General features: G+C 40.3%; 1 protein-coding gene across 1 annotated transcript; it reads left to right on the top strand.

Moving 5' to 3' along the window:
• The first annotated feature begins 6,477 nt into the window (after nucleotides 1-6,477).
• Nucleotides 6,478-49,982, top strand: UPP2 (uridine phosphorylase 2). The gene is made up of 7 exons (XM_027115295.1): nucleotides 6,478-6,714; nucleotides 11,597-11,714; nucleotides 24,047-24,205; nucleotides 31,108-31,222; nucleotides 34,392-34,601; nucleotides 36,948-37,094; nucleotides 49,075-49,982. The coding sequence occupies exons 1-7, from the start codon at nucleotides 6,653-6,655 to the stop codon at nucleotides 49,224-49,226; spliced, it is 963 nt and encodes a 320-aa protein (XP_026971096.1). The 5' UTR covers nucleotides 6,478-6,652; the 3' UTR covers nucleotides 49,227-49,982.
• The last annotated feature ends 17,238 nt before the right edge of the window (nucleotides 49,983-67,220 follow it).

Raw genomic sequence — 67,220 nt, 5'->3', positions numbered from 1 at the left:
TCTCACTGTTGTGGCCTCTCCCGTTGCGGAGCACAGGCTCCAGACGCGCAGGCTCAGCGGCCATGGCTCACGGGTCCAGCCGCTCCACGGCATGTGGGATCTTCCCGGACCGGGGCACGAACCTGCGCCTCCACATCGGCAGGCGGACTCTCAACCACTGTGCCACCAGGAGATAGTACTTTTGAAACATGTTACTAAGCTCCTTTTTCCTTTTTTGTACATGGCCATTTTCATAGTCCATTTTCCTACCTATCTGCCAGGGAATGGGAGTTGGAAATTCTGTGTTGTTTTGTTTTGTTTTCATTTTTTAAATTGAAGTATAGTAGATTTACAATGTGTTAGTTTCTGACATACAGCAAAGTGATTCAGTTATATACACATATATATGAATATATATTCTTTTTCAGATTCTCTTCCATTATAGTTTATTACAAATATTGAATATAGTTTCCTGTGCTATACAGTAGGACCTTGTTGTTTATCTATGGAGTAGGGAATTCTGATGCTTTGAATAGGAGTTTTGAGTCCCCAGTCAGGCAATGTGAAAAAAAAACAAGGATTTGAAAAATGTTTATGTTTCTATTAACATACTGAAAACTAGGTCTGCTAATCTTGAACATGGAGATTGCTAGAAGTCAGGGGCAATTCAGTATACAGGGGTATTTCACATCAGACAGGGAGAAAAGGTCCGAAGAGGACGTTACCTTCTAGTTATGGGAATGAGCGGGTAGGAGAAGTGGGGCAAGAAGGTCAGACAAGGGTCCTTGGTGACCATCTACCCTTGGGGATGAAATTCAAGGGAGAGAGTACTATATAAATATCCAACTAAGCACAGGTCAGCCTGAGAACATCGGAGCCAGAGGCCTGCATCCTTTGATGTTGCCTAGGGGAGGTTGCAAGTCTCTAGGAGAAGTTCCACATTCAGCCTGGGCCCACATCCACCATGGGGTGAGGGAATTAGTGCAGCCATGGTGGGGAGAGAAGAATCGGGAGAGACAGCCAGAGACACCAGTGGCTCCCCAAGCCTAGGTCTGGCAGGCAGGGGCCTGAAAGTTCTTGAGTCTCTCTCGAGGGACATAGAGGTTCTTGGATGCTAGTGGGCCGTCAGAGGCCAGAGGCCTGAACAGAGAGGCCACTAGGGAAGGGGGCTTTGGGGTTGGAGACAAATAGTAGGCCACAGACATCAGAGATGACTGCATGATGTTCCATTAGCACGAGATGGGATTGGCTGCATCTCAGTGGTCTCATTCAGGGACTCACAGACCAACCCAAGTAGCCACAGATTCCTCACAATGACACAGTGGAGACTGCCTGACCTGCCACCTGCCAAAGGACAAGGAACAGCTCATGGCTCCGGGAGCCCTCCTCTTCCTCACTGCCAAGAAATCCAGTAAGTCCCTCCCACCCACTCCATTCAGTAGGCGTCATTTCACATAGGAGCAGCAGACAGGGGCAGGAAATCGAAAAGACAGAGCATGCCTCTCAAACAGAACAGGTCATATAAATGAGACGATGTAACCAAAGATGTGAAGACGCTGTTGACTGGCAAGTTTAAAATCACTACCTTCTGCCCCAACTTCTAGGACAGTGGGCACCGTGAGAAAGACTGCATGGCTAATAGAAAATAAGGTACATTTTCTTTGCATATATGTGTGAAAATATCAAGCGGCAACACATCTACACTATAAAGGAAACAGTTGTGTAGTTTTTAATACCTCCTTTCTTCCAAAAAAGATATGAGGCAATTACAATCTACGTATTAGAAAGTAAACACATGGGCTTCCCTGGTGGCGCAGTGGTTAAGAATCTGCCTGCCAATGCAGGGGACGCGGGTTCATGCCCTGGTCCAGGAAGATCCCACATGCCGCGGAGCAGCTGGGCCCGTAAGCCATGGCCGCTGAGCCTGCGCGTCCGGAGCCTGTGCTCCACAATGGGAGAGGCCACAACAGTGAGAGGCCTGCGTACCGAAAAAAAAAAAAGAAAGTAACACTTAAGGAAAGAGCCAGTAAGGAAAGATTCAGTAAGTTTTAGTTATTAGGTCTAAGAATAGAATGATGCAAATACACTTAATACATGTGTTACAGACTATAGAAAGGTAGTATGAGATGGGTGATAACCTGCATCTCCTCTGTTCATGGAGTGTCAATCTGTTTGTGGAAGAAATCACAGAAGCCAGAACTATCCTACTCACGCCGTTATCTCCAGCACTTCCTAGACTTCTTGGAGCATAGTGTATACTCAGTAAATATTTGCTGAATGAATAAAAGAAAAAAAAACTGCTTAGCATCTGAATGGATAACAAGTCATTTTTGAGCTCTTTCAAGCCATCGATGGTGCTATATGGGTCAAATGGTGGAGCTGGGGGTCTGCTGTGGCAGAGGTAGGGACTCTTTGTTACCCCATCCCCACCCTGAGAGACCTGCACAGAAAGAGGGAAAAAAGAAGGGAGTGCATGTGGGGACTTTGCTGCGCATTCTCACCCCTATCTCCACCAAACTGTGAGGTTGGTGCGTGCGTGTGTGTGTGTGTGTGTGTGTGTGTGTGTGTGCGTGTGTGTGTGTGTGTATGTGAGATTGTTTCTTGGGCGAGGGTGCTTGCTGCAGCCTCAGGTGGATGGATATGACCTTCAATGGGTACCTCATGGAGAGGCTCCCTAAGAGCAGAGATTCTGGGCCACGGCAGAAGGGATTGTCTGGGAGGAAGGAACAGGGCACCACAGCATGGCCTCTGGGAGGCAGGCCCAGCCCCGTGGGTCCAGGGGGGCCTTCGGTCTAAAATTAGACTTTATATGCATATACCCATAATTCACTGATTACACTGAAAGAAAGGGAAGAACATAAGGTACTCTTAAACTGTGTTCCATTAAACTTATAGTGTGCGATGAATTAAGAAATGTTTTAATAGCCCTGCAATATCTTGTGAATAGCACAACTTGACTATCATTTATTAAAAGAGTTAAGATGCCAGTTCATTCAATGTCAACATTTAAAATATATTACAATTACTGTAAGTCTGTTTTGGCCTTTGTCTATTTTTCAAAATACCAGAATCTCAAAAACTGAAAGCCACCAAAGGCCCTGTCTGAGATGTTCTGGTGCAAATACACAGAAGTAAAGCCACACAGTGTTACTAATAGTTCTCTCAATGTGATGCTTTTTCTGTCACTTCTGTGCATTTTGCACACTGTTCCATGGGCAGGGAGCACAGGCTTCTCATATTCACCCCACCTCCACCTTCAGCAATATTTTTGGGGACCTCATCTTTCTTCAGGACTCAGCCTAGGCATCACATCCTCCTAGAAACGCCCCGCCCCCCCCTTCCTCCAGCCTGGATTTAGGACCTCTCCTTTGAGTTCTCAAAGCACCCGTCATATTTACCACCCATCTCTCTTCCCCACTAGAGTGTAAATTCCTTTAGGGAAGACACCCATCCATTTCATCCTCTTTGTGTTCTCAGAATTTGGCTCAGTGGGGACTTCCCTGGTGGCACAGTGGTTAAGAATCTGCCTGCCAATGCAGGGGACATGGGTTAGAGCCCTGGTCTGGGAAGATCCCACATGCCGCGGAGCAACTAAGTCCCTGCACCACAACTACTGAGCCTGAGCTCTAGAGCCTGCGAGCCACAACTACTGAAGCCCGCGCGCCTAGAGCCCGTGCTCCGCAACAAGAAGCCACCGCAATGAGAAGCCCACACACTGCAACAAAGAGTAGCCCCTGCTCGCAGCAACAAAGACCTGACACAGCCAAAAATAAATGAATGAATGAATAAATAAATAATCTATTAAAAAAAAGAAAAAAAGAATTTGGCTCAGTGTCTGATACTCGGTAGATACCCAGGCTTTACAGCAAGGTTCTAAGAGCCCCAAATTCCTAGTTATGTCCCTCCCCAGCGTGATAGGAGCACTATTTTAGGGGGAGGGTATGGTCCTAAGTCTACATGAGTAAACAGCACAGATTCAGCAGAAAATGTGTCAACTGGGGAGAGAGCCAAATGCTACCCAGTTGCACGCCAGGACTCTGATTTCTTTTCTCCAACATTAGAGGTTCAGGGGCAAAATTAAAGCAGAGAGAAAATTTTCATGAGAGCGAGAATAAGAAATTGCTGGCACAATGGAGGACGACAGTGGGAAGAGAAATGTTTTGCCCAGGCCAGACACTGTGGAGCATGGATCTGGTGGAATTGATACAGCCTCTGCTAATCTCAAAGCTGTGCTGCTGAGTCATGGGCTCTTCCTGGCACGTGGCCTTTGTTCACAAAACGCCCAGTGATGGCGTGAGTTTGCCTTGTACATGCTTTCTAAAAATGAAAACTTTTCCCATTCTGTTCAGGTGACTAGCCTTTTGCAATATGGATAATTAAAAAAAATTATCGAGGAACAATCTATCATAAGAGTAGGATTGAGTTTTAAAAAGACTGAAAACTAGGAAAAAGAAGACTACTCAGAAAACATGAATTAATACTCTGCTTTCATAGATTGTACAAGACTATTCTGCATTTCACCCAGATGATGACCACTTACATAATGTCCCGGGGAGCTGTTATATGGGGTCCATAAATCTTTGCTGGCATTACCTGGCACTGTCAGTGATGAAGATCATTGGCTGACAGACACAGAAAACAAACTTACGGTTATCCCAGCAGAAAGGGGGTGGGAAAGGATAAATTAGGAGTTTGGGATTAGCGGATACAAACTACTGTATATAAAATAGATAGACAACAAAGTCCTACTGTACAGCACAAGGAACCTTGTAATAAACCATAACCCAAGAGAATATGAGAAAGAATATAAATATATACATATATATGTGTAACTGAATCGCTTTACTGTACACCAGAAACTAACACAACATTGTAAATCAACTATACTTCAATTAAAAAAAAAAGATCATTGGCTGACAGAATTTGTATTGGAAACCAACACGTTAATTAGTCTAATTAATTTGCTGGAGTAATTAATCATCTAGCACTTATCTAATTAGCTAATATTTTCACCTGTCAGAGCCAGAGGTAAATGCCAGACTGGAACTGGGTGGGGTTCGTCTTCATTATACCCAACAATAAATTGAGAGATAGAGCATGGAATACCAAATACAAGTGGGAAGGCCCCAGCAGTGGTAAGTGGGCATGCTGAGTCTGAAAACTCTCAGTGGGCGTTGGGAAAGAGCAGCAGGTACACCGCTCTGAGGTGGGTCATGAGGTCAGAGAAAATATGTATTATTATAAATTACAAACAGGAACTACCATCCCAAGTTACAAGCAACACACATGTGCAGGCTTATTTTGCCTCAAAGTTGTCATTACCTTCACCAAGATCAGTTTCCTTGGCGATTTTTGGATGCCTAGGGCAAAGTGACAAATGTCCATTTGGTGGTGGCAGTGGCAAGATTTAGGCTGCTACACTGGTTCCCTACTTATTCTCTTTCCTTCTCAATCTGTAAACTTTGCTAGCTGACCAAGATGGACCAAAGGAGGCCAGCATGGAATTCGAGGGGTCTGTCTACAACGACTATCACCAGGAAGAGGAGTATTTCTTAAGATGGAGCTCCCTAGTAAGATGTGGGCATTTGATTCTTCACTGTTACACACATTCTTACAGAGAAATCCATGCACGTTATGAAATGCCTTGTATCTGCTGCTGTTTGGGCATTTATGGACATTTTAAGCTCTGATGTGCTTGAAAGTCATGAGACTAATATTCCTAATGCTCTCACCATCATAGAACTTCAGCTGATTGCCATCAGAGCTGAGCCAAAAGGGAAACAGGATAAAGTTCCTCTAAAGTCTTTTAGATTTTCTGTCCCCAGAAGTATAAAGTGAGAAGCAGCAGCAACCATAGTAAATTCATGGATTTCTTAACAGAGGTACCCTGTTTTCTGAAAATACTAGTCTGTATTTTGTTATTCTACCTGTGTTGACTTCGGACAGCTGCTTCATTGGATTTTACAGGCAGCCTCAGGTTTAGCTAAATAAAGAGGTCCTGGGAAACAGGCTTTGTTTACTTATCAGAACTTCTGTGTGAATTTGAATGGGCAAAGTTCAGATGAAGGGGTGTTCTGAGGTCCTGACTTTGTGTGTTTTTCTCACTTGTGATCACAAAGAATGAAAACAAGTTGATGAGAGGTAGGATGAGGTGAGAAATGAAATGTTTGGGAACTGAAAGTTCTCATGTGTACTGGACACATTCTGAAACAACCTGGTGGATTTGTTACGGAAATCAATGGAGGACTTGCAACCATATACAGTTGTCTAAAAGTAAATAAGTCTGTGTGTTACCCCAGACCCATGCTGGACCAAGGCCAGATGTAAGGGAAAGGTGTGTTGGTCAACAGTTAACAAGCTAACAAACCTATCCTATTAAAGAGGTAGGATGCCACACCTTCAAAGGGAACCTATCTTCTTGGGGAAGTTTTGCTCTGAGAGCTGGGCTGTAGTTTAAAAGGCCACGTCAGGGAGAATATTTTTGAATTAATGAGGGAGTTTAGAATGCTAAGGGAAAAGTTCCATTAGCAATTTCGGAAGAAAACAAGTTTTAAGGGAGAGTGGCATTCTAAATTGTCATTCTACCATAATTTGATCTATAATTTAATAGTAAATCACAATATTTTTCTTTCCTGAGCTCAACTTAAGAGTGACTATCCTCATAATACAAAGTATGACTTCGAGTTTTCCTGCTTCCAATACATCCATGAGATCTGAGAGGAATACATATGTTGGGTGAGTAGTTTTGATCTTTTATTGGTTTTGATGAGATGGGAGGTTCTTTGGATTTTATATTAAATATTCAGAAGATGGATTTCTACAGTTATGTAAGTTGCTTAAGTTTAGAGATCATATAGTTGGAACACAGTTCAGAATACAAAACGAAATAAAAACAATGCCAATTTTCTTCTCAATGGCATTTTCATTTCTCAGTTCTTGGAAGGGGTTAGCTCATCTAAGAAAGTGAGGCAGGGCTTCCCTGGTGGCGCAGTGGTTGAGAGTCCGCCTGCCGATGCAGGGGACATGGGTTCGTGCCCCGGTCCGGGAGGATCCCACATGCCGCGGAGCAGCTGGGCCCGTGAGCCATGGCCACTGAGCCTGCGCATCCGGAGCCTGTGCTCCGCAACGGGAGAGGCCACAACAGTGAGAGGCCTGAGTACCGCAAAAAAAAAAAAAAAAGTGGGGCAGTATGTCAATCACATCTCAATTAAAGAAAAAAGAAATGGGGCAAAACAAGTCACACAAAACATGCATGAATGAACGAATTCACAGTTCAGCCTGGAATTCAGCCTGGAGTTCAGTCTTTAATCCCAGGACCGTGGGCTGTATCTGAGAAACAATTAAAGGGGCCTCCCAGTGTCTAAGGGAGATGTAACTGTGTTGCAGCTTATTATGAAGTGATTTCACGTGCTTTGTGGTGGACTTTACATAGAATGCACTTCTAAAATACCGTGTAGGTTATTCATCTCAGGGGTAGACATAAATCTGCCAAAGCTGTCTGCAAATTTAGCTCCAATTCCTGCTCCAGGTTCACAGAACATAATAGAGCATTAATCTTCATGAGGCTTAAGGAATTTTTGTAAGTTCCTTCTAAATGTCTGGCTTAAAGGCTCCATCAGGACAGCATTTCACAAAATGCTCCACATACCCATTCCAAACAGAGGTAGCCTCCCACTGTGTTCATTTCTTCAGGGAAGCCAAGGAGAAGGAAAGGGAAACATTATGAAAATGAAGGTAATGGTAAAATGGAAAGACCGCTCACCCAGCACTTTACTTTGGTTACCAATATTTAATACTGACCATGCTATATAGCATGTCATAGTTGGCTAAAAGACTTTATTCCCAACTGCATCTTTGGCTTATATTTTTGGGAAAAACTGAAAAAGAAGATAGAGGAGAAAACAGTAAATGCAAGTCTATTTAATAAAAATTATGTATCTTGGAAAGATTGAAGTATTGCAATTGTCTGATTCATACTGGGTTAAATTTGGCATGATACCCCAAATTGGTCCTTCCTTTGGCCACTGATAGAGTGATCATCTTAGAAGTGCTTCTTGATGAGCCTAATGGAATAAAAATCTTCTATAGATGTCTCCCTGCCCCAATTTTTGGACCAAGAGATCATTAGACATTGGGACAGACATCAAAGAAAACTAAAGAATGAATTAAGAGGAGTATTATAATTAACACAAGAGAATATAATGAATGGTTATCCCAGTCTGAGAATTTCTTCTTGAAGATAGGAGAGGTGGAGTAGATCAGTGATTTAAAAAATACAAAGTCCCAGAACTCCTCGACCAACTGAATCAGAATTTCTAGGAGTTGGGCCCAGGTATCAGTACTAAGCACCATGGGTGACTCTGATTTGTAGTTAAGAGCTTGACTCACTGGAGTAGATGAATGACACTGTTTCATAGAGTGATGATTCATAGATTCAGCCTGGAATCCAAAGGAAAAATCTCCAGATAGTGAAAGCAGTTTTGGGAGAGTAAAACCGAAAGCATAATAGAAACTGGAAGATAAAGTGTATGGCAGTGTTTCTCAAACTTTAATGTGCATGGGAATCACGTAAGACTTAGTCAAAATTCAGATTGTAATTCAGCATGTCTAGGGTAGGGACTGAGATTTTGCATTTCTAACAAGCTGTCCAGGCAATGCTGCTGACACTCCTGGTTCATTGACCACACTTTGTCTAGCAAGGGACAGTGGGTAAATATCTTCTTGCCCCTCAGCAAGAAAAGAAAGGTGTCCTTCTGCTTTGAGGCTTAGATGCTTTTTCTGATGTAGGAAAGTGCATCATGGAATGCTTTCTGTTTGAAACCAGCTATGATCCACTAACTAATTAAGAATCTGTTGTCCTAAATGTTTTTGAAATTAATAGTATTGCTGTTCTATTTCCTGAACAGTTAATTTAACAAATAAAATTTTTAAATATTTAGGAATTTAAAAAGATACATGAGACAGCTTGCATGAGGGAATTCAAAATCTTTCTGGGAAGGAAGAAAATTAACACATGAAATGCCAAATAAATGCTTTAGGAGCACAGTGGGGGGGAATTCATACTGACCAGAGAGGAAAGATACTTGGAAAAGCCTTCACAGAGGAGGTGATATTTGAATTTGACCTTGAAGAATGAGTAGGATACTAATAGGTGAAAAACTGAGGGCAAGGAGAAGGATGTTTCAGGAACAAAGGCCTAAAGCAGGGGTTCTTAACTTTGGCTGCACATCAGATCATCCAGGAAGATTTAAAAAATAATTTCAGAGTCTAAATTAATTGGGGCCTGAGCAACAGTATTTTCTTCAAAACCCCCTGGTGATCTTAATGCACAGTCAGGTTGAGGACCATTGGAGATACAGAAACATACAAGGTTTTTGTTAAGATGTTTTAAGGTATTTGGAGGGAAATGGGAGGACCGTAGAGCAGAGAAGTTCCAGATGGTTCTTGGTAAAGATGGCTGGATCCACTGTGGTGTGAAGCAGTGTTCATGTAGTAGGGGAAAGGGCAGGAAGGCTGGCAGCCACGGCATCACCAGAATGGCTGATATGGCCAGGGTGGTGCTGGGATGTCACACCCAAGATGAGTGGGAGTGAACGGATAACCACTGAACTGCACTGGGTAATGGAGTGATGGGCTGACATCAAGAATGGCTTTAAGACAAATACCATATGATACCACTTATATGTGGAATCTAAAATATGACACAAATGAACTTATCTACGAAAAAGAAACAGACTCACAGACATAAAGAACAGATTTGTGGTTGCCAATGGGGAGAGGGGACGGGGGAGGGATGGATTATGAGTTTGGGATTAGCAGATGCAAACTAGTATATATAGAATGGATAAACAACAAGGTCCTACTGTACAGCACAGGGAACTATATTCAGAATCCCAGGATAAACCATAATGGAAAAGAATATGAAAAAGAATGTATGTATATGTATAAATGAATTACCTTGCTGTACAGCAGAAATTAACACAACATTGTAAATCAACTATACTACAACAAAATGAATTTTTTAAAAAAGAATGGCTTTAAGGCCTTCTAGTTGTAGTCCTTTCTTTCTGGTAAGCTTGTCTTTCCATTGGCTTCTTAGTAATATCTCCACATTCTCTTCTGGGCATCTGGTGGAAGGAGGCTGCTGGAAAACAGAGTTTCTACTTTGAAGTGTCCTCTTTCTTACCTTATCTTCTGTTTTTAAGTCTTACTTTCCTTATTACAATAATTTTGTACTCTTATGGTTTTGCATGATTACTAAAATTAGGTCTTTCACTTGATCACTTCCCCTTTCTCCAAGCTCTTTAGTCTCACTTCTTTTCCTTCACGCTTTTTCTTGAGCATTTCTTTTTTATAAGCTCTAAATCCTGTTGCTTTAGAACTCTGTGCCTGTTTAGTCTTCCTTTTTCTATTATACCTACATTCAGTCTCTCCAGGATCCTACTCAGCTTTCTGTTTTGACCCCATCATCCTGCTTCACTTACTTCTCATTTAGATCTTCTAATGAAAAAAGATCATTTCATAGTATGTTAACAAAGAACCTCTTATTGGTCAGCAGGCTAATGCTGCTTAAAATGTCAGTGGCTTCTTGCTCAATCCAAAACAGGCTGATGGAGTAAAGGACTGGTGTCTACTCTGCACATCCACTGAGAGAGAGAGGAAGAGAAACAAATTTGAGGGAGATACTAGTTTTTTGGGAGCCAGGCCTAGAAGTAGACACATCACTTCCACCCACATTCCAATGGCCAGAACTCAGTCATATGACCTCACTTTACTGCAAGAGAAGCTGGGAATGTGGTCTAGCAATGTACCCAGGAGGAAAAAGAATTGGGGTTTGATGAACACATTGCATTCTTTGCCACACCCTACTTTTTCATGTCAGTCTTTCTAAAGCTAGTACCTGTCAGGTCCTCCATGTTGGGAAGTATAAGAATGAGAGTTAGTTATTCTATGTTCACTGTACATCAGCTGTGTTACAAACATTATCTCATTCAGGCCTTAGGCAATCTTGCAAAGCAGTTATTATTTTCACTATACCAATCTTACAGATGAGGAAGCCAAACAACAAAGATAAAATAATATACCCAAGGTTGCACAATTAGTATATATATGGTTGAACTGGCAGGGGAATCCAGGCAGTCTGATTCCAGAGCCCAGTAGCTTATGTTACACAGCCTCTCTTTCGAAGAAAGAAAATAGCCACCAGGGCTGGACAGAATTGGGTAGAAATGACTGTTCTGTAATCTACTTGTTGTATAATCTTGCACAAGTTTCTCAACTTCTGTAAGCCTTGGCTTCTTATGAATTCTTAGTATTACTTACCTAATAGAATGGTCATGGGATTAAACGAGGTAATGTGTTTATTATATGCAGTTTTCATGACATTGTAAAATTTTCATGCTTAATGCTATGCCTGGTACATAGTAAGTGCACAACAAATATTAGCCATTTTTATTCATTATTATACCACATTGCTTCCTTACAAATCAATTAATCCTAAATGAAGGTTTTTGTCCAATATTTGGGCTAGTGGTTATCATAGGTGTAGACTGATATTTCCCTTTTGTGTGGTATCCCTCCAAATTCCTTTACACTTTCTTTGTATTATTTTTTTCAGAAAAGGTTTTGTTCATGTTAAAAATCCTTACCTGGACTCTATGGATGAAGATGTTCTCTATCACTTGGATTTAGGAACAAAAACACACAACCTACCAGAAATGTTTGGGGATGTAAAGGTAAAAGTATTTCTAACTTTAGGAAAAACAATTGAGTTTCCTCTAGTGATATTTCTCCTTAATTTCCTAACATAAACTTTACACCTTTGGCTAGAGAAATGTCAGAGGTCCCAATAAGAACAAAAGCTGTGCTCGTTCTCTGAAACAATTTAGAATGTGTACATCATGAACAGTCATTTCCACCTTAACAAGATATAAAGGTTCGCAAACTAAATCTAATGCAAACATGGTTATTTGACTCTTCTGGTCCCTAAAGATAAATACAATTTTACTGACAATACTGCTGGGTGTTCAGAATTCATTACGATTCAGTTCACTATTTAACATCTTCAATTATAGATGAACCTCACTAATTCTCATTTTATCAAATCATGAAATAACTCAACAAAACTAAAAATACTATCTTATACCACTTCTTGAAAACAACCATTATTCAATATTTCATATTATTAAGATTTTTGTTATTTCATAAAAAATATTATGAAATAATTGTTTCTGGAATGCTACTAGGAAAATTTTATGTCAGTATTATTTATCTTAATATATATGTTAATTATAAAAATAACTCAAGTTCATTATTTAAAATTGGGAAAATATAAATAAGAACAAAGATTTTTATTTTTTAAATTAAATTTAATACAGCAGGTTCTTATTAGTTACCTCTTTTATATATATTAGTGTATATATGTCAATCTCAATCTCCCAATTCATCCCACCACCACCACTCCCCCCCTGTCCCCAGCTGTCCCCCCTTGGTGTCCATACGTTTGTTCTCTACATCTGTGTCTCTATTTCTGCCTTGCAAACTGGTTCATCTGTACCATTTTTCTAGATTCCACATATATGTTTTAATATACGATATTTGTTTTTCTCTTTCTGACTTACTTCACTCTGTATGACAGTCTCTAGATCCATCCATGTCTCTACAAATGACCCAATTTTGTTCCTTTTTATGGCTGAGTAACATTCCCTTGTACATATGTACCACATCTTCTTTATCCATTCGTCTGTCAATGGGCATTTAGGTTGCTTCCATGACGTGACTATTGTAAATAGTGCTGCAATGAACATTGGGGTCCATGTGTCTTTTTGAATTATGGCTTTCTCTGGATATATGCCCAGCAGTGGGATTGCTGGGTCATATGATAATTCTAGTTTTTAGTTTTTTAAGGAACTTCCACACTGTTCTCCATAGTGGCTGTATCAATTTACATTCCCATCGTCAGGGCAAGAGAGTTCCCTTCTCTCCACACCATCTCCAGCATTTGCTGTTTGTAGATTTTCTGATGATGCCCATTCTAACTAGTGTGAGCTGATACCTCATTGTAGTTTTGATTTGTATTTCTCTAATAATTAGTGATGTTGAGCAGATTTTCATGTGCCTCTTGGCCATCTGTATGTCTTCTTTGGAGAAACGTCTCTTTAGGTCTTCTGCCCATTTGTGGATTAGGTTGTTTGTTTTTTTTAATATTGAGCTGCATGAGCTGTTTATATATTTTGGAGATTAATCCTTTGTCCATTGATTTGTCGACAAATATTTTCTACCATTCTGAGGATTATCTTTTCATCTTGTTTATGGTTTCCTTTGCTGTGCAAGAGCTTTTAAGTTTCATTACGTACCATTTGTTTATTTTTGTTTTTATTTCCATTACTCTAGGAGGTGGATCAAAACATGTACTGCTGTGATTTATGTCAAAGAGTGTTCTTCCTATGTTTTCCTCTAAGAGTTTTATAGTGTCCAGTCTTACATTTAGGTCTTTAATTCATTTTGAGTTTATTTTTGTGTATGGTGTTAGACAGTGTTCTAATTTCATTCTTTTACATGAAGCTGTCCCGTTTTCCCAGCACCACTTATTGAAGAGACTGTCTTTTCTCCATTGTATATCCTCGCCTCCTCTGTCATTGATTAGTTGACCATAGGTGCGTGGATTTATCTCTGGGCTTTCTATCCTGTTCCATTGATCTATATTTCTGTTTTTGTGCCAGTACCATATTGTCTTGATTACTGAAGCTTTGTAGTATAGTCTGAAATCAGGGAGTCTGATTCCTCCAGCTCCGTTTTTTTCCCTCAAGATTACTTTGGCTATTGGGGTCTTTGTGTCTCCACACAGATTTTAAGATTTTTTGTTTTAGTTCTGTAAAAAATGCCATTGGTAATTTGATAGGGATTGCACTGAATCTGTAGATTGCTTTGGGTAGTAGAGTCATTTTCACAATATTGATTCTTCCAATCCAAGAACATGGTATATCTCTCTATCTGTTTGTATCATCTTTAATTTCTTTCATTAGTGTCTTATAGTTTCCTGCATACAGGTCTTTTGTTTCCCTAGGTATTTTATTCTTTTTGTTGCAATGGTGAATGGAATTGTTTCCTTAATTTCTCTGTCTGATCTTTCGTTGTTAGTGTATAGGTATGCAAGAGATTTCTGTGCATTAATTTTTATTTATGTATTTATTTATTTGGCTGCGATGGGGTCTTCGTTGCTTTGCATGGGGTTTCTCTAGCTGTGGCGAGTGGGGGCTACTCTTTGCTGCGGGGCGTGGGCTTCTCATTGTGGTGGCTTCTCTTGTTGCAGAGCACGGGCTCGAGGCACGTGGGCTTCACTAGTTGTGGCATGCGGGCTCAGTAGTTGTGGCTTGCAGACTCTAGAGCGCATGCTCAGTATTTGTGGTACACGGGCTTAATTGCTCTGCGGCATGTGGGATCTTCCTGGACCAGGGCTTGAACCCATGTCCCCTGCATTGGCAGGCAGATTCTTAACCACTGCACCACCAGGGAAGTCCCTCTGTGCATTAATTTTGTATCCTGCAACTTTACCAAGTTCATCGATTACCTCTAGTAGTTTTCTGGTGGCATCCTTAGGATTATCTATGTACAGTATCATGTCATCTGCAAACAGTGACAGTTTTACTTCTTTTCCAATTTGTATTCCTTTTATTTCTTTTTCTTCTCTGATTGCCATGGCTAGGACTTCCAAACCTATGCTGAATAACAGTGGCAAGAGTGGACATCCTTGTCTTGTTCCTGATCATAGAGGAAATGCTTTCAGCTTTTCACCATTGAGAATGATGTTTGCTGTGGGTTTGTCGTATATGGCCTTTATTGTGTTGAGGTAGGTTCCCTCTATGCCCACTTTCTGGAGAGTTTTTATCATAAATGGGTGTTGAATGTTGTCAAAAGCTTTTTCTGCATCTACTGAGATGATCATGTGGTTTTTAATTCTCCAATTTGTTAATATGGTGTATCACACTGATTGATTTTTTGTATATTGAAGAATCCTTGCATTCCTGGTATAAATCCCACTTGATCATACTGCATGATCCTTTTAGTGTGTTGTTGGATTCCGTTTGCTAGTATTTTGTTGAGGATTTTTGCATCTATATCCATCAGTGATATTGGTCTGTAACTTTCTTTTTTTGTAGTATCTTTGTCTGGTTTTGGAATCAGGGTGGTGATGGTGGCCTCGTAGAATGAGTTTGGGAGTGTTCCTTCCTCTGCAATTTTTTGGAAGAGTTTGAGAAAGATGGATGTTAGCTCTTTTCTAAATGTTTGATAGAATTCACCTGTGAAGTCATCTGGTCCTGGACTTTTGTTTGTTGGAAGATTTTTCATCACAGTTTCAATTTGATTACTTGTGATTGGTTTGTTCATATTTTCTGTTTCTTCCTGGTTCAGTCTTGGAAGGTTATACCTTCCTAAGAATTTGTCCATTTCTTCCAGTTGTCCATTTTATTGGCATAGAGTTGCTTGTAGTAGCCTCTTATGATGCTTTGTATTTCTGCGGTGTCCGTTGTAACTTCTTTTTCATTGCTAACTTTATTGATTTAAGTCTTCCTATTTTTCTTGATGAGTCTAGCTAAAGGTTTATCAATTTTGTTTATCTTCTCAAAGAACCAGCTTTTAGTTTTATTGATCTTTGCTATTGTTTTCTTTGTTTCTATTTCATTTATTTCTGCTTTGACCTTTATGATTTCTTTCCATCTACTAACTTTGGGTTTTGTTTGTTCTTCTTTCTCTAGTTCCTTTAGATGTTAGGTTAGATTATTTATTTGCGATTTTTCTTGTTTCTTGAGGTAGGATTGTATTGCCATAAACTTCTCTCTTAGGACTGCTTTTGCTGCACCCCATAGGTTTTGGGTCGCCGTGTTTTCATTGTCACTTGTCTCTAGGTATTTTTTTATTTCCTCTTTGATTTCTTCAGTGATCTCTTGGTTATTTAGTAACGTATTGTTTAGCTTCCATGTGCTTGTGTTTTTTACGTTTCTTTCCCTGTAATTTATTTCTAATCTCATGTTGTTGTGGTCGGAAAAGATGTTTGATATGATTTCAGTTTTCTTAAACTTCCCGAAGCTTGATTTGTGACCCAAGATGTGATCTATCCTGGAGAATGTTACCTGTGCACTTGCGAAGAAAGTGTAATCTGCTCTTTTGGGATGGAATGTCTGATAATTATCAATTAAATCAATCTGGTCTTTTGTGTCTTTTAAAGCCTCTGTTTCCTTATTTTCTTTTTTTTTAACATCTTTATTGGAGTATAATTGCCTCACAATGTTGTGTTAGTTTCTGCTGTATAACAAAGTGAATCAGCCATACGTACACATATATCCCCATATCCTCTCCCTCTTGCGTCTCCCTCCCACCCTCCCTATCCCACCCCTCTAGGGGGTCACAAAGCACTGAGCTGATCTCCTGTGCTATGTGGCTGCTTCCCACTAGCTATCTATTTTACATTTGGTAGTGTATATATGTCAATGCCCCTCTCTCACTTCGTCCCAGCTTACCCTTCCCCCTCCCCGTGTCCTCAAGTCCATGCTTATTAATTTTCTGTCTGCATGATATGTCCATTGGTGGAAGTGAGGTGTTAAAGTGCCCCACTATTATTGTGTTACTGTTGATTTCCTCTTTTACAGCTGTTAGCATTTGCCTTATGTATTGAGGTGCTCCTATGTTGGGTGCATATATATTTATAAATGTTATATCTTCTTCTTGGATTGATCCCTCGATCATTATGTAGTGTTCTTCCTTGTCTCTTGCAACATTCTTTATTTTAAAGTCTACTTCATCTGATATGAGTACTGCTACTCCAGCTTTCTTTCTTTCTTTTTTTTTTGCGGTACGCAGGCCTCTCACTGTTGTGGTCTCTCCTGTTGCAGAGCACAGGCTCCGGACGCACAGGCCCAGCAGCCATGGCTCACGGGCCTAGCCGCTCCGCAGCACGTGGGATCCTCCCAGACCGGGGCACGAACCCGCATCCCCTGCATCGTCAGGCGGACTCTCAACCACTGCGCCACCAGGGAAGCCCCAGCTTTCTTTTGATTTCCATTTGCATGGAATATCTTTTTCCATCCCCTCACTTTCAGTCTGTATGTGTCCTTAGGTCTGAAGTGGTTGTCTGTAGACAGCATATATATGGGTCTTGTTTTTGTATCCATTCAGCGAGCCTGTGTCTTTTGGTTGGAGCATTTAATCCAGTGACATTTAAGTTAATTATCGATATGTATGTTCCTATTACCATTTTATTAATTGTTTTGGGTTTGTTTTTGTAGGTCCTTTTCTTCTCTTGTGTTTCCCACTTAGAGAAGTTCCTTTAGCATTTGTTGTAGAGCTGGTTCAGTGGTGCTGAATTCTCTTAGCTTTTGCTTGTCTGTAAAGCTTTTGATTTCTCTGTCAAATCTGAATGAGATCCTTGCTGGGTAGAGTAATCTTGGTTGTAGGTTCTCTCCTTTCATCACTTTAAATATATCGTGCCACTCCCTTCTGGCTTGTAGAATTTCTGCTGAGAAATCAGCTGTTTATCTTATGGGAGTTCCTTTATATGTTATTTGTCATTTTTCCCTTGTTGCTTTTAATAATTTTTCTTTGTCTTTAATTTTTGTCAATTTGATTACTATGTGTCTTGGCATGTTTCTCCTTGGTTTTATCCTGCCTGGGACTCTCTGCACTTCCTGGACTTGGATGGCTATTTCCTTTCCCATGGTAGGGAAGTTTTCGACTATAATCTCTTCAAACATTTTCTTGGGTCCCTTCTCTCTCTCTTCTCCTTCTGGGACCCCTATAATGTGAATGTTGGTGTGTTTAATGTTGTCCCACAGGTCTCTTAGGCTGTCTTCATTTCTTTTCATTCTTTTTTCTTTATTCTGTTCTGCAGCAGTGAATTCCACCACTCTGTCTTCCAGGTCACTTCTCAGTTATTCTGCTATTGATTCCTTCTAGTGTATTTTTCATTTAAGTTATTGTGTTGTTCATCTCTGTTTGTTTGTTCTTTAATTCTTCTAGGTCTTTGTTAAACATTTCTTGCATCTTCTCGATCTTTGCCTCCATTATTTTTCCAAGGTCCTGGATCATCTTCACTATCATTATTCTGAATTCTTTTTCTGGAAGGTTGCCTATCTCCACTTCATTTAGTTGTTTTTCTGGGGTTTTACCATTTTCCTTCATCTGATACATAGTCCTCTGCCTTTTCATTTTGTCTATCATTCTGTGAATATGGTTTTCGTTCCACAGGCTGCAGGATTGTATTTCTTCTTCCTTCTGCTGTCTGTCCTCTGGTGGATGAGGCTATCTAAGAGGCCTGTGCAAGCTTCCTGATGGGAGGCACTGGTGGTGGGCAGAGCTGGGTGTTGCTCTGGTGGGCAGTGTTCAGTACAACTTTAATCTGCTTGTCTGCTGATGGGTGGGGCTGAGTTCCCTCCCTGTTGGTTGTTTGGCCTGAAGCAGCCCAGCACTGGAGGCTATAGGCTGTTTAGTGGGGCTAATGGTGGACTCCGGGAGGGCTCATGCCAAGAAGTACTTCCCAGAACTTCTGCTTCCAGTGTCCTTGTCCTCACAGTGAGCCAGAGCCACCCCCCACCTCTGCAGGAGACCCTCTACACTAGCAGGTAGGTCTGGTTCAGTCTCCTATGGGGTCACTGTTCCTCCCCTCTGGGTCTTGATGTGCACACAACTTTGTGTGTACCCTCTAAGAGTGGAGTCTCTGTTTCCTCCAGTCCTGTCAAAGTCCTACAGTCAAATCCCACTAGCCTTCAAAGTCTGATTCTCTGGGAATTCCTCCTCCCATTGCTGGACCCCCAGGTTGGGAAGCCTGATGTGGGGCTCAGAACCTTCACTCCAGTAAGTGGACTTCTGTGGTATAATTGTTCTCTAGTTTGTGAGTCACCCACCTAGTGGTTATGGGATTTGATTTTATTGTGATTGCACCCCTACTGCCATCTCACTGAGGCTTCTCCTTTGTCTCTGGGTGTGGGGTATCTCTTTTGGTGAGGTCCAGTGTCTTCCTGTCAATGATTGTTCAGCAGTTAGTTGTGATTCCAGTGCTCCTGCAAGAGGGAGTGAGTGCATGTCCTTCTACTCTGTCATCTTGAACCAATCTAGAACAATGATTTTTAAAAACACGTCTAAAAAAACCCCTACCAGCTAAACAACGATGTCATCAACCTATTTTCTTTTCTTTCAGTTCTTTTTAACAAATAGATTTTTAAATAGTTGGAATTACATAACTTTCCAGTCTGTGTTTTTCACTTAACTTTATGTCATTAACATTTCCCCATATTATAATGTTCTCTTTGAAACACATGGTTTATGGATGCCAAGCACCTGTGCCATACATTACATAGTCTAATATTGACTTTAATGTTGAAATATTTTCTATCATAAACACACTCAAATGGATATTTTTGTCCCTATAATTTTTTTTACATTTAAGTCTATTAAGATTTACAGAAATGGTCAAAGGGAATGAACTTAAAATTTTTTTTTTTGTTTTCTAAAAGGCCTAATCACAGTCCCACTGCTAGAGAATTGTGCAGTTTTCATCTGACTTTTATTCACTCCTTTAGCAATTACAAGAACAAAAATAAAAGCTCTCAGACCCACTACCTCAAATCTTCACATTCCCTCTTTTAGGTGGGTGTAGCAGATATTCATTTCCTCCATAAAACAAGGAAATTGAATTCAGAGTGGTCAAAGTTGGTTAACAATTACACCATATAGTGGCAGAGCTAGGACTTGGACCAAATTCTTCTAAGTCCAATTTCCAGGGTTCTTACCCACTGCACTAGCTGGGCTTTTTGAGTCATCATAACTGAGAATAGTCCATTAATTGACAGGGGGCATTGAAGAAAGGGGAGGAAGAGGAGGAGGCAGTTAGCTAGACAAAGAAGGAGGAGGAGGAGAAGGAAGGAAGGGTGGCAGGGTGGGGAGGAGAAGAAATAAATCTATGATATTCATTAACAGTAGGGGCTACATTGCTCCCTCCCCCTCCCATCTTTCCTAGGGCACAGGTGTGATGGTGTGGGCTGATCTGATGTGACCCGCGCATTTCCCTACTCCTCTGCAGTCAGCGGCTCTTTGCTCTTTCATGGCCTCCCTCAATCTTTTGCTTCATATTTTCATCTTTTCCTACTGCTGTTCCTGATGTTTATGCTCCAAGAGTAAATTGATCAAGGCTGTCTTTGATACTCATTAATTGGACTTTACCTGAATTCAAATGTTAGGTTTGAGGTTCATGCTTCACAATGACTTTTCCAGGACCCTTATATAAGGATAATTCTGATTAATTAAATGATCTATCATAATTAATAAACTAACATGAACATCTAATTAATAACTAAATAGACTGATGTTTTTGAGATAGAAAGTAATCTATTATTTACATATCTAGGTATCTGTCTCTCCTCTACCTGCCTAGATTTTTATCAGCACTTATTCTCATACTTCATCATAACCACTATCCAACCTTATAAGCTCATAATCCACCTGGCTGTGGACCATTTCAATAGATTCTCTTTTGGATAAAAAGACATGTCATTTTTTTCTACTAGAGAACAACTCTATTGATTGGGCCATTTTGATGGATAGGAGGCAAAAGTGTGTGTGTGTGTGGGGGGGTGTAGATTGGGGAGCAGGTAACGTAGTTCCAAATGATCAGAATTGGCTGTTTAACCTATTCTTTAGAGGCAACAGGTAAAGCCTGACTTATATTTATAGATGCTCTTCTCAGAAACTTGCCCCCTTCCAGTTACGTTCTTATCTTTGAATAAGAACATGCTAGGTTCAATTTCTCGACTCCCTTAAATCCCAGGGTAGCAATTCTAGCTAATAAGAGAGGACATAATCCATCAGTACCTGAAAACTCAGCCTTGTCTTCACAGAGATGATAATCATTATTAATAGCACTATCTTCAAAAAAAGGAGAACTCTGGGTGTGTAAAATTTTAAATCTTAAAGATTCTGACAACCATTCCTATTTTATTCATTTTCTTACTTACTGTACTTAAAAGGTTTTGTTAGTTGCTACTTCAAAATATCAGTGGCTTAACACAATGTAAGTTTGTTTCTCACTCACACTGAGTACCAAGTGGGTGCTCCTGGTCAATCAGTGGCTTTCTTCCAACTGGTGATTAGGAACCCAGGCTCCTTCTATCTTGTTGCTCTGTCATCTTCAAGGAGTGCCTTGCAAAGTTTCACTGGGTGTCAGCACCCATTCAGCAGACAAACAGAAGACAATCTATAGGATCACCAATGGGAGATTTCTATGTGTTAGAACTGGAAGTGACACCATTTCTGTTCACATTCTAGTAGCTGGAACTCAGGCATATGGTCTCATCTACCTGAAGAGGAGGCTGGGAAGTTGAGTTTAGTAGTGTGCCCAGAAAGAAGGGGGAAGAGTTTTGGTAAACAGCTAATGTCTTTTGTCATATAGACTTGAATCAATCAATCAGTTGAAAAATATAGTGGAGTATCTTTAGAAGTTATCTACTCAAATTCAACCTCCAAATATATCTTTTATAAGACCACTAACTGGTACCCTCCAATCTCTCCCTAGAAATTTCAAGTAACATGGAAAAGCATTATCTTACAACACTATGTAATATGTATTTTAAGTCTCTATACTCCTTTATTAACAGACAAAATACATATACTGCAGTAGGACCAGATAAATACAACATGGCAAAGCTAAGTCTTTCAAGACACTAGGCATATTTGAAAGTGAGTTCATTCTGGCAGTCTTTAGGCAAAGTCCTTAACATAGTTTTGTAATGCTTCAGACTCCTTCCCAAGACATTTCTATCTTCTTTGATAAAACCAGGACAAATGATAATTTTTTGGGGGGGACATAAATCACAGAAAGTGTCACTTAAGGTCATTGTTGGTTGGTGGTCTTCAGCCATATTTTACTCCTCGTCAAAGCAGCCAGACTGAAAATTGTGTCAATAGGTGATATTTAGTAAGTCTGATTTAGAAGTAAGTCTTCAAGAACAAAAACGCTTTTGTCTACACTTATCATCTTTATGTCTCCAGAAACATTCAGAAATTCCTGTTGATTACAGCAATATCTAAGTTCAAAGAAGAATTCAAACCACAAGCTATTCCAACATCTGTTTTGGTTTTATGGTCAATCTGAATAGTTGTAATTTACATTTACTGGCACCACACACTGAGGTTATTTTCAAACTACTGTATTTTGTAAAAAGGAAACAACAACAACAAAAATGACCTCCTTGTACTTGGATCTTGAGCCAAGTCTTAACTATCCATACGAACAGAGGGGAATATTTCACAATAATCAATGCTAATTTAAAAACTTACCTTAGACCATGGTCTTATCCTCTTTGCTACTCAGCCTTGATGGCTAACTTTCATTGCAGTTCATTACCAACTTTAGGCCCCAACAGAGAAACTCATAAGAAGACACAGAAAAGATAATAATGAGGGTAGAAGAGAGGCAGAGGGCCTGGATAAAAGGATAATTACATCCCACAATCGAGAATGAGGGTGGCATAGGAATTATTGCTAAATGGAAACAAAATGCATGATGTAATGAGACCACCCAATACTCACAGTAAATTGTGAATTGGGTACCTAATTCTACAACCTCAGTTAGTTATTTCCTTGGGCAGATACTCTTTATCCTTGTGAGGGGCCTCACTGGCAATCCTTCTGAAGCTCTGCCTAATGTTGCCCACATCAGTCAGGCACTACCAGCTGCCTTTTCCTTACTGGATTTGAACTAGTTTCATTTGCACTAAATTCCAAAAATACAGAAACAAATAAGCAAGCTCAAAAGCAGGGCCAGGAAATTGCTCTATGATATGAAAAACGGAAATTGCCATTTGTTGACCACTCAGAAAGTGCCTGGCTTTGTCCCCCATCATGTTCAATCTCATCTTATCCTCACAAAAACCCTCTAAAGAATACTACAGTTTTTTTGTTTGTTTGTTTGTTTCTATTTTGGAGGTGATAATCTGAGGCACGTAGAGATTACATGTATAACACTGAACAAACTAATTAATCAGATACAGGGTTGGGGTGCAAAGCCAGGCTTCTCTAACCTCAAAGGTTAGTCCTTAAACCATTGTGTTGCCTTATCTCTCTGACTTGGAGCCTCTTCAGACTCTGTGCACCTCACTGCTCAGCTCAGATTCCAGAATGACTTTGCACCTGGCACCTTTCTGTGGGCTGTGCTTCCTCGGGTCTCTGACATCTGCTGCCACTCCTCCTCCCCACTGCTGAGCCCTGGTCCCTACCAGTCTGGCTGCTCATCCACGCTGCTCTTAGGCCATGTCCATCCTCTCTCTGACATCCACCTCTCCCATCCCTGGGACTGATGTACCCCTAAGAGGCTATTGCACAAGCAACCACCAGACAATTTTATTACCATATTTTATTAGATTTGACACCCTTGACTACAATCCATATTGTAATTTCACAGATGTTAAAATGTGAATAAGACAAAAATAAAACCAAATTGTTGGAAATGAAGAAATACTGTAGTGAGATTTCTAGTCTACAATGATAAGGCTTGTTCCATGAAAATGTCTTCTGAATGAGAAGTTGGAAAGTCTTGATGTGTTTTCTTTAAAGCTTTAAATTAACATAGTATATTTTATAATAAAAACGTATGATTGGGAATGTGGAATCAGAAAACACATCTAAACTTATAGTTCTCATGTTATGTATTTCCATGTCCTCAGAATTGACACATTAAGCCTATAGCCTGCTAATGCCCAACAATAAGCTGCCTATGTCCACTTAAGATGCTTCTTGATGTTCACCATGACAGAAACACCAGGAAACACCTACCTGAACAAAATCAACACTTATTTTGATTTTGTGATTATCTTTTTCATTACTAATTATGTACAAAAACTATGTTTCTGGTTGCCTTATTTACCGGTTAATGATGCCAATTAGTTAACTCATGAACATAACCCATAACATCTACATATACCCTTAAGAATATAATTGAAAAATAAAAACATTAAAGTTGAAAGCTGACCCTTGCTTTTTATCCCAGTTACTAAGGCAGGTTATTGTTTATTTTTATTAACAGTTTGTCTGCGTTGGTGGAAGCCCTAACAGAATGAAAGCATTTGCACTGTTTATGCACAAGGAGCTCAGATTGGAAGACAGTGAAGAAGACGTCAAGGACATCTGTGCCGGGACTGACAGATATTGTATGTACAAAATTGGTCCCGTGCTCTCTATCAGTGTAAGTACTCAATGGCTGCATGTCACGTAGTCATCACAAGCTAGCAAAAGAAAGTGGGAACTTCCAAATACAGGAGTTCTTTTTCCCCTCCTGCTTTGCATTTTCACACAATAAATTAAGTGTCCACGTGTGACATTCATAGTTGGAAAAAGTCCTAGGGGCAGAAAATAACATTCAGTGCTACTTTGGTTTGCTTTATTAGTTACCACTTAGCTATGCAAGTTAGGAGAAAAAACCCTCAAAGCACATTTCCTCTCTTTAGCTTGTAACTGATTAATAAGCCACCAGCAATTTTTTCTCCTCTACCCTTTATCCAGCTTTGGGAATGTTGGGCTTTTAGTACACAGGGGCCAATTTTCAGGATTACCCAAGTTGTGCCATTTAACACTGTAATAAGCTCACTGAAAAGCTGCTAATACATTTCCATGGAGCTCTTGCAAACTGCTCTCCTGTATTTAGAATATGTTAACAGCTCTGGACACACAGTGTCCTGAGACAATATGAAAGTGGAATGACTTGCAATTTTAGGGAACACAGAGACCGTTTCCCTCTTGGACTCAGGATAGCATACACTTAGCGGAATGTACATGCATGTGCACCCAGCTTGCCTTCCAAGTGGGTCTCTCTGCCACAGGGCTGTATTCTGAAACAATAGCTCTGAGTCTGTACATATCTGCACACTGCAGCCCTCATAAGGGGCACAGCTAAGCATGCCAGGTGACAAGGGAAGAATCCACTGCAGAGATGTGATAATTCTAAGGAGCTGGATTATATGTGACTCCCGCACCGGGGAATAACTATCTATCAATTGCTCTATAGTACGTGGAGATGGAAGGATGGATGATCATGGCTGGAAGCCTAGACTGAAGAAGGGAAAATTATGCAACACCGGTGGGACAGCCAAGTTGGTCTCCCCTCTGGGACAAAATACATGAAACCTGCTTTGGGCTCACATGGGAGAATCCATTCGTTCATTTGTTCATTCAACAATTACAGAAAGCTACATTAGAAAGAAACTGAGTATCCCCAGATCTTGGCACATTTTGTCTTGCTAACTTTTGCTTGACTTTTAGACTGCAACTCTTTTGTCCTTTTTTTGGCACAATAAATGGGTAAGGACAGAAAAGTAAAATTTATAAAAATGTGAAACTATCATAAACAAGTAGTAAAACTTCAGAGTAAGATATAAAAACGGCAGTAGACTGATCCTGCTGTCCATCAGGGAAAAAGAATTGAAATATGCATCATGTCCAGAGGGGTCAGACAATTAGAAATGAGTCACACTAGGCAGAAAGAGGATTTCCAGTTGAGACCACTTCTTTGAAAATTCTTCCTCTCCAGCAGCTGCTGGGGAGTGTGTGTGTGTGTGTGTGTGTGTGTGTGTGAGAGAGAGAGAGAGAAAGAGCGAGACAGAGAAAGAGAGAGAGAGAGTCTAGCAGAAACATACAAGCCCATTTGTCATTTTATCACCATACCACATATTAAGTGATAATCATAAACCTATCAAATATCTGATTTAGGAGGAACCTAATAGATTAAATAATGGTTCATTTTCTTAATATACAATTGAGGAAATGAGATTTAGAGAGTTTACTCATTAGTGGTAGAGTCCAGTCTTGTTAATCTTGGATATACATTTTTTTGATTAAGTAATGTTTTTAATTTTGATCAACTTAAAAAATACAGAAAAATGCAAATAAGGAACTGTAGCCATATTCAGAATTACTGATATACATGTTTCCATCTTTTGTGTATGTATCTACCCATCTATCTGATTTCTTTCTTTCTTTCTTTCTCTTCCTTTCTTCCTTCCTTCCTTTTTCCTTTTTTCTTTTCTTTCTTTCTCTTTTTTTCCTTCATCCTTCCATCTATCATCTATACTTGTATGCATGTATGTGTGTATGTATGTATGTAACTCTCTAAAGTTTCCTTCAAATTTTCTCTATTCTTCAAATAGTCTGCTATAACAGCTGTTTTGTGTGTATTTCATGTATCAATTCAGATCATTTTTTCTAATGTTTTGGTATTATTTTGTCAATGGGTGATAGAATATAAGTTTTATTTGTTTCTCTTTGTTGATATTGTAGTTGCTTTTATTTAACTGATTAATTGCTGTCTTTATTAGGGGGGTTTATCATTTTTACTTATTTTTTTTCCTTTAGCATTGTTCATTTTTTTTGAATTTTATTTGTTTTTTAAACAGCAGGTTCTTATTAGTTATCTATTTTATGCATATTAGTGTATATATGTCAATCCCAATCTCCCAATTCATCCCACCACCACCTCCACCCCCGGCCGCTTTCCCCCCTTGGTGTCCATACGTTTGTTCTCTACATCTATGTCTCTATTTCTGCCTTGCAAACCGGTTCATCTGTACCATTTTTCTAGATTCCACATAAATGCATTAATATACAATAGTTGTTTTTCTCTTTCTGACATAGTTCACTCTGTATGACAGTCTCTAGATCCATCCACATCTCTACAAATGACCCAATTTCATTCCTTTTAATGGCTGAGTAATATCCCATTGTATATACGTACCACATCTTTATCCATTCATCTGTCAATGGGCATTTAGGTTGCTTCTATGACCTGGCTATAGTAAATAGTGCTGCAATGAACATATTGGTACATGACTCTTTTTGAATTATGGTTTTCTCTGGGTATATGCCCAGTAGTGGGATTGCTGGATCATATGGTAATTCTATTTTTAGTTTTTTAAGGAACCTCCATCCTATTCTCCATAGTGGCTGCATCAATTTACATTCCCACTAACAGTGCAAGAGCGTTCCCTTTTCTCCACACCCTCTCCAGAATTTGTTGTTTGTAGATTTTCTGATGATGGCCATTCTGACCGGTATGAGGTGATACCTCATTGTAGTTTTGATTTGCATGTCACTAATAATTAGTGATGTTGAGCAGATTTTCATGTGCCTCTTGGCCATCTGTATGTCTTCTTTGGAGAAATGTCTCTTTAGATCTTCTGCCCATTTTTGGATTGGGTTTGTTTTTTTAATATTGAGCTGCATGAGCTGTTTATATATTTTGGAGATTAATCCTTTGTCCATTGATTCATTTGCAAATATTTTCCCCCATTCTGAGGGTGGTCTTTTCGTCTTGTTTATAGTTTCCTTTGCTTTGCAAAAGCTTTTAAGTTTCATTAGGGCCCATTTGTTTATTTTTATTTCCATTACTCTAGGAGGTGGGTCAAAAACGATCTTGCTGTGGTTTATGTCAAAGAGTGTTCTTCCTATGTTTTCCACTAAGAGGTTTATGGTGTCTGGTCTTATATTTAGGTCTTTAATCCATTTGGAGTTTATTTTTGTGTATGGTGTTAGGGAGTGTTCTAATTTCATTCTTTTACATGTTGCTGTCCAATTTTTCCAGCACCACTTATTGAAGAGACTGTCTTTTCTCCATTGTATATCCTTGCCTCCTTTGTCACTGATTAGTTGACCATATGTGTGTGGGTTTATCTCTGGGCTTTCTATCCTGTTCCATTGATCTATATTCCTGTTCCATTGATCTATATTTCTGTTTTTGTGCCAGTACCATACTGTCTTGATTACTGAAGCTTTGTAGTATAGTCTGAAGGGAGTCTGATTCTTCCAGCACCATTTTTTTCCCCTCAAGATTGCTTTGGCTATTCGGGGTCTTTTGTGTCTCCATATAAATTTTAAGATTTTTTGTTCTAGTTCTGTAAAAAGTGCCATTGGTAGTTTGATAGGGATTGCACTGAATCTGTAGATTGCTTTGGGTAGTAGAGTCATTTTCACAATATTGATTCTTCCAATCCAGGAACATGGTATATCTCTCCATCTGTTTGTGTCATCTTTGATTTCTTTCATCAGTGTCTTACAGTTTTCTGAGTACAGGTCTTTTACCTACTTAGGTAGGTTTATTTCTAGGTATTTTATTATTTTTGTTGCAATGGTGAATGGGATTGTTTCCTAATTTCTCTGTCTGATCTTTTGTTGTTAATGCATAGGAATGCAAGAAATTTCTTGCATTAATTTTGTATCCTGCAACTTTACGAAATTCATCAATTAGCTCTAGTAGTTTTCTGGTGGCATACTGAGGATTATCTATGTACAGTATCATGTCATCTGCAAACAGTGACAGTTTTACTTTTTTTTTCCAATTTGTATTCCTGTTATTTCTGTTTCTTCTCTGATTGCCATGGCTAGAACTTCCAAAACTATGTTGAATAATAGTGGCAAGAGTGGACATCCTTGTCTTGTTCCTGATCTTAGAGGAAATGGTTTCCATTTTTCACCATTGAGAATGATGTTTGCTGTGGGTTTGTCATATATGACCTTTATTATGTTGAGGTAGGTTCCCTCTATGCCCACTTTCTGGAGAGTTTTTATCATAAATGGGTGTTGAATGTTGTCAAAAGCTTTTTCTGCATCTACTGAGATGATCATATGGTTTTTATTCTTCAATTTGTTAATATGGTGTATCACATTGATTGATTTTTTGTATATTGAAGAATCCTTGCATCCCTGGGATAAATTCCACTTGATCATGATGTATGATCCTTTTAATGTGTTGTTGGATTCTGTTTGCTAGTATTTTGTTGAGGATTTTTGCATCTATATTCATCAGTGATATTGGTCTGTAACTTTCTTTTTTTGTAGTATCTTTGTCTGGTTTTGGAATCAGGGTGATGGTGGCCTCGTAGAGTGAGTTTGGGAGTGTTCCTTCCTCTGCAATTTCTTGGAAGAGTTTGAGAAAGATGGGTGTTAGCTCTTTTCTAAATGTTTGATAGAATTCACCTGTGAAGTCATCTGGTCCTGGACTTTTGTTTGTTGGAAGATTTTTCATCACAGTTTCAATTTGATTACTTGTGATTGGTTTGTTCATATTTTCTGTTTCTTCCTGGTTCAGTCTTTGAATGTTACACCTTTCTAAGTATTTGTCCATTTCTGTCCATGCCATTTTATTGGCATAGAGTTGCTTGTAGTAGTCTCTTATGATGCTTTGTATTTCTGCGGTGTCCGTCCTAACTTCTCCTTTTTCATTGCTAACTTTATTATTTAAGTCATCTCCCTATTTTTCTTGATGAGTCTAGCTAAAGGTTTATCAATTTTGTTTATCTTCTCAAAGACTTAGCTTTTAGTTTTATTGATCTTTGCTATTGTTTTCTTTGTTTCTATTTCATTTATTTCTGCTCTGACCTTTATGATTTCTTTCCCTCTGCTAACTTTGGGTTTTATTTTTTTCTCTATTTCTTTCAGGTGAAAGGTTAGATTATTTATTTGTGATTTTTCTTGGCTCTTGAGGTCGAATTTTATTGCTATAAGCTTCCCTCTTAGGGCTGCTTTTGCTGCACCCCATAGGTTTTGGGCTGTCGTGTTTTCATTGTCACTTGTCTCTAGGTATTTTTTGATTTCCTCTTTGATTTCTTCAGTGATCTCTTGGTTATTTAGTAACGTATTGTTTAGCTTCCATGTGTTTGTGTTTTTTGCATTTCTTTCCCTGTAATTTATTTCTAATCTCATAGTGTTGTGGTCGGAAAAGATGCTTGATATTATTTCAGTTTTCTTAAATTTCCCAAGGCTTGATTTGTGACCCAAGATGTGATCTATCCTGGAGAATGTTACCAGTGCACTTGAGAAGATAGTGTAATCTGCTGTTTTCAGATGAAATGTCCTAGAAATATCAATTAAATCTATCTGGTCTATTGTGTCATTTAAATCTGTGTTGCCTTATTAATTTTCTGTCTGGATGATATGTCGATTGGTATAAGTGAGGTGTTAAAGTCCCGCAGTATTATTGTGTTACTGAATCTTGGACATACAACTAATACCGGTTTGATTGATAGCCTCTAGGAGACTTACAATGCATTTGGAAGTCAGAACATGTTCCATGGCAACCAAATATGGGAAACCCAGAGGTTCAAAGTTTCCATAGTTTAATATTCTTGATGGTGAGAAGAAGGGAACTCAGGTGAAAATATTGTGGTCATGGCTGTAATAGTTTTCTAGATTTGTTAATGAAGAATTAGTGTCAGCCATCACCTAACTGCCAAGATGCCCCTGGTGCTTTTCTGCACACAAAGTCTTTGTGCCCAAGAGTAGAATACTGAAGACCACATTTGACTCTCTCGTGTTATATTAAGAATGAAATAGACACACATTCTAAACTTAGCTCCAGCTACTACAGATTCCAGCATGGAGGACCTTTCTGGAGCGTTATTAGAACATATTGTAACCACCAGGAGCGGCCAAATCCTCTAACCTGTGTTGACCCTTATTCTGTGACATTGATTCTACTCTTCCAAATGCTGAGGAAGACGAGAGTTGCAGTCATGATCTATATACTGAATGTGTATCCATTATATACTCCAAATTGTTAGGTGTAGATGTAACCCACATCTACCCTCTACCCTTGTGCCTTTCAGAGCTCAACAGAATTATCAACAAATGAACAAGGACACATGAGAGTAATGAGATGGATTTACTCTTTCATTTAGTATAGTGGAAAAGGACTAAATACATGGTAGCCAAATCTATATTTCCTCAAAATCAAGTCAATCTTGCAAAGAGCTCTTTTTCAAAACTCACTGTGAAGAGCCCAGTGGGGAACTGAGAAATGGCACTGCCCTGACACACCAGTACACCACGCCACCCCCACCTTCTGCTCTTGACAATGAGGGCTGAACTCAGTTTAACTGACAGGGAGATGTCTCTCTTTCATCATCACAGATGGACCCATCTATCAGCATGTCATGTGGGCGTCGGTTAGAGCTGACTTACGTTTTCCTCAGCTATGGCAAAGTCATAATGATTATGTAAATTTACCTGAGGGCTGTTAACTTGTAATGAAGGAAGTAAATATGTCCTGTGTGTGTTATCATTCTGCAAGATGTATAATGACTTTCCCTTTTCTCTCCACAGCATGGCATGGGCATCCCCTCCATTTCTATTATGCTTCATGAACTCATTAAATTACTGTACCATGCCCGGTGCTGTGACGTTACCATTATCAGAATTGGTACATCAGGGGGAATAGGTGAGATGGATTGATTTATATACTATTAAATCCAAGTGGTTGTTCCATACAGGGTAAGCTATTGGTGTGGTAACACACCAACGTACTCAGAGCCCAGAAGAAACCCAGATGGGCTAAAAAGTGTCAGGGGGCTGGGCTTGAGGCAATTGAGAAATTTAAATTTAAAGAAAATTTTAAAAATTTAAGGAAATGCATGTGTATATAATCTTTCTCTTTTTCCCTGCATGGAAACCTGGAGTGATTCATCCCACAGCCCACTGCCCAGATGGACTTAGGTGTTCTTAAGGGGAGGAGTGGAAACTTGCTAGGAAATATGTTTTGAGGATAAGTAAGTTTTGAGGGTTCGAATAGATTTTGAAGCTTAGGAATTTTATAAGTGCTTTCAAGTAAAAGAAATAAATCACTAAGATTTGCCTTGTTTATCAGCTAAGTAAGCAGACATCAATAGCTCTTAGGAAAACATTGCTTTTAGCTCATGTCAGTGACTACCCTTTTCTTGGCTGGGTCTTTTCCTCATCAACACAGCAGAAGAGATCAGGCCAGGCTTTTAGGGAAGAGTTGGGTGATGCTTCCTAAGGTTTTCTCAGAGCCTCCTCTCCTCCCTTCTTCCTTGGCTGGTCAGGCAGCTAGTCAGGAGCCTTGTTTATACATCTACCCTGGGCTGAGGTAAAGTTCTGTGGAGACCTTCTTCTTTTTCAACCTCTTCTTCAGGAGCAGATCTTGTGAGGGGATGATTCTACTATGTCACCAAATGCAAATACAGACAGGGCGTTGTAACTGGAAATGTTTGGTTGACAGAGTGACAGGACTGATGGGAATTATATAAAAAAAAAAAGGCTGAGATTTTGGTCTTAGAATTACACAGGTGGCTAAGTCATGCTTCACTAGAAACAAACATGTTCAAAAATATCATGCCCTTTCCACAGCTGTGGTACAGGAATAAAGTCCAGCCAAGGCCCTCACAGATGGATTAAAGAAGGACATCTATGGATGTCCATCCAGAAAGAGAAGGAGAATGTTAGCAATCATTATTAGATCAGGCTTCCTTCTGGACTGTTGTTTATCCAATATTATCCCAAATAAGCAATAGTAGGGAATGATGCATTTGGGGATGAAATGGATAACACTGTTATTAAGATTGCTCATAATTCTTGAGTTGTGGGATACAAGGATCTGTCTGCATAGCCCATGCCCATGCAATGTACCACCCTGACTGCTGTGGTTGCGCCTTGATATTAACAAGTGTCCAGCGTGGGCAAAGCAACCTGCTGACCATCCAGCTCATGGTCATGGATTCTAGGTCTTTTGTTTGATGGTAACATGATACATATAGCCCATGTAGCACAATGAAGGTCTATGAATTGTGGGAAATTAAAGCAATGTGCTGTTGTGGATTATCCATCATTTTGAAGTTCTGTTCTCATTAAGAACTCTTAGCTTATCAATAAGATGTGTTTGTTTTGTCTTAAAAACTTTGATTTGGAGATGAAGGAGGTATAGCTTGTTGGGGGTTTTTTTGTTTTTTGTTTTTTTTGCTGATGTTACCACTCTTTAGATGAGCCAACAAAACTTCATGATGATGAGGTACTCAAATAAACAGTGCCTTGGCCTTTAAGAGACTTTAACTGGGATATAAATGCTCTAATACATCTAAATATTAGGATGTCATGTGAATAAATTCATTTTTGATTTCCACATTTTCAACTTCCTTCTCAGTCACTTTCCTGTTTTCAGGACACTGTGAATAATTCAAGAAGATACTTGTTTGATTTCTTTAAAAAGTATCTGACTCACCGAGGCTCTATCATCAGAGCCTACCTTGGGGCTCTAGCTGGATCTTCTAAATTAACCCCATGTTGATCCACATTGGAATTTATTAAGAACCCAGAAGGATATGGCTATGCGCTATGGTAGGGGTTGGTAAATTTTTTCTATACAAGGTCAGACAGTAAATATTTTAGGCTTTGCAGGCCATATGGTTTCTGTTGCAACTTCTCAACTCTGCCATTAGAGTGTGGAAGCAATCATAGAAAATATGCAAATGAATGAATGTGGCTGTGTTCCAATAAAGCTCTATTTACAAAGATGGGCTGGATCTGGCCCATGGATTGTAGTTTGCAGATCTCTGTCTATGGTATCTCTATGGAAACATTCACTCATTCAACAAATTTTTATTGAATACCTATAATGTGATAGGCACAATGCTACTGGGGAGACAACAGTGGACAGACACTGCTCTTGCCTTCATAGAGCCTATGTTTTATCAGGGCAATAGACAAACAAATGAGTAATTACAAAAAATATGATGAATATTAGGACAGAGAGAGAGTCTAGGGCCCTATCAATATATATCCCCTCATCCAGGCTCTAAACAGGAATCAGAACGGGTCAAAAACTAGGTCAAAAGCTGGACCTGGGAAAATTGAATGTAATGTATCTGTGTTGCCTTTTAATTTTTTCCCCCTCTGTGGATTCAGATCTTTTGAAGGAAGTGACTTAAGCTGACACCAGAAGAATGAGTTGAAGTTGGTCTGATGAAAGTGTGTGTGGGAGGATGAGGGAACACACCAGGCCAGGGGAATAACAGTTGGCAGAAAATGGTTTCTCAAGTCCCTGAGACTTGAGTTCCTGAGTCCCAGGAGCAAGCCAGACTTTGTAGCAATGGAAGGTCAGCCAAGAGGCCTAATTTACATGGGATGGGAGAGGGGAGGAGGGAATGGATGTAATGAGAATCAAAAGGAAGAGAGGACAGAGATACAAAGAAATTATAGTAATCAAGGAGTTGCAGAGAAGATTAAATATCAAGTAGTCACATCACTTTATGAAAACTACTTTCTGGCAGGCTCATTTAGTTTATTCCTGACCTACTTTATTCAGATTTGAACCTGAAGGCCAGTACTAATTTGCATGTCCAAGAGTCATGTTTGTCTTGAAATTTAAACCCAATCACATTGTAAATGTGAATCTGGAAAGAAAGCAAATGTAAATGCCTGTTCGGAATGTTATTATTTAATTGCATTTGGAAAATAAAATAATTTAAAGATGAAAATGGGGAGAATCATTAGCAGCTAGCATTAATTAATGTTGGCAGAAGAGATTACATACTATGTGTCAAAAGTAAACCTAAGTGACATTCTTCTGTAACCACCTATTTATTCCCACACTGCAGGGATTGCACCAGGGTCTGTTGTAATAACAGATAGAGCCGTAGACTCCTTTTTTAAGCCCCGGTTTGAACAGGTAATCTTGGACAATGTTGTCACCAGAAGTACTGAACTTGACAAAGAACTGGCTGAGGAACTATTCAACTGTAGCAAAGAAATTCCTGACTTCCCAACCCTCATTGGACATACGATGTGTACCTATGATTTTTATGAAGGTGAGAAGAATTTATAAACTGTGAAAGCAGCAGCAAATTGCCAGCAATACTTTGTTATTCAAACCCACAATTTATATTAAAAACTCCACTTTAGAAATTCATAGTTGGGGATTAAAAAAGGAACTGAAACAGCCTTTTCAACTTACTAAAGCATAGGAACGTAAGGACATAATAAGCGGTGGAGACACACACATAATGAATTTATTTTGAGAGTAGGTTTAATCCTCCTAGAACAAACTGGATACTCAAATGCAATTTGTGATGTTAGCAAAATCTTATCTCTGTTGATGCCTTTAATTTAAATCGGAAAATGGGGATATGCTTCTATGTTTCTTCCATTTTGAGGTACAGTCACCTGTACCTTGGAAGGGATCTGGTACCCAGGAAAGAGTGGGAACCAGGAAATGGGAAGAGATATTTGGGGGAGGAAATCCCAAAGGGATGGGGTAGTCTCACAGCAGTTCTTTTTTCTCTTGGCCATGAGTAAAATGTCCCCAAATCAAGTTTAGGAACAAAATTGATGGTGACTCCCAAGTAGCAGCTCTTGCCACAAGCGGGGAGGGGCCAGGAGAAAACGCCCTCCAGGACAGACCTTGCTCATTCCACAAGAAAGAATCTAACCAGGGTTGGTACCATTCCTTGGAGGGCATTCTAGAAATCTTACAGTGTAGCTGCATTTGAGTACGTTCATCAAACTACATATTACCCCATTTTTAATCATTTTTCTTTTCTTTTCCCTTTGGATCAAACTTAGACTATTACATTGAATTCTAAACAGTTATATATGGAGATATATTATCTATAAACAGTACTTCAGGTTAGTAAAGGTGTTGTCACCACATATGTGTTATAAAATAGGGGCCACTTTGGGTGTGATAGGGTTGAGACTTTGTCTCAGGCCACTGGCCCCTTCTTGGGGAGGGTCACTGACGAGTTTAAGCCAGAACTTGCAAATGGTACCCATTGGAGTCAATGTTTTCTTTGGGCTGCACAGTATTTTTTAGAATATGAATTATTTTGCCAACATTTATAATTTCTGGAGATTTCATATGAAAATCCAGATTTTTGGCTTCTTGAAATAACATAACATTAAAAATATAAAATAATTTATTCATGGCAGCCCTGGCAAGCCTCGGCCCACATCTGGGGCTACATTCACTGAAGGTGAGGTGAGGCTGCTCCCTTCCAACAGGCAGACCTCGTTGACATTACCTGCTTAACTTGTGGGACATCTGAGTTTGAATCGGCTAAAATAGCACTGCATTAGAGGTGTTGGCAGGCAGCCCTAAGAAGGAGGGCACAAGCAGAAGCAGACAGCAAGGATGGAAATAGCATGAAAGATACAGTAAAGGGAAAAAAGAGGGGCTTCCCTGGTTGCGCAGTGGTTGAGAGTCCGCCTGCCAATGCAGGGGGCAGGGGTTCGTGCCCCGGTCCGGGAAGATCCCACATGCCGCGGAGTGGCTGGGCCCGTGAGCCATGGCTGCTAAGCCTGCGCGTCCGGGGCCTGTGCTCCGCAACGGGAGAGACCACAACAGTGAGAGGCCCGCGTACCGCAAAAAAATAAAAAAGAGGATTTTGCAATATAGATGGTGACAGAGTCTACTGGCCTCCCTACTTCAAGAGGACGCCCTTGGGGGTGGGATGCGGTGAAGCCTGTTCCCAGTGCAGCCACGGTGGAGGAGGAGTAACAGCATCAGGCTTTTCTCCACCTCCTTCTGGCCCCACTGGTTGGTACAGATGGAATTCAAGTGCTAAGTAAACACCGAGAGCAGCCTAGAAGGGAAAATGTGATCGCAAAAGAATGGCGTGCAGCCTGAGGTGTGTGGCAGGGAAAAGGTGGACAAATCGACCATCTGTGTATGGTTACCATGGTCATGATGCACAGATGGAGCTGCAATGTCCAAACCACCACCCTGATCCTCAAGTAGCTTAGGATCATCACTGGGGCTTGGAGCCTTTTCTTCTTCCCCAGCAGCTGTCCCTGGGCCAGCCGCCAGTTGCAGGTGCAACCTGAGATTTTCCTCAAAGGGCAGATCTTCCAGAGACCCTCCAGGTCCTACTGTCTCTGGGCACAGTGCTGGCTGCTGCGGCCATTCAATGGTCACTTGTCCCAGAGCTGGGGGAGCTCAGTGCCATGGAGATTCCTGTGTGAGACTCTTGAGCTGCGCACAGCCTTGCCCCAGGTCCTTTGATAGGATGATTCAGATGGCCAGATTTATCCTACCTGGGGTGCAGGCCCATGAGTTAGAGTCAGCCACAGAGCACTTGGGCTGACAGCAAGCCTCTTAGTGATGCCACAGCCACCGTGGGACATCAAGTCGCTAAACATTCTCCATTCTCTTTCAGGCCAGGGTCGACTAGATGGAGCGCTGTGCTCCTTTTCCAGAGAAAAGGGGTTAGATTACTTGAAAAGAGCATATAATGCCGGCATCAGGAATATCGAAATGGAATCTACGGTGTTTGCGGCCATGTGTAGACTTTGTGGTCTAAAAGGTAAGACTTTCATGAATGCCTAAGGGTCAAATTCTCCTCTTTCATGAAGTTATTTTCACTCTCCAGGAGAAGAAAAAGGAATCCAGCTATAGATTACTTTGGGTTGAATGCACGGTTATCTCATAATATCTTGTGAGTGGGCAGGACATTATTTGTTATGCAAATGAGGAAACCAAGCCTCAAGGGTCAAAAGTTAAGTTGCCCAAGGTCACCAGCTAGTGGGTTACATAGCCAAGACTTCATAGATTGTTCTGCTTTCTTCATCCTGGTAGTGGAAGCTGTTTTCTACTACAACTGAATTTACTGAGACATGACACAAATAAAATATTCCTAAAATAGTCCATCAAAGGACAAAACATCAGTGGAGTAGTGTGTTTTTAGAGTTAATTTACATGCACTTTTGCTTTTCCCAACTTTTTTATTTTGAAAAAAAAATCAATAATACAGAAAAATTGAAAGAATACTGTGTATGTGTGTGTGTATATATATATATACATACATATATATACACACATGTACACAAACACACCTATTTGCTTTTTTCTCCTGAATCATTGTATATAAATTATAAATATTATGTCACTTAACTCTTGTAACTTAGCATCATTTCCTAAGAATAAGGATGTCCTCCTAATGACCACAATACAATTATCAAACCAAAAAAAAAATAAAGTAAAAATCATTTCATAACATCATTTAACATCCATTCCATTTTTAAATTTTCTGATTTTCCTAAAAATATCTTTAAAGATTATTTTAATCTAATATTGAATTAACTTTATACACTGTATTGCTTAGTTATCGTATCTCTATCCTTTTACATCTAGAATAGTTTCCCTACTTTTCTTTTTTCCCCAGGACAGAGGAATTTTTGAAAAGTTCAGGCAGTTATCTTGTAGAACATCCATGTTCTAGATTTGTCTGTACTCGTCATCGTGGGATTTCACTTTATTTCCTGTAAAGCAGAAGTAAAGTCTAGTGGCTTGATTAGATTCAGCTATGTGGTAAGAACACTTCATAGTAATGTAAACTTTCCATTGCACCACATCAGGGAAAGGTAATGTGAAGATATTCCACTGTTAGTAATTTCAAGTTGGATCACTTGGCTCAAGGGGTAACTGCCCATCTCCCTCCTCTGAAAAATTAATGTTTTCTCTCTGAAAGTAGCAAGTAACTTCTGGGATGATAATCTGGCACTGTGTGAACGAATATCCTGTAACCCAATCATCTTTTCCCAGTGATTTTAGCATGGAATACAAATGATGCTTTTCTAATTCCATCATTCCTCCTACGTTTGTTAGCTAGCATTCTTTTAAGAAGAGCCTTTCTTTCTCACGCTCTTCTCTCTCTTTTTTCTTTTTGGTGGCAGGGAGTCGTTATTGTTTGGTGGATTTTGTTCAAAGCAGTGTGTTATAAGCAGTTTCTGTCATTATTCTTTTTGATACTCAAATTATCCCAAATGTGGCCAGGAAGAGCCCCTTCTAGTGCACTCTTCTGTCCTTCTGACATAATTCTCTTAACTCTTGAGAATTTTCTTGCTTTCAGGCACAACGGGATTCTTAGGTACCACTTACACTTTCCTTGCCTCAGGTCTGGGATCAGCCATTTCTCCAAGAATCTCTGCTTCCTTTGGGTGGAGAGTGGCATTAAGAAACCAAATATGTGTGTGGCATGCATTTTTATTTTTGTTGAAATTATTCCAATAGAACCACTAATCTCTGACCAACACCAAGAAAACCTACTGAAGTAAAACATAATTTTCACAAGGACTAATCAATATAACTATTCTTTGTGATTTTAAATTATTTTCATAGTCATCCTCTAGATTAAAAAATCTACAAACAATAAATGCTGGAGAGGGTGTGGAGAAAAGGGAACCCTCTTGCACTGTTGGTGGGAATGTAAATTGATACAGCCACTATGGAGAACAGAATGGAGGTTCCTTAAAAAACTACAAATAGAACTACCATATGACCCAGCAATCCCACTACTGGGCATATACCCTGAGAAAACCATAATTCAAAAAGAGTCATGTACCAAAATGTTCATTGCAGCTCTATTTACAATAGCCAGGAGACAGAAGCAACCTAAGTGTCCATTATCAGATGAATGGATAAAGAAGATGTGGCACATACATACAATGGAATATTACTCGGCCATAAAAAGAAACGAAATTGAGCTATTTGTAGTGAGGTGGATGGACCTAAAGTCTGTCATACAGAGTGAAGTAAGTCAGAAAGAGAAAGACAAATACCGTATGCTAACACATATATATGGAATCTGAGAAAAAAAAATGTCATGAAGAACCTAGGGGTAAGACGGGAATAAAGACACAGACCTATTAGAGAATGGACTTGAGAATATGGGGAGGGGGAAGGGTAAGCTGTGACAAAGTGAGAGAGTGGCATGGACATATATACACTACCAAACGTAAAATAGATAGCTAGTGGGAAGCAGCTGCATAGCACAGGGAGATCAGCTCGGTGCTTTGTGACCACCTAGAGGGGTGGGATAGGGAGGGTGGGAGGGAGGGAGACTCAAGAGGGAAGAGATATGGGAACATATGTATAGGTATAACTGATTCACTTTGTTATAAAGCAGAAACTAACAGACCATTGTAAAGCAATTATACTCCAATAAAGATGTTAAAAAAAAATTCAAGTTTTATGGATGGGAGAGGTAAACCTGAAAAGTTAATAAAATATTCTTTATTAAATTGGCTATGAAAGCCTCAGACCTAAAGCAAAATAGCACCATCTAAAATATTATTTTTGAGTGGGAAGCAGTCCCCAAATATGAACAATGATGTCTAAGAAAATGTTGGAGCAACTTTTTTTAGAATTCATAGTTTTTTTTTTTTCAGAAAAGAGCCCATAGAATATGTCACCTATCAAACATGTTTTATAGTGTACCTACTGAGTGCATAGCACAATACAAGAAGCTTGATTTTTAAATCAAATCTTTGGCTGATAAGATTTGTCTCAATTATTATCTTCCTAAAGAAAGAAGGACTTCTGTGCATCAACCAGTGGCCTGAGCACCCAAGCAGTAGGGACACAGCAGAGGATGACACAGACAGAATCTCTGCCCTTGTGGAGTCTAGGGGGGAGACAAACAACAACAGAGAGCAATCTATAATAATATGGTAATATGTTAGATGCTGAGGAGCATGATGGTGAGAAATAAGGCAGGGAAAGGGCACAGGGACAGCCAAGGTAGGGAGGGAAACCATACATTAAAATAGGGAAGGGTACACAGAAAAGGTGCCATTTAGGAAAATGCCACGTGGGTGTCTGGGCAAAAGGAGTCCAGGAAATGCAAATCTAAGGTTACCAGGCAGGAGCATTCAGAGTGTGACAGAGAAACAGGGAGACCAGTGTGACTGGAGGGGAGTGACAGCAGTGGAGAGGGTAGGAGATGGAGGGAGTATGGACTGTGTGGTCCCTATGACAACTGTGACTTTCACTCTGAGAGATATGAGAAGTCATTGCTTTGAATAGAGAGGTGATGGGATCTGGCTTGCGTTTGAACAGGAGCACACTGGCTGCTGATCTGGGAAGATCCTACTGGGGTTAAGGGCAGAAGCAGGGAGAGAAGTAAGAGGGCTGATATAGTAGTCTAGGGAGAGATGATAGACCAGTACAACAACAGTGGAGGAGGTGAGAAGTAGTCATATGCTAGATACATCTTGAAGGCAAATCCAACAGGATTTGTTGACAATTTGATGGGAATTTGGAGCGAAATGCTAGTGAAAAACGATTTCCAGGTTTTTGGCCTGAACAGCTGGAAGGATGGAGTTATCACAGTTGGGATAGAAAAAATTGGGTGAGGATTTGGCGGTACTGTAGTAGACATCAAATGGAGGCTAAGTGAGCAGGTGGATTTATGAATCTGGAGTTTAGGTGAGAAATTTGGACTGGGGAAATAAAATTGGAAGTTGACAGCATATAGACGGCATTTAAAGCCATGTAACAAATGAGATGACAAAGTGCCTGAGTGTAGAAACAGATGAAAAAGTCAGGGAGGTGAGGGAGATCCAGCAGAAACTAAGGAAGAGTCGTCAGTGCAATTGGCAGTATACCTGGAGAGTCTAGTGTCCCAGCCCCAAAGAAATCTTCAAAGAAGTAAAGAATTACAGCTGAATAATGCCTTATTTGATCACAAGTGGAACTTTAATTCTAATACTTGTCCTTATTGTCAATCAATTTTAATATACAAAACTACAAACAAAATGTATGCGGTAACATTTTAGACAGGAGTTATAGGTCACAAGAAGAGATTAATTGTAGAACCACTACTCTCATCTCAGAATGAACGTACACACCAATCCTTGTAACATATGAGTAAAGGATGCAAGTGCACCCTTGTCCTCTTTAGAAGGCCATCATTAATACCTCCTTTCAGGGAAACAATAGCATCTGCTTTTCTCTCCACAAGTTAGTGGGAGTGGGAGCCCCAGCGGCGGGCAGCTTGCCCTTTCCTGAGCCGCAGCCTAACCAGCACATGACCTGCAGGAACACCTGGATTCAGATATTTCTGCTCCAGGAAATGCTTCCTCACATTTCTTTCTTATGGAAACAGCAAGCGGTCACTTGAGTCATGGCTCCACCTGATATGCAGATGGAGGAAAATTTGGTAACCAGTTTAGTCAAACATAAAATGCCACGTCACGAACTGCTGCCCTGATGTAAGTTTAGTGATGAGCATCAGTTCTTTCTTAAGAGGCAGCCAGAGAGTTCTAGGCTTGTGAACCCCGGACCCTAGTCTTTCTCTCTTTGAGGGTGTTGCCAAAGCTTCGGCGACGTTATTCTGTTATGAGGGATTTTTTTGTCCTTGCCACGAATCCTTGTGACCTTGCTTTCTCTGCCAGCTGCAGGTACCTTCCCGGACTCTGTCCTCTCTAGCTTGCCCCATGCTGCGCTTTCCTTTTTCTGCTGCTATTGGAGCTATTGGTAGCTGATTTCAGCCTGCCAATAGCTCTCTTCCAGGCCACTGCTGCAGCCTTTCCATTGAGCAGACCCTTTCTGGGCTGCCAACATGCACACTAAAGGTTGTATCTGTAACTCTGTAATTCTGCAGTTCTTGGGAGTATTTCTGTCCAAATTTCTTCATGGTGACAGGGACTCTTTATCTACCTCAGACACCACCGTTTCCAAAGGTGCACTCCTGGTACAGGAAGATCAACACCTGGAAGATCAACCACCAAGGAAACAGACCAAAACCCCATGCATATGATGCTACCATGTTCCTATCTTTCATCCCCACTTCATTATATCCTTCTGCAAAAGCAGTGAAGCTTGGAAAAGCTCTGTATGAGGTAGAAAAGCTTGCTTTGGGGAAGGGCTGAGAGAGACTTCACAAGCAGCTGTTTTAACATACTTATTAGGGAGGTTATATACCAATGCTAAGTGACACTGGAAAATGTGTTTCATCTGGCACCGAACGCTCAGGGCTCCCAGGCCTAGTGCCCCTCCCCCTCAATCCCTCTCCCACTGTCAGCAATGGCCCTTTCCACCCAGTCTCTCCAGACAGCCTTCTCTAATGGTCTTTTTCTGTCCCTTTAATACTACCAGATGACTGGATAACCAATCTGACTTCATAGTAAGGCAATGATGGCTAATAAATAACAACTTTTTATTTAAACAAGAGTCTTCTAGAGGCTCACTGTCCTAACTCAGAGGAGTCAGTCATTGACTTTGGACCGGTGCAAAAACAGATCTTTCTGCATTCACCTGGGACCACATGGATTACCACTTCTTATCTTTATGATTAATATAAGATCTCACCTTAAGTCTCACTTCACCAGAGAAGTTTTGCATGACTACCTAAACTAAACTTACCCACATTCATTCTACTTACTCACTCATTCACTCATTCCACTTCATTTCTCTGCATCACATTTACCACTATACCAGACTACATTTCTGTTTTCTTTATATATTAACTTACATATTATTTTACATGTATTAATGCATGGAGGTATGTATTTAGCATCTTTCTCCATTACAGTATAAGTAGCATGAGAACAGGGACCTTGTTTGTCATTTTTTTTGCTATATCTCTAGCACTTAGAATAATATCTGCCATATGGGCATTCAATAAATATTTACTAAATGAATGAACAAATGAGTGAACAGAATGACCACTCAACCCCTACTGACCGTGGAAGACGGCTATAACAAATTCAACTGGTTCCTTCATTACCCAGCTACATTTATGGCTTGGAATTTTCTAAAGGACTTCGGAGTGTCACAAAATTGTCCAACTAGGAAGAGGCAAAGGCTTAAAGTTAAGCCTCCCTTTGCTGTAAGTTTCATACAATACTTCTGCTATAGCTGTAGCCCGTGGATCTCCTGATATTTGATAGGTGGACAAACTGCTTGAAATGGGGCCACGGACACCCCTAAGTCACTACTGTTATCCTGATCTCATTATCCTGAAAAATAATAGTGGGAATCCATTGTTGCTTTAAGAAGGACTTGGGTGAGGGAAATAGTGGCCGTCACAAAATTATTCTACCTTGAAAGGCTGAACCTTCAGAACAAGGTAAACCCACTGTACAATGCTGTATGAATGCATTCATCTATGGTTTTATAATATGCATATATCTGTCCCTCTCTTAAAGCAAAATCTACTTTAATTAAACCCCTAACATTCTGATTAAAGATGTTAATCCTTTTGCACTGTGAACTTGTGATAAGTACGTTCAATTTTTACCCATCTTTAAAAGACAGTGCCTGCTGCCTTTTGACACAAGCTTGCTTGCATGACAATATACGAAACATAATATTTATCCAAGATTAGTTTCACTTAAATCTTTGTCTTTAGTTGTTGGCAGCACTCACAGTGGATTTTCTTTAAGGGTAATGGAAGAATTCAGTGTTATTTCTTTTGACAGATACTGGGAACTTTGGGAATGTATTCAGTCTTCATAATATTACAGCTCAGTGAAAGGGAGCAGAATCTGGCTTTAATTCCATTTTATATCCTTCTGCTGGTCCCAGAAATGAAGGCTATTGGGCTCTGGGAACTGCAGGATGATCACTGATAAAGTAAAGAAGATATTACAACAAGGATTAAAGATTATACTCAGTCTGGAACTGGACTGTTTCTTAATTCAAAAATGAGGAAAATTGGGGTTTTGAAATATTATTACACAAAGGCAAAAGGCAACCCACTGCAGCTCTTCACCCTCACAGTATCTCCTGAGAGATACTGTGGCTCAGAGAGGTTAAATAACTTTCCCAAGTTCTCACAGTAAATAAGAAGTAGCTGGACTGGAATTGGAACCGAGCTCTGTCTGACTTGAGGTCCCTTTGCACCATGCCCTGCTGAGTCTTCCCAGCAGCCTCCCATGGATGCACAAGGTTCAGATCTCTATTCAGAGGAACCAAAAAAACAAACAAACAAAAAACCCTGCAGGTTTTTCTATTTTAAAAGTTAGCTGTGCTACTTTAGAAAGAAAGCAAATCCCTTAAGGGCTAACCACATACCAAGATGGTTAGTGTTGGAATCAAATAAAGCATTACATTGATACTTATTCAGTAGTATGCACAGTTATTATTTTACCAAGAAAATAAGTCAGTGTGTCTGGGAAATCAAGCATAAATGGTAAGTAATTCATTTATTACGCTTATAAAGACAGGATTTTAAAAAATTGTTTCTTCTTGCTTTGCTGGTTTTTACATATTTTAAATCAAGGTCTGTGTCTAGAGTTTTGTTTGATTCATTTTAATTCTACTCTCCTGTCCTCTATCCTACTCCTGCCTTCCTGTACCAACACACTCACATGTTAGAGAATGATTTGGGGCCACAGATTCAACTTTTTGTGTGTTGGCATTACCTGTGACCTGCCTCTTCCCACCTGTGACCTCAGTGGGGCTCCCTGGGTTCTCCCTGTTGGAGCCTCTGCCCCTAGCACAGCAGGCACATCCTCTGCCCATCCTGACACATCTCTGGTTGGAGGTCCAGCACCCAGCAGAAGCGCAAGTCCCCAAGTTTGCAGCTGGACCTCCTGGAGATGACAGCATGGTCCTCATACCAAGATAATGTGAGGCACAGAAGCTGAGCAAGACCTTTGAGGTCCAACCTGCTCCTTTCTCAGAGAATGAAATAAGACCCAGAGAGTAAAAAGTGACCTGTCTAAGGAAACACAGCCAGATCAAAACGAAGATGGACTAGCCCTGTTATCTCCTGCCTCCTCACCCCCTTTCCTGGCACTATTCCATAGGTATAAAAGAGTATCATATTTATCTATCGACAGATTACTTATACTTTCTCCTTTTTCTAAAAGGCATTAGCAGCAGCTTTCAATAAAAGATGAATATATAAATAATTTAAGCAAAGGTAAAGAGAATAAGAGGCATGTATTTAAGGGAGTGGATGGGGAGCTCTCAATATCAAAGAGCTACCTGGTAGGGCAATACTAAATCTAAATACTTAGATTTAGTTCTGACTTTCCTAGAGGCCAAGTTGAAAATGGAAACACTTTGAGTTACACAGCTCTCATTAGCTTATAAAGAAAGCATTTAAGGTTTGTCATAAAAACGTTATCCAAATGTTAAACTTAAGTGAAATTATCAGCTATATTACATCGACAGTGTCTTTAGTAACACTTTTATAAAAGATATAGGACAATTTTTGATAGAGTTAATGCTAAATCTTGGTTCTCTGGGAACCTAAAGTACTGGGGTGCAGGTATGAACATTTACTTTAATTTAATTCAGGATAGAGTTTAAAGTCTTTAACGCAATAGCTGTCAAATATCAATGTGCAAATAATTTAACTGAGTTTCTTGTTTTAAGTACAGATTAACTGCCCTTTCTTATTCCTCACTCCTTTTTCTGTATGTCTGTGATAAAGCCTAAAAATCTGCATTATTAACAAGTTCTAGTTCTGACGCAAGTGGCCAGTGGAGCACATTTTCAGAAATGCCAGTCTAGACGAACAACTTGTTCCTATGCTCCTTAGCTTTGATCAGATCCTTTGAATATAAATTTTCTCCACTTGGTTTTTGATTAGCAGTCAACAGCCTGAGATAGACGTCTCAGAGGAGACAGAGGAAGTGCAAAGGTTCTGGGTTGTTGAGGTTTCTGTGTTTTATATACCAGGCACCTGAGGAATAAAGATGGGGTCTGCCTAAAAAGCTCAAACCTTGAGAAGTGAAGGGCTCCCTGTAAAGGGCCGGGGAGAGGTGGGAGAGGGGCAGTCCTAAGGGCCAGGCTGGACACTCCAAAGCCAACCTTTGCTGCTTTGCCATTTTCTGAGACCCAGCCCTGTTTGGTTCTGCTGTGCACAGGGAGTTTCTGCCTCACATTGCTGCCTTTGCCTACAATTCATTGGAAAACCTTCCTGGAACTCCATTCTGAATCACAGAGGTGGAGCTAAAGCAGGGATCCATGGGGGACCATAGATTTCTAATAATTCAGGGTGGGCTTCAGGAGCCCTGAAACCCTTGAAATTATATACAATATTTTGTGTGTATGTGCATATGTGTATTTTTGTGAAAAGAGGTTGCAGTTAACAACTTTCATCAGATTTGCAAAGGGACCAAAAACAATCAAAGAGTTAGAATCACTGGGAGTTCCTGGTGTGGCCGAGGGTACATTGAGCTTCACGTTAACACTGGTGTGTTCCCATCCCATTGCAGCCTGAGGTCAGTTAGCTGACAACCTCCTTGGTGACAGCTAGGTCACTGAATGCCTCTCTGCAGGAGCCATACTCCCTGCCCAACCTGAGGATTATGGTAGCAAAGCTGTCAGGCTTAACTTTGACAAATTGTTTTGGGTAAATTAGTCCCTTTTAATTGCTTGTGGAAATAGTAATTTTAGACGACAAGATTATTACAGGCTGCTTGTTAATGGGTCCTCTAGCATCAAGAAAACACCACTGAGATCGTGACGACCTGTTCTTGTCCCTCTTTGGCCTCACCCTTGAAATAGCCGGAGAAGACGTTAAGTCAAGTCAGCTCCCGCTCCTTGACAAGTACAGAGCACGTGTTTCCTTTTATCCTTCTGCCAAGTGAAGGATTAGAGAAGGACTTTCATCTTTTCCCTGCTACCACCAGCTCATGTCAGCCATCACAGACTTGCTGATCATTAACTTGAAAAGCCAAGGAAGTTTCTAGCTCTTCCATTTACTTGTTTACCTGTTGGGCCAACTTGCTTTACAACTGAATGAGTTTTGAATAAACAGGGTACTAGGTGATGAACATACTTGACTCAGCTCAAGTTGGATATTTTCAATTGCTTTTCAGTTCACTGAACAGGAGGGTCAGTTTGACTGATCTGTCTGCCTTATGGTTTGCCATGTGCAGAGGAGGAGGGATGGGAGGTAGAGTGTCTTCTCAGCAGTTTATGAAGCTGGGAATTGACTGGTTATTTACTAGCTGTGTCCTACTGGGCCATTTTACCTCCCTGAGCCCTCATTTCATCATTTGTCCAAAGGGGATAAAAATAAGAGCTAGCTCATGGCACAGCTATGAGGTCTAAATGGTATCATAAATACCCAGCATATAGCAAGAGCTAAACCAAACAAAAAAGAAAGCATCTATTATGATTCCAGTCCATTTCGCCTTCTCAAATCCAGAAGTCTGAGATAGTGCAGAAGTCAAAGAAATAAATATCACACTCAAACCCAACTTTATCTTCATGACCTCAAAGCTTGTGACTGTAGCTACATCTAATCCCAGATCCACTGAAATCCTTTTTAAAATGATGCAGATGAACATAGAGATTGTGACACTGCTATCAATTCAAAGTGGTTGTCACTGATTTCAATGTGTATAACCACATTCCTTGAAATCAAAGATTTCATGTGAAACTGATGATAAAGAATTTGCAGGGGACCCAATGTCTCTTTCTTGTTCTTGCTGGAACAAACCAAAGACGCCGCTTTTATGGTGTGTTTTCAAAAATGAGAATTTCATTTTTTTTAAAAGAAAGATGTTTGCTCTTTCCCCCTAGTTTTGTAACTATCACAAGATTTTGTCCTCATTCTTTAGAAACTAAATGTTAATAAATGTGCTCCTTCATGGAGCTGATTCTTAAGCATATCATTTATGCATATCATTTCATTTAAGCATATCATTTCATTTTTTTTTCTCAGATTTCAAAAGAGTCAGTACTCGCCTTTATTGCTATTTCCCAAGGTTAGTGGCCATATCTCTTCTCTATTTACTTCCCTCTCCAGTAGGCAAACTCAAACACTGCACCAAGGAGTAAAATGTCATCTCAGGAAAAAAATGGCTAGCTCTCTAGTTATATCCTGAAGTAAGAAAAGTCTGCTTGACGTAGAGAATGGACTTGAGGACACGGGGAGAGGGAAGGGTAAGCTGGGATGAAGTGAGTGTGTGGCATGGACATATATACACTACCAAATGTAAAATAGATAGCTAGTGGGAAGCAGCTGCATAGCACAGGGAGATCAGCTCGGTGCTTTGTGACCACCTAGAGGGGTGGAAAAGGGAGGATGGGAGGGAGACGCAGAGGGAGGGGATATGGGGATATATGTATGTGTATAGCTGATTCACTTTGTTATAAAGCAGAAACTAACACACCATTGTAAAGCAGTTATACTCCAATAAAGATGTTTAAAAAAAGAAAAAGAAAAGCCTGCTCTAAGAATTGGAAATGGGATAGAAAGCTGGAGGTTTGTGTATCTTGGATGGCAAAGATCCCTCCTTGTTATTATCTTGAACACAAATCTTTTCTAAGCCTTAATGTAGCCAATTATAGGGGAAAGGAGAAGGGAGAGTGCTGAAAATTATTTCAATTAACTTATTTAGGTGGAGTGTTTGGTGGGAGTCCACAGAAATATGAATTATAATTCATATGGAAGTCTGGAAGGTTCAGTAGATTGCATTTATGGAAAAGGAAAACAACACAAAGTACATGTGCTAGGGACACGGGGGTGTCTGGTTAATGTTTCTATGCAAAAGATAAACCCATTTGTTTGGTAATGGTCTTATTTGCTCTTCTAGCTGCTGTGGTCTGTGTGACACTTCTCAACAGACTTGAATGCGACCAGATCAATTCTCCCCATGATGTTCTGGTGGAGTACCAGAAACGGCCTCAGCTCCTAATCTCCAGATTCATCAAACAGCGGCTTGGACTTCGTGACCAGACATCATAGCTGGGCAGCCCAATCCTTCCCTGCAAGTTTGTAGTTTCAGTCATAATGTTGAAGTCATATATTATTTGTGGCATTTTTATATAGTTCTCATCCACACGCTAAAATCATAATTGAATGATTTTATACAACCCTTTCTCTTAAAAAAAGAATTTATTGTAAAAGAGTTTAATAACTTACATTAAATTAAATTCAAATTTCATTTTAGAATGAGTTAGCTAAGTCAGTCTAATAATTAAAACTGTAAAACTCCTGTACTGTGACATTTGGAGTTTCATATGCAGCATTAATTAGGTTCACATCAAAATAGATCAACCACTTGTGGATACAGTTACCCGTCACTCTGTTTCTGAAACTAATCCAGAAATTCATGTTAGAACGTTGTCAGGCACTTCTAGATGTTGGACAAGTGACAGAAATTGATCATGCATATTCAAAATATTTACAGAAAAAAAGTGTCAGTGTAATGTAGGTCTATATGAAAAAGTTACACTTAGGGAAATGTGACCATACTTCTTTTTTTTCCCCTGCAGGATTTCAGTGCACCACGTAATAGGGTTAGAGCCTTAGGTTTGCCCATGTTTGTGATTTTATCACAAAAAGTAACAACTCTAGATCACACATTGATTTTCAAATGAAAACCCTTGGAAATGCAAAGAAAGATCTTCATTTTTCTTCAGAAATCACAAATGATTAAATCACCTTCTAGCAATTTTTTTTTCTTTTAAGAAAATGCATTTTGAAGAGGCTGTACTTTTTTTTTTTTTTTTTTTTTTGCGGTTTGTGGGCCTCTCACTGTTGTGGCCTCTCCTGTTGCGGAGCACAGGCTCCAGATGAGCAGGCTCAGCGGCCATGGCTCACAGGCCCAGCCGCTCCACGGCATGTGGGATCTTCCCGGACCGGGGCACGAACCCGTGTCCCCTGCATCGGCAGGCGGACTCTCAACCACTGCGCCACCAGGGAAGCCCGAGGCTGTATTTTTAAAATTTCATTTCAATATTAACTTCATAGGCTGAGGAATTAATAACAAGTGAATTTAGACCTGCGTTTAAGATGTTAAAGTCATCCTTTCGTGTGACTTTGAAGCAGGTCTTGCCTGCACCCAACCTGTACCCCTATTCAGTTTGACCCTCTGGCAGGCATGGTGTCACTTAGGGAATACACCTTGCTCTGTATGAGTTGATGCCTCCTGGGGGGTTCTTCTAAGGCTGATACACTTAAGAGTTGGGAAGCATGGATGGCGGAAGGGTGGAGGAGAGCTTACCATCTTGAATAGCATGTAACATTGTGTACATATATTTATATTGTTGTGGCTCAAATAAAATTTAATTCCAACCATGAGAGAGACCTCTTTTGTCTCTTTGTAATCAAAGACAATAAACAATCTCCTGAGAGGAGCATCAGTTTGGGAACTTTTTTGGCAATAGATATGCTTGGAGTGCAATTTTTAAAGTATCCCAGTAATTCACCATCAAATACCAGCAACAGAACTAAAAGTAAGGTAGAATAACACTGAGGTCATTAGTGTGGTTTTCACTGTGTTTCATATATATTTTTAGACCAGGTGGAAACTACTTCAGACTGTTCTCCGTAAGCCTTCAATATGAACTTTTATTTACCTGTTCCTGGAAAATCTTATTTTCCTTTTTATTGAGAGAAGAGGAGAGGTTATGAGAGAGAGAGGAAAGAAATAATCGCAGTCAGTCCTCCCCTCAGCTCCTGTGAAGGGTGTGTGTATGCGCACGCACCTGCCAGCAACCTGGGACACCTCTTTGACAAATCTGCCTTCCTCATTCCCACATCCAACCAATTGCCAAGTCCTATGAGTTGATTCTCCTAGATAGCTCTCCAACCTGTCCACCAGTGGACAGCCCTCCTGCTCCTCAAGCCAGCTTCCTCCCAGCCCCACCCACAGCCTCCCACAACGCCCTCTGCAGCCTCCTTAAATTACTCATCACCGCTTGCAATTATGTCATGATTTGTGTCTCTATAGAATTAATGTGCCTAGGCTATAAGGCTCATGAGGACAAAGACTGCATTTGTTTTATTTACTGCTGTACCCCAAGCACCCAAACAGTGCCTGTCTCATTCTAGGTGCTCAGTAAATGTTTGTTAAATGACGAATGAATCCGCTTCATACATTTCCTTCATAAACTCTCACTAAAATGCCTCTAGTCTTTACGAGACTTATCCTTTCCTTATTCAGTCCCTTGTCATCTCAGCTCTCCTTGGCTGTCCCTCCCAGGACATCTCATTTTACGGGGTGGAAAGTCCTCTGTACCATCAGTGTAGAGTTGTGGTGATGTCTAGAACTTCTTGCTTTCTGCTATAGCACATGTCTTTCCCCTCTGTCAAAACCAAACCCTAGATTCACCTCCTTCAGGAAGGTCTCCAAGTTTAATTCCCCCTCAGTTCATCACATCTAGTTCCCTTAGAACTAGGGTTGCACTAGGAAGATATCAATGTGTCCTCGTTTGTAGGCTATGTGAGAACACTTGTCCTTTCTCATGAACTTGGATAATGGCTGCCCAGCTTGTCTTCATTTGGGAGGCTCATGCCTCCCTTCGACTGCCCTCCTTCTACCCTTCGACTGCCATGGAGTGCTGTCAGATGCAGGCATTCAGTCACTACTCACCTGTTCCTGCGCTAAGTCTGGGAGCCAGCTCTTCACCTCACCTCTAACCCCACCTTCTCCACTCATTCAGTCTCGCCCTCCTAGAAATCTATTCAAGAAACAGACAGGCTTGCAAAAACTCTTCTGGTGATTTCTGTGTATGGGTGTTGCATGTATTTTTGGTGTGTTTTTTCTTTGTTCATTCATTCATTATAAATCCATATCTCTCCCTCTTCCCCAAAAGAATCAGAGACAGTTTACAAGGATAAATAAAAGCACATCAAGATAGTACAAATTAGACCTAAGTGGGAAAGAAAAAGGAACAGGGAAGGGAATGGGCATCATTGGCACAAAGCCTGAAGCTAATACCAAGATGCATCGCATACAGTCTATGCACCTGCCGACAGGAGGCGCTGAATTGGCTCTGGGCTGCCTAGCAGCTGCTTCATAAAGAGAAAAATTTTACAGCATCTCTAAGACAAAATGTGAACTAATCATCAGAAGAAGAACAACTAGCCGTGATTCCAAGAGGCCAGAGTGTAGTGTAGTGTAGTGGTGAGTGTGGGGTGTGGGGTGTGGAAGGGGTGTGTGTGACAGTGCCTTTACTCCAGGTGGCTCTCAACACTGCTGCACATTAGGGTCAGCAGGGAAGCCTTCAAAAACCACCATTTGGGGCCCCATCTCAGACCAGCTAAATGAGAATCTCTGGAAGTGGGACTGGGAAACCCTATTAAAAAAATTTCCCCTGGTGATGTGCAGCCTGGGTCAAAAGGCACTGATTTAAAAGAATGAAGAGTCTGGGAATCTGACAGGCACTCCTCCAGCTGAACTTCTAGAAGTCTTTCAATGGTGCCTCCATGGGACTAGTTATATAAAGGTCAAGCTCTTTTACTTGACTCTTACTCCTCAACAGGAACAGTATCTTTTTTCTCTAACTGAGGTATAGTTGACAGCTAAAATGTATACATTTTCAAGTGTACAATATGATGACTTGATAATATATACACATTGTGGAATGATTACCACAATCAAGTTAATTAACACATCCATCACCTCACATAGTTACCTTTCATGCAATAGCCAAGCTATGGAAACAACATAAGTGTCTGTTGACTGATGAATGGATAAAGAAAATGTGTTATATATATGTGTGCGTTATATATGTGTATGTATGTGTGTATATATATATATATATACACATACACACAATGCATTGTATCTATTTATAGATAGATAGATACACACAATGGAATATTATTTATCCATAAAAAAAGGAAATTCTGCCATTTGTGACAACATGGATGAAACTGGAGGGCATTATACCAAGTAAAATAAACCAGACAAAGACAAATACTGTATGGTATTACTTACATGTGGAATCCAAAAAAAAAGTCAGATTCATAGAAACAGAGAGTAGAATGGTGATTACCAAGGGCTGGGCGCAGGGAATGGGGAGATGTTGGTCTAAGTGGTCAAACGGTACAAATTTCTAGTTATAAGATGATAAGTTTTGAGGATCTGATGTACAGTACAGTGACTATAGTTTAACTCTGTGCTGTACACTTGAAATTTGCTAAGAGTAGATTTTTAGCATTCTCACCAAAAAGAGGAACAATATCTTAACCATTTTATATCTCCAGCAACGTGCACAGTGCCTGACACAGTAAAAGTGAATTAATTATACATATTAATATATTTATATATATTGTTATGGATTAAATTTTTGTGTTCCCCTCACCAAATTCTTATGTTGAAGATCTAACCCTCAGTCCTGCTATATTTGGAGATAGGGGTCTATAAGGAATTAGGTTAAATGAGGTCACATGATGGGGCCCTGATCTGATAGAATTAGTGTCCTTATCAGAAGGGACACCAGAGAGCTCACTCTCTTTCTCTCTCTGTACACATGTACTGAGAAAAGTCCATGTGAGGATGCAGTGAGAAGGTTGCCATCTGCAAACCAGGAAGAGAGCTCTCAACCGATATGGAATCAGCTGGAATCTTGGTCTGGGACCTGTAGCTTCCAGAACTGTGAGAAAATAAATTTCTGTTGTTTAAGCCACTCAGTCATTGTTATTTTGTTATGGTACCCACAGCTAAGACATATATCATATATATGAATTACACACGTGTGTGTGTACATATATAAACAAAACCCAAAAAACAAACAAAACCACAATCAATCAACCAATTAAAGCAAATACATAGCTGACTACCTGTCAAGTTAATTTTGCCCAAATGTTATCCCTTGACCAACCTTTCCAAGTAACATGTGTATATTATTCAGTGTAATTTGCTACGTGTAATTTGCTACAGCCAGACCAGTTCCTCTGCTCCATGTTTCACTCCCAAACACACTAGACCATTGACACACAACACAATCTTAGTAAAACACAATCTTTGGTCCAAAATACACTCAATAACTTCTCCTGGTTCATTTTTATCCAGTTATAGAATGTTATTTAGTGCTTTGTACCCTGTAGGTACTTAACAAGGACTACAAACTATCAACTTCAGAAATACAACAAAGTGAGTTTAAATTTTATATCCTTCTTTTAAAAACATAGCTCTTAACATTTGGGATTCATTTTGGAGACTGTTGATAAAAATCTATGGACCTGCTCAGCAGAAAAATGCACATTCACATGTATACCCCTGAGTTTGCATATAATTTCATGGGTTTGCACACTTTCCTTGGGCTGAGTCATGGCAGGATACCTGTGTCCCCTACCACAGGCCACAGTCCCTCTGGATGGCCCTAGTCATACTGCTGTCCTCTAGGTTCTGGTTATTGCTCCCTTCCAGACCCCTCACATCAGGGCTGGTAACAGCTGTTCCAGCTACACCACCCTTTGTTGTTCCCTAAATCCTGCCCACCCCTTTGTGGATAGTCCTTTCAGGAAATTCTCTCAGTTCCCCAGTTTAATTGTACCATCTGGTTCCTGCTGGGATCCATTAATACAGCCTCCAAAATACATCTGGGGACCAAAAACCATTCAGAAAAATGTAAGAAGCTAAAGTCATTCTATATGCAGATCTTTCAATTATAATTCTTTTACTGCAAAACAGAAGTTAGTATTTTTCTTCTTAACTGCTAGAGCACTTTAAAAAAAGATATAACCCTCTATTCAAGAATGTATGCTTGTATTTAAAATTCTCCTGGAACTCTCCAGGACTTGCAGCTTGAAAAACATGGTGTTCAACTTACACTTTCTTGGCTGGCTGCTGGGCATCCCATGTATGATAGAATTGAAAGCTTGAGTAAAAGACAGATAAATGGCCTCTATTGCTTGCCTCCAAGCTACATGTTCCATCACCCTGTCATGGAAGGAAATTAAAATTGTCTGACATACTGAGTTTCATAAAGCCACCCTGTTCCTCTCCAGGATCCTGTGTGCCTCTAGATGTCTATACCATAAGTAGATTTTTTGAGGATTTGATCTACAATCTTCATCTCAGGATCAGAGCTTAAGTAAATGCAATCCTTAGTCATTAGGGTCTCTCTTTGTCCTTTTTAAAAAATAAAGAAACTCTATAAACATTTCTTTCCTCAGTCCTCCTGGACTTTCTCTATCTCTTAAGAATTCTAAAATATTGGCCAGTGGGGGTCTACCATCCAATGTCTCCTAAGATGAAGAACTAAACATACTTATAATTTGCAACCTGCTTCATTATTTACTCCTCAAGGGTTTTCCTCATTTCTTTCTTTTTTTTTTTTTTTTTATCGGTACGTGGGCCTCTCACTGTTGTGGTCTCTCCCATTGTGGAGCACAGGCTCCGGAAGCGCAGGCTCAGCAGCCATGGCTCATGGGCCCAGCCGCTCCGCGGCATGTGGGATCTTCCCGGACCGGGGCACGAACCCGTGCCCCCTGCATCGGCAGGCGGACTCTCAACTACTGCGCCACCAGGGAAGCCCATTCCTCATTTCTTATTTGCTTTTTCACTCCTCCTAAATAGGTGTTGCTCAGTCTGGAATCAACTTAACATTTATTTTTCTAAAAACTGAGCATAGCAATTTTAACTTGAGAATAAAAGCCCACCATTAAATCACCTTTTCCCCTGAAACCTTAAATATGATTTGGACATTATTTTTATAAGTATAACATAGTTTAAAAAATCATCAGGCAAACAATCTAGAAACCGGTATCATCTAGTTTGTACAGGATTAGTCAAAAATTACCCTCCAGAAGGTAGTAATTTAAGATTGTGTCTATTTATTTTCTAAATTTCTAAAATTTCTTAGAAAATCTGTTATTCTCTATAGTAACTTAATCATTAACATTGTGAAGCACTGGGGACATTTCAGAGTTACAGAAATCATCTGAGTAATCTGATTTTGCTCTCTCCTCTGTTAAAAAAGGAAGTACAAATCCTTAAAAATCTGGATTCTTCTTTTCACTTCCATATCACTTTCTTTCTTTCTTTTTTTTTGTGCGGTACGCGGGCCTCTCACTGCTGTGGAGCACAGGCTCCGGACGCGCAGGCCCAGCGGCCATGGCTCAAGGGCCCAGCCGCTCTGCAGCATGTGGGATCCTCCCGGACTGGGGCACGAACCCACGTCCCCTGCATCGGTAGGCAGACTCCCAACCACTGTGCCACCAGGGAAGCCCCAACTTTATTTCTTCATCTGAGTTTAAGGTCCTTTGCATTTGCACTTCCTCCCGACATTGTAACCAACAGGAACCAATGATGGGGTAAACAAAATGTTACCCATGTCCCACTTACTCTGGGTAAATAATCAGCAGTGGACACGAATCTACTAGCCAGATCTGCCTCCTACACTGCCTGGTCCTACCTTCTCCTTCCTTCCCCTTGGTCTCCAGAGGTCACACCTATTCTAGAACTGGTTCCATGATTGATTCAAGGTTGCAGTGCCATGGACATGCTCTAAGTTAACATGTAAATGATAGAACAAATATATTGATAAAGGACCTACTTTGCACAAGTCACAGTGCTAGGTGTTGTGGGAAAGCAAGACACAGTCACCTCCTTTAGACAATTCCCAGCCTACTAAGTTTGAGGCACTAAGGCAAATGTGTGGATAACTACAATTCAAGGATAATCTGATAAACTTGAAAAGAGAGGTGGAAATAAAAGTGTTCTAAGGACTTACCAGGGGAAATGATTGAATGGAGATGGAAAAATCTGAAAGGGTTCCTTGGACAAGGTGGATATTTGAGATGAACTTTACTTAAGGGCCATAATTTTGAAAGAAACTCTAAAGCAGGTGTTGCCATCAAAGGAAAAAGCATGAAATAAGACAAAGGAGGACAATACAGGACACATATAAGAATAGTAAAGAATCCTGTTTTGCTGGATCTGGAAAGGTGATTTGGGGTTCTATTATGTGAGGCCCTAAAAGTCAGAGTAAGGAGTGTGGACCTTATTCCCAGGCAAAGGGAAGTGGCTGAAACACATAGAGCGGGACTGATTGGCAGTCTGAAGGGGTAAGAGGAAGGAGGAGGAGTAAGGCTGAGATAATTACTGGTAACAAAAATCTGTACCTGGTGTAGGTGACCAGGACGTGACTAGCTCCCTCTCACAGTAGGAGGGCACATCTCACAGGGCAGAGATGGAGTAAAGATAAGCTGGGGCTGTCAAAGACATTGCTTTCTTGTTAGACTAGGCAGCTCCCCTACTGTGAAGGTCTGTGCCTTCAAATTTTCACCTAATAAGTTAAACAGCTTACGTACTTCAGAATAAAAATTCCCTTCTCATGTGAAGATAATGTGCTTCCAAAGTCTTTCTTTTGCTAAAAGGCTAAGGAAAGTTCAAACATGACAGAGCCAGAGCAGTAGCTGTGGGAGAGAGTGGCATTTAAAGGGCTGATGAGTGAGAGATGTCAGCAGTGATCTCAGTATCTATTTAGATAAAACTCCTTATGGCTTTGTGGCTAATAAAGAATCTTCTATCTCCCAGAGGATATATGTAAAGGCTCGACTCACAGATGTAGAGAATAAACTGGTGGTTGGGGGGAGGTGCAATATAAGGGTGGGGCAATGGGAGGTACAAACTGTTAAGTATAAAATAGGCTCAAGGATGTATTGTACAACACAGGAAATATAGCCAATGTTTTTTAATAACTGTAAATGGAAAGTAACCTTTAAAAATTAAAAAAAAATTTTAGGTAAACCAAACAAAAATAAATAAATAAAATTTAAAAATAAAAGTAAAGGCTCAATGAAATCCTGTCACATGCTACAACATGAATGAACCTTGTGGACATTATGCTAAGTGAAATAAGGCAGACACAAAAGGACAATTATTGTATCTAGATAGTCAAATTCAAAGAGAAAGAAGTGGTTATGAGGGGCTGAGGGAAAGAGGAAGGGAGAGTTATTGTTTAATGGGTACAGAGTTTCAGTTTGGGATGGATAGTGGTGATGGTTACAAAACCATGTGAATGTATCTAATGCCACTGACTTGTACACTCAAAAGAAGGTTAAAATGGTAAATGTTATGATAAGTATATTTTACTACAATAAAAAGTAAAAGCTCAATGAGGTCTGTATTGTGGTTTTTATAATACCAAATTCTAATTTCCTAATTTTTGGAAAGAAAGTTCATGCGATATGGCCTGATGGAATCACGCCTGCTGGTTGGCAATCTACATGGGCTTCTGTGTTCTACAGAAGGAGTCACACTGGCTCTAAGAAGCTTGCTTGGTGAGTGAGAAATCAGAGCAAGGAGCTGGGTATGGTTATGATTACCAGTAGAGAGACTGTTTTGCCTAATATTCTCATCTTCAATATAGGAATATATCTACCAAAGAGGCCTGAATCTTTGTATCAGCCAGTCTGGGCACTCTTCCTCAAGATAGTATAATTAACCAAGGTTATTTTTCAAAGCACAGTTTATCAGAGTCAGGAATGCAGTAAGAGAATATGACTAACACATCAATAGTTATCAGAAACAATGATGAAATCTAAAACACTCAGTAGAGAGAAGAGAAGAAGAGCAAAAAATCAGGAAATATTCCTATAGGATCAAAGTCTGTGATGCTAAAATGAAAACTGCCTGCAACAACCCAATATGCATTGCCCTTGGTACAAATACTTTGGCATCTCAATGACAGTAAAAGACCATTTAATAAGGCTATTTATCTTTTCAGGTTGTCATAGCACACATGGGACTCTCTAGGATCGAAATATACTACCAGGGAAGGAAAGAAACTGGTATGAAGTGGGGGAAGATAATAAGATGAAAAATGAAATATTGAGAAGGAAGGGGACTAGTAAGGAAGGAAGACAGTTGTGAAATAATGTTGTGAGAAGAAAGTCTACTGAGGGTTCTGCAAGATGGAGAGCTAACATATCCCAAAGCACCGGAAACACCTGCAAACGCTGCATAAAACATTTCTGGAAGAGAATCAAAAGATGCTAACAGGAAGGAAGAAACTTAAAGCCAGAGTAGTGACCTGACAGCCTGGAGGCTTGGAATTAAAGTTTACGTAGACACATTTTCGGTGAGGTGTTGGGACTAAGACTCAAGAGAAAAAAATCTGCCCACCTGCAGAGGAGACCCTAGTAAATCTTGTCTGCCTCTGTCTAGGCAACCTGTAGGGGGAAACATGTAATTCCCTGAGAGATACAAAATCCATGCTTGATCCTTACTCGGGGTTGGAGTTTAAATTTATATTGCATTCCAGGAAACCCCATTTCAAAATACAAACAGAAAATTAGGTTATGAACAGAAATGTCCCTGGCACTCCTGGCATAAGTAAAAGCAAAACTACATGGTACAACAGACACAGGCAGGTGGCAGGGCATTTTCACAAAATATTCAGCCTCATTGAATATGAGGCTCATGATAAAAAGTCACAGAATAAGTACATAACAATTTTTGTGTGAGGCACAGTAAACGGTCATAAAATACAGGAAGATTATATTCAAGAATTTGAGTTACTAGATGGGATATAGAAAGTGACTACCAAAGAGAATATCTTTAAAATTATTAAAGCTGTAACAGAAGTAATTGAAACACAGAAATGAGAAATGGAAAAAGACTGCTTTGAATGATGTTGATGATGATAATAATAATAGCACAGCACTGACCACTTTTCTAGATGCTTTGCAAGGAAATTTCCTGACAGGCCAGTGGTTAGGACTCCTGGCTTTCCTCCTGCCAAGGACGCAGGTTTGATCCCTGGTTGGGGAACTAAAATCCCGCAGGCCGTGGGGCATGGTCAAAAATATAAACAAATTTTTAAAATAAATAAATAAAATAAATTCCAATTTTAATTTAAAAATGCTTTGCAAATACTAATTCATTTAATCCTCAAACAACACTGTTATATTGTGTTATGAGGTATTATTATTTTACCAGTTTATAGATGAGAAAACTGGAGCACAGAGAGATTAAGTAACTTGCTCCAGGTCACAAGTCTAATAAGAAACAGAGCTGAAGTTTGTACAAAAACATTCTCTATCCAAATGTCTTAGTCCATTTGGGCTGCTATAACAAAAATACCATAAACTGAGTGGTTTATAAACAACAGAAATTTAGTTCTCTCAGTCTGGAGGCTGGAAAGACCAAGTTCAGTGCCAGCAGATTCAGTGTCTGGTGAGAAGCCATTTCATGGTTCATAAATGGCCATCTTCTCATTGTAACCTCACATGGCAAAAAGGGAAAGGGAACTATCTGGGGTCTCTTTTACAAGGGCATTAACCTGATTCATTTGGGCTATACCTTCATGACCTAATCACCTCCCAGAAGCCCCATCTCCCAATACCATCACATTGGGGGTTAGGATTTCAACATATGAATTTGGGGAACACAAATTTATAGCAGTCTATAGCACCAGAGTATATGGTCTGAACCACTATACTAAACCAAGAACCAGATTTTACTTCCAAATAAAATGTAAAATTTCAAAACATTTAAAAATTGGAAAATTACAAAAATGAAAAAATTTGTAATTGTTAAAGTTCAGTGGATGAGTTAAATAGAAGATTAGGCACAGCTGAAGAAAGAATTAGTGAACTTTAAAATAGAACTGAAAAAACAACTGAGAATACAGCACAGAAATAGAGATGGAAAATATAAGAGTAAGAAGCATAAGAGAAAAAAATGAGAAGATTTAATAAATTTCTAAAAGAAGTTCTAGAAAGAAAGAGTACACAGAACAATAAAGAGACAATATTCAAAAACATAATGATTAAGAAATTTCCAGAATTGGTAAAAGACATAAATATTCGAGAAGCACAATATAAATAAAGGCAAATCACACATGGAAATATTGTAGTAAAGTTATCTAAGAAAACTAAGAGAAAATGTTAAAAGTAAACAAAAAAGGAAGGAGAGGGGTTCTCTACAAATGAACAATTTGATTGATAACACATCTCAATAGCAGCCACAGAATCTGAAAGATCCTAGATTATCTAGGACATTATATCTTTAGAGTCATGAAGAAAAATATTGTCAACTCAGAATTTTACACCCAGGTAGAATATTATTCAGGCATGAATAATAAAATAAAAACTTTTTTTTTTTTTTTTTTTTTTTTTGGTATGCGGGCCTCTCACTGTTGTGGCCTCTCCCGTTGCGGAGCACAGGCTCCGGACGTGCAGGCTCAGCAGCCATGGCTCAAGGGCCCAGCCGCTCCGCGGCATGTGGGATCCTCCTGGACCGGGGCACGAACCCGTGTCCCCTGCATCGGCAGGCAGACTCTCAACCACTGCGCCACCAGGGAAGCCCAAAATAAAAACTTTTTAAAAAACAAAGGTGGAACTCTGGGAGGGCTCACGCCAGGGAGTACTTCCCAGAACTTCTGCTGCCAGTGTCCTTATCCCCTCGGTGAGCCACAGCATCCCCCGCCTCTGCAGGAGACCCTCCAACACTAGCAGGTGCATCAGAGAAAAGCTGGCAGCTGTTGACAGTTCTTTGGTGGATCATTAATCATTAGAGAAATGCAAATCAAAACTACAATGAGATATCATCTCACACCGGTCAGAATGGCCATCATCAAAAAATCTACAAACAATAAATGCTGGAGAGGGTGTGGAGAAAAGGGAACCCTCTTGCACTGCTGGTGGGAATGTGAATTGGTACAGCCACTATGGAGAACAGTATGGAGGTTCCTTAAAAAACTACAAATAGAACTACCATATGACCCAGCAATCCCACTACTGGGCATATACCCTGAGAGAACCATAATTCAAAAAGAGTCATGTACCAAAATGTTCATTGCAGCTCTATTTACAATAGCCAGGAGATGGAAACAACCTAAGTGTCCATCATCGGATGAATGGATAAAGAAGATGTGGCACATATATACAATGGGATATTACTCAGCCATAAAAAGAACCGAAATTGAGTTATTTGTAATGAGGTGGATGGACCTAGAGTCTGCCATACAGAGAGAAGTAAGTCAGAAAGAGAAAGACAAATACCGTATGCTAACACATATATATGGAATCTAAGAAAAAAAAAATGTCATGAAGAACCTAGGGGTAAAACGAGAATAAAGACACAGACCTATTAGAGAATGGACTTGAGGATATGGGGAGGGGGAAGGGTAAGCTGTGACAAAGTGAGAGAGTGGCATGGACATATATACACTACCAAACGTAAAATAGATAGCTAGTGGGAAGCAGCCGCATAGCACAGGGAGATCAGCTCGGTGCTTTGTGACCACCTAGAGGGGTGGGATAGGGAGGGTGGGAAGGGAGGGAGATGCAAGAGATATGGGAATATATGTATATGTATAACTGATTCACTTTGCTATAAAACAGAAACTAACACACCATTGTAAAGCAATTATACTCCAATAAAGATGTAAAAAACAACAAAAAAAACAAAGGTGGAGAGTATTCCCTACACTTAGATACTTGCTGAAAGAACAACTAATTTATTTATTTATTTATTTTTTTGTGGTACGTGGGCCTCTCACTGTTGTGGCCTCTCCCGTTGCGGAGCACAGGCTCCAGACGCACAGGCTCAGCGGCCATGGCTCATGGGCCTAGCCGCTCCGCGGCATGTGGGATCTTCCCGGACTGGGGCACGAACCTGTGTCCCCTGCATCGGCAGGCGGACTCTCAACCACTGTGCCACCAGGGAAGTGCAAGAACAACTAACTGAAAGATGTATTTCGGAGGGGAAATGAGCTCAGAAGAATGTGTAGAATGCAAGAAGCAATGGTGAGAAATGAAATTGGTAAAAACTGACTGAAATATCAATTTGGGGGATTAAAACCCAGAACTAGATAAAATTAAAATGGAAAACTGAAGTGTGATCAGTGGAGCGTCCTACAGGCCCACCATCACTGGGAGGAGAGTAGAGGTTGTAATGACACTAGACTTTATTAAGTTACTTGTGCATATTTAAAATATAAAGGCTACTGTCCACAGAATGGTAGTTAAATGTTGAATTTCCAAACAACTGAAAGGGAAACGATAGAATAAAGGAAAACTTGATTAATGTTGTAGAAGGAAGAAAGAGGAAGAAAAAGAAAGATTAGAAATAGCATGATAAATAGAAAATATAATATAGAGTGACTAAAATAAATTTAAAGATACCAGTAATCATAGTGAATGTAAACTAATTTAATTCATCAGTTAAAAGGCAGAGACTATCAGATTGAAAAGTAAAACAAAATCCAGCTATATCCTATTTATGGGAGAACTTCTAAAACATAATACTGAAGATTGACATGAAAGAGATAGAAAAAGACATACCAGACTTCTGTTTCCAACGGGATGGAGAACTAGGTTTTACAAAACTCCCTCTACCACCCTGAAACACCCAGATCTGGATAAATCACACAAAGACACTTTAAAACATCTTATTAAGCTCACAAGAAATAAGGGGAAATCCTTAAGAGAGAGAAAACACAAAGAGTAAGCCCATATCCCAGAAGCAGATGAACACACAATACAGAAAGTGGTGCTTCTCTGGGTCAGGGGTCAGCAAACTACAGTCTGGGAGCCAAAATCGCCTCTCTTGTTTTTGTCAAGTCTTATTGGAACCCAGCCAGGCCCAGTGTTTACATATTGTCTCCGGCTCCTTTTGCACTACAACAGCAGAACTGAGCAGTTTCGACAGACATCATATGACTGGCAACGGTGAAAATACTTACTATCCAGCCCTCTAAAGATAAGTTTGCTGACCTCTGTTCCAGGGGGCAAGAGTGAGGAGGCATGGAGTCAGGTGTAGAAACCAAAGCCCAGGCCTTTAGTCTGTGCACAGTGAAGGAGGTGAAATGGAGACTCCCCACAAATAGGACACTTGAAACCACTTCACTCTCTGTGAAAGAACAGGTTGAGAGAAAATCTGACTCTTTGCAAAGGGTACGGATGAGGAGAGCTGGCAGCCTGCGGCCCTGCTGTAGCTGGGGTTACTCAGTTTGGCAGCCATGGCCTGAACTCATGCTGCCTCCCAGGCCCACCACAAAAGCAGACTGCCAGCTCAGAGGCCCACTTCCAAGGGCATTTCTCAGCACCTACCATCTGTGCTCTAAATGAGGTGTTAGCAGTATTTCCTCTCTGCTGTGTCTGGGGTTTTTTTCATTCACTATGGTAGTCTCCTGTGTGGTCCCAGTTAATTCCCCAGGTAACATTTATGTTGATGTTGGTGTTCTGGTTACAAAGTTGCATGGGTTTGGAGTGGTTTGTCTCTAACCCCAGCTTGCTTGCTTGCTTTCTGCTACTTTTAATGCACAATATTACAGCATGCGGGTTTTTTTTTTTTTTTTAATATACATACATCACCGTTCTTTTTGGAAGACCTGAATACAGTAGAAACAACTAAATGTAGATGCTTCAAATTGAAATATTAAGTTTCATTTAGTAATGTGTTTGGATTTATTTTTTAGCAGAATGATAACACTAAGAACTATTTTTTTTTTCTTCTAAATCTACATTTAGACTACCCTATGCCTGAACATTGTCCTTGTTCCTGAGTGCTCTGTGTGTTCTTGCCTAGGTATTTGCTTATAGGAGATTTGGGGCAGTGACTGAACCATGACCAGAAGGTATGGGGTTGGACCAGTGTTCACAGCATGCTGGAGAAGAGATTGGAAAGTAACAGGTTGGGATTGGTGCAGTGAATTCTTGGTGTACCCAACACAGTGTTGTTCAATAATGAATAGTTCATTGAAGAAGGCACTGAGTGCTAGCTTCTGATGGGTACTTTGTGAGCACTTGGGGCAAGTCAACCCCATTGGGAAGGGATGGATTTTTCACTTTTCTCTGCATCACCTCCCCACAGCCCTCTTTCCTTACCCCCATCAGTAGTCCTGGAAAGACTCTAAAGGGGTAGAATCGTTTCATCCCTTGGGGACTGAGATTGTTGGAGGCTGGCCTCTAGGTGGAGGAGGCACAAAGGTTCCCTCCCGGATGTAGGCTGGCCGGCCACTACCACATCATGGCACACAATGCCAAGGAGAATGGTGGCTGGTGGGAGACCTGTGGAAGAGTTGGTCTCTGATCACAACTAGTATATTCATTCCTTATTTCTCTGATCATAATCCCCTTTTAGCCTCCAAGCCTTCAATAAGTCTTGTGAATTGCTACAGGCTATTAGTGTGTGGAATTAAGGAAATTCTCTGTTTTCATGCTTGGAGCAAAGCTTGAAGGAAGAACAGCAACTGCCTAAGTGAAGCCAGATACGAGATGGCAAAAGATGATCTGCTGAGCAGTGGACCTGTGGATGGAGCCACAGGGCTGTCTGCAATGACGAGCTTCAACCAGGACGCATTTGTGTAACATGCAGGCATTTCCGAAAACGTGTAGAAGAGAAACAGGTAAAAATACTGGATGGTGGTTATGGCAAAGCCATTTATATATAAAAAAGAAGTGAGGCCTTATTTTTAGACTCACTAGCTGGGACTACAGTATTTGGTGCATGAATAGATCTTGGGAAAGAAAGTTCCATGGAACAGACCTTGGAAATGATGGCTAAAGGGAATAGCCTTCCTGGAGGATTCACATTTTCATAAGTGCTTCAACTATTGAAAGGAACTTAGCATCTATTCCAGATAATGGGGGCTCCTAGGGGACTTTTTCAGCACTTCTTAAATCACACCATTATGATACATTTGAGTTCATACCCAGGTAAAAATCCAAAGAAGAGTCCCCATGCCTGACTTGTGACTATGTCCCATCATTTCCTATAGATTCTCAGCATAGTTCTAGATATTTGTGACATCAGAGGATGGCCAGACTGGCAAATCCTGAGACTAGAAGGCAGTAGAGTTCAGGGCTCAGAAGCCAGGTTACCTGGTTTTAAATCTAGGTTCTTATGAGCTGTGTAATATTGGGCAACGTAAGTCACCTTCCTGTGCCTTAGTTTCCCAATTACACAACACAGCTAAAAATAGTGCATATCTCACAGGGTTGTTGTTGCATATCGAATTATTTCATACATGCAAAGCACCTATAACATATCCCTGGTATGCAGTTAGCAGTCAGTTGCTGACTGATATATGGAAGTCAAGATGGCAGTGTGGGAAGATGCAGAGTTAGTTTTTCCCCACAACTAGGGCACGTGCTGGCCGCTGGTGAGGGACTCTGACACCCAAGGGGATGGGAAGAACCCCAAAGTGAACCAGTAGGATGCAGGGGGACTAAGTGGGGAGGAGAAGTGGAGGCCAGATAGGATCAGTGCCCCTGAGGCTGGGGAGATCAGAAGAGGCAGGCAGGAGGAACTCTCTGGGAAGAGCGGGAGAGGAGCAGAGGGTGATCGCCTGGCCCACTAGGGCTGGGGAGCCTGCTGAGCTCCCAGGCTGTGTGGGTTCTTGAGGGCATAGGAGGGAGGCCAGGGAGATCAGGAGAGGCAGGCGAGAGGGGCCCTCCCAGACTGGAGGAGCAGGAGAGGAGAGGAGGGCATTTGCCCTGCCTACTTGAGCCCAGGAAGCCTGCTGGGCTCCCAGGTGAGGTCCCCTGCCCTCTGAGACCAGGGGTGGGGGGCACGACTGGGCCCCTTTTGTCCCTTGAGCCTAAGTCCCACCCCCCACAGCCCCCAGGGCCTTTTCCAGCCCTGTGGGTCCTGAGCATTGGCCCCGACCACCACCCAAACCTCACCCTTCCTTAGGCCCTGCTCTCCACAACAAAGGTCTTTCCCCCCTCCTTTTTTTTTTCTTTTCCCTCCTCCTCTTTTTTACTACTGTGGTACTGATGTACCTTCCAGTTGTTGATTCATCTATATTTTTATTTTTATATTCTTCCTAACAAATCTGTTAGTTTCCTAGTCTAATTTTATTTTTTCCTTTATTTTATATATTTTTTGTCACCTCAGGCAGCTTGCGGGATCTTGGCTCATGAGCCAGGGGTCGGGCCGAAGCTCCTGCAGTGGGAGCTCTGTGTCTGAACCTCTGGACTAACAGAGAACCTCAGACCCTAGGGAATATTCATCTGAGTGAGGTCTCATGGAGTTCCTCATCTCAG

The sequence above is a fragment of the Aethalodelphis obliquidens genome, unplaced genomic scaffold, assembly GCF_003676395.1.
Source record: "Aethalodelphis obliquidens isolate GAN/ISIS:26980383/991018 unplaced genomic scaffold, ASM367639v1 scaffold2, whole genome shotgun sequence".
Classification (NCBI taxonomy): Eukaryota; Metazoa; Chordata; class Mammalia; order Artiodactyla; family Delphinidae; genus Aethalodelphis; species Aethalodelphis obliquidens.
This window is presented reverse-complemented; position numbering and strand designations above follow the sequence as displayed.

What these genes read in the sequence shown, in the direction of transcription:
- UPP2 (XM_027115295.1), top strand. Translation starts at nt 6,653, where the DNA reads ATGACTTCGAGTTTTCCTGCTTCCAATACATCCATGAGATCTGAGAGG. An exon ending in GTCCCGTGCTCTCTATCAGT is followed by an intron (nt 24,206 to 31,107) that starts GTAAGTACTCAA and finishes TTCTCTCCACAG; the next exon opens with CATGGCATGGGCATCCCCTC. An exon ending in TACCTATGATTTTTATGAAG is followed by an intron (nt 34,602 to 36,947) that starts GTGAGAAGAATT and finishes ATTCTCTTTCAG; the next exon opens with GCCAGGGTCGACTAGATGGA.